Raw genomic sequence first — 60,948 nt, forward strand, 5'->3', positions numbered from 1 at the left:
CTAGCATCCCAGAATTAACTGTGTTAAACCTACAGGTTCATCAATATTTATATATTTTTAAATTAAATATATTTTTATATTATTTATATATGTGTATATATATATATATATGTGTATATATATGTGTATATATATATGTGCACTTAAGTACACATCTGTGAATGGACTCTTAAATTGGCAGCAGGCCCATAATTAAATATGTAATATATTTATGACTCTTGTCCAGGGTGTACCCCGCCTTCCGCCCGAATGCAACTGTAATAGGCTCCAGCAAGCCTCCCCGCGACCCTGAACGAGACAAGCAGTAGAAAATGGATGGATGGATGGATGATATCACCAGCACCCCCCGTGACCTGAGGGACAAGCGGTGGGAAATGGATGGATGGATGGACATATATATTAATTAAATAATTAATAGATTAGATTTATACAGCGCTTTCCTATTATACATAACTATATGTACTTTTCAACGTATTGTTACCAGTGTTACCGTGTACTGTCTGTTTATTAATTTTGTGAGCCCCATGCCAAATATACCTCCTCTTTTGAGTTATTTACACATATGTCATGTTTATTCCATGTATAGTGGTTCGGAACTAATCATGTTTGTTTTTGGTAATCAAATTCTACTGATACTTGTTTTTGTGTGTAGGTTTCTTAGAGTTTATTACTTTATTTGAATTAATTTCCAGTTTTCCTGCTTTACTAAGCCTTTGTTCCACCTGTCTTGATTCCAACCCAAAGGTGGAATGAACACAGTTAATTAACTGTTGTTATTTTTAACTGACAACTAAATCTCTCTCAATGTTCATCAAATGAAGAAGTAATGTACACTCCCTCTTCATTACCACCACGCATGATCAAACTGTTGGTTCATTGACAATGCAAAGTCAATCTAAAAATGGGTCATTACACCCCCCTACACACAGAACAATCAGCAGTGCAAAGACAGACATCTCACTCTTGACGACATCCCCACACCCAACCGCCCACCCAAAAAATTGAAAATGTCTTCCACCACTGTCACACTGTCAAACAGTCTAGAGAAGAAAGAGGAAGATGGACAGGCAATGTAAGCGAAAATCAAGCGGCTCAATGGTGTGATGCTGAACTGCCCTGACCTGTCAGGAAGTTGTGAATGCAATACACCACCTGCTTTAGGAAAAAAATTAAAGCGTCTGTGGTGTTAATAAATTAATAATTTTTTTACGCTGCACCCTTGTTTTCATGCAATGTAATTTTATCGAATGGGTTGAGGCAGATACCCCACTCTCTGTCACATACGTGTGACCTGAAGTAGGCTCTCGATTCAAACCAGAGTAAAATGACAATTAAAACACTGTGTATTATTCACTCAAATCTAAGGATGGGTACCTTTCACATTTGAACCGATATGGTACCAATTTTTGGTACCTGGTAATCAATACCGGTACTCAACGATACCAATTTTCTGTACTTTTGTGTGTTATGTGGTAAAAAATTATAATTGTTTAATAATAAAACCTCAAAGTGTTCATTTAACACTGATCTGATAAAGATAACTGTTCTGTCCAGTTGTTATATTCTGTTTACTTACACCTCTGAGTCTCATTTGCAAGTTAAATACTTTGAAAGAAGTTGCAATTCCAAGACATCAAAAAGCCGTAGCGTATAGGCTATGAAGCAATAAACAGAGGGCCGTTTTGCAGATCATTGAAAGTGTCAGGATGTTGCCGTCTGTAAACAAAAAGCCAATGAAACTGAATATAAGTAAAATGTTTTTAAATGTGGTTATACTAAGATACTACAGCAAGTATGCATTCATTTCAATTTGTCCTCGGTGAGTTGTCGTAGTCAGGAAGTAGTTTTTGCCATTATGTTAGATGTGCCAGTCTTGTCTTTTGTTGAACCCTATCAAGTGTTTATACTGTAAGTATTGTACTCATCACACATCAGATGTTTGATTGCCAGGTGCATCTTAGTTGTAGTTTTGATAACCAAATTTGGAGGTGAAATCGCCATGTAAAATCGCTAATGCTAATCAGTAGCATGCATATGGCAAACCCAATGTAAATTAGCATCGAGCTAGCACATTTTGAAAGGTGGAGCTTAACTTTAGAGGACTTTCTATCAACCGTTATGGAGTATGTGTTATGATCTGTTGCACCAGATCATATCCTTTGTTGTTTTCATTATAATATTCCCTTGATTAGTGTTCGGTTTTGTTTCTAGCACCACACGGCTCCCTTGTTTACTTTCTGTTGCTAGGAGCGATAGCTACACATCTGTCCTCATTTTATGATTAGTCACCACCTGTTGTAAGGCTAATCATCTCCCTTATTTATACCCGTCTAGCCATGCAGTAAGTTTTGTTCGGCTTTATGCTTTGCTAATGACATTGAGTTCTTGCCTTGTGCATTTGCTGCGGAATGCCACGCTTGTGTTTTTGCTTAAATTTAGATTAAAAGTTATCTTACCTGCAAGATGCCTGCTGTCCTCTGCATCTTTAGAATCGCTAACACCACATCATGCTAGCGTACAACATATTTGTAACATTACCTAGAAGCCCTCTGGCTGTGTGCGCTGAGTATTTGTTTGCCCACCAAGTGTTTGAGCCGAGCATAGTCTGCAACTAAACGTGAAATCACAAACAACAAAGTTATCGAAATATGATACCGTTCGAGTTTTCGTTAATGGGTACCTGGTAGTATCTTTAACTTTAACTTTTTAACTTTAACTGGTAGTATCGATGGAATTCAGTCCACTGAAACCTTTCCCATATGCAAAGAGCTAGGTTACAGTAAGTAAAAACATGTTTTAGCATGGATGGGCATTACATTGCTAACAGGGTCATTAAAGAGCATGCCAGTGGTGGGCAATCAGAGCCAGCAAGGCCTTCTCTGCTGGCCGAACATAAATTATGATCATAGATTGATAAAAGTGAATTTTTCCTAAAATTTCAAAAAGTATTCACTGAATTCTCTTCATCTCATATTAGGTTTCAGTGTTGCTGTTTTTACATTGGAGCGGGGGTCGGCTGAAAAAAATATGAGAGGAAAAAAAAATGTTTTTGTTTTAATAGGGTTTCTGTATTTGGACAAACATGACACAAACCTTCCTAATTGTTAGAAAACCCACTGTTTATATTAAACATACTTCACTGATGAGAGTTTTTGGCAAGTGCCGTTTTGTCCTACTAATTGTGATGGTCCTTGAACTCACCATAGTTTTTTTACATGTACAACTTTCTCCGACTTTGCCACAGAAAAACGTGTTTTATGCCACTCCATCTTAGTCTCATTTTGTCCGCCAAACTTTTTATGCCATGCGTGAATGCACAAACATGAGCTTTGTTGATGTTATTGACTTGTTGGAGTGCTAATCAGGCATATTTGGTCACTGCATGAGTACTAGCTAATCAATGCTAAAACTGCTCTATAAAACGCACGACCACCATTGGAATATACGCGGCGACTTGATTATTTCTTATTTCTTGTGTATTTCTATTACAACAAACTTGACAACGAAGAGAAAGAAGAACGAAAGGAGCTTTCGAAATGCATGAACTTTTGTGGGGCATCTGTGTGCTGAAAAACTATTTTGTAGTGTTTTTACTCAGACGTAGTCTTTAAACTAGATGCAGTTTTTTTTTGTTTATTATTTTTTACAAACTTCATTTCGATACGTGAAGCTGCGAGAAGTGGACGGACTTGTCACACGTTGTTGGTGACGAACCCCAAGATGCAGAGAAGGCAGGCTTGGTGCAGGAAAACATGATTTAATGTCCATAATAAAGAAAAAACAGAAACCAGGAACTAGGAACAGACAAACTTGAAACAGGAACCAGAAAACAGAAAAACTGGAAATAGCTAACGGCTAACAGGATCTGGGTAACAGGAAAACACAAAACAAGGAGCTAGGAGACAGCAAACTGTAAATAGCTATAGGAACCAGCCAACAGGAACAGCTTACCGCAAATAATGACATCGACGAGTATTAGCACGACAGGTAGTGATGACATCGAGAAGTATTACAATGACAATCACATCGACAATAATCCAGCACAGACTGGATGGCAAGGCAGGTTTAAATAGCAGCTGGCTGATTGACACCAGGTGTGGCCAGGTGCCAATCAGCCGCAGCTGAGGGAAAACAGCAGTCAGGGAGAAAAGCAGGAAACAACCAAAATAAGAGCGCTGACAGGAAACAAAGACAAACACAGAGGAAAAACTAAAACATAACCAAACTGTCAGGGACAAGCCTGACAGGACTCTTTTAAACTTATTTACAGAGGAGTATGAAGCCGGACTCGAAGCGTAAACTTCAGCTGCTTACTATTCTGACTTCGTTGGATAAATTAAAAAAAAAAAAAGGAAGCAGCACACAGGTACTCCATTTGTGTACCGTAATTATTAGCCTTAGCCCTAGTGAACATAATGCTAATGCTAACAAGTTAACACTAAAGCCGATGTGTTTGTGTTGTCGGCGTGAGATAAACCTTGACATTTATTATTTATATATTGTTATTTACAGCTCAAATGGACCAAAATCATCATGAATCGATCATGTACAGAGAGGACGACTCTCTGACTGTTGGACATTGCGGACAAAAGCCTGTCTTTTTATGAACAATTCGGTACACATTATTTTTTAAATCATATTGTTTTGTATATTATTGCTCTGTATTTCAATTATTTACTTTTTAGTAAAAGAACTGTGACCTAATATTGGTAAATTGGTAAATGGGTTATACTTGTATTGCGCTATTCTACCTTCAAGGTTCCTAAAAGCGCTTTGACACTATTTCCACATTCACACACTGATGGCGGGAGCTGCTTTGCAAGGCCCTAACCACGACCCATCAGGAGCAAGGGTGAAGTGTCTTGCTCAAAGACACAATGGACGTGACTAGGATGGCAGAAGTAGGGGATCAAACCAGGAACCCTGAAGTTGCTCGCACATCCGCTCTACCAACCGAGCCACACCGTCACTGATACCATGTTTGTTTATTTACATGGTATGAGTGAAGAAATAGAGTAAACCACTCCTTCATACGTCACCAGCCTGATTGGTATAAATTAACCTAAACTGTGAAATGCAGTGGAAACAAACCACACACTTCTACAGGAACCTATAGATCCAGAAACAAAAAGTTCCTGAACTTTTGGTGGAAAAGGGCCTATTGCACAGTGAACGTTAACGGGGCACATAAAGTTGATAGGAAGTTGTGATAGCTAATCAGATCACGAGTTGTTGACAGTAGCCCTTCTAGGTTGCCACACGTTGAACCGTTGAATGTTAAAATTTACCATCCTGTGACTGGCTACTCACTTGTGACTCACAAGTGAGTATGCAATCACAAGCTGTGAGTTGCGAGAGCAGGAAGTGCTATCCACATCAACAGAGCTGCACCAGAGCCACACTATTTGCTTTTTCAACCCACTATGGCCGATGGAGAGCAAAACGTTGATTAGGTTGCAAATATATACTGTACTTGCAAGGCCATTTTCAAAAAGAACATTTCAAGGGAAGATAGATCTCATGAGACGAGGTCGGCCGACCCCCGAGCCAGCTAACCTGTCCCAGCTGGTGAAATGGTTTGCCCGCCACTTCCAATCGAATCAACCAAATGTAAGCAGTACCCCTGGCTTATGGCTTCCGATGGGTGCTGCAAATTGTGAGTTAAAATATTTTACTTTTTAATTGTATCCTGTTTAAAATGTTTTTTACAATTATGTATTAAATGTTTTAGTTGCTGATCCATCCATCTTCTTCCGCTTATCCGAGGTCGGGTCGCGGGGGCAGCAGCCTAAGCAGGGAAGCCCAGACTTCCCTCTCCCCAGCCACTTCGTCCAGCTCCTTCCGGGGGATCACGAGGCATTCCCAGGCCAGCTGGGAGACATAGTCTTCCCAACATGTCTTCCTCGTGGCCTCCTACCGGTCGGACGTGCCCTAAACACCTCCCTAGGGAGGCGTTCGGGTGGCATTCTGACCAGATGCCTGAACCACGTCATCAGGCTCCTCTCGATGTGAAGGAGCAGCGGATTTACTTAGAGCTCCTCCCGGATGACAGAGCTTCTCACCCTATCTCCAAGGAAGAGCCCCGCCACCCGGCGGAGGAAACTAATTTCGGCCACTTGTACCAGTGATCTTGTCCTTTCGGTCATAACCCAAAGCTCATGACCATAGGTGAGGATGGGAACGTCAATCGACCGGTAAATTGAGAGCTTTGCCTTCCGGCTCAGCTCCTTCTTCACCACAACGGATCGATACAGTGTCCGCATTACTGAAAAAGCCGCACTGATCTCTGCCTGTCGATCTCACAATCCACTCTTCCCTCACTCGTGAACAAGACTCAGAGGTACTTGAACTCATCCACATGGGGCAACCCGGAGATGGCACTCCACCCTTTTTCGGGCGAGAACCATAAACTCGGATTTGGGGGTGCTGATTCTCATCCCAGCCGCTTCACACTCGGCTGCGAACGATCCAGGGAGGGCTGAAGATCCTGGCCAGATGAAGCCATCAGGACCACATCATCTGCAAAAAGCAGAGACCTAATCCTGTAGCCACCAAACCGGATCTTCTCAACGCCCTGACTGCACCTAGAAATTCTGTGTATAAAAGTTATGAACATAATTTTTAAATGCGCCGGAAAATAGCCTGTTTTGTACACTATTGATTATGCCCAGTAATGCGCAAGTGTGTTTCTGTATAGTATTTCTGATGCCGTCTTCATGTGGTCACATAAATGATGGCATTAAGTTAGGTATTTTTTTAAGTCGGACTAAGTCGGACATCACCGAAGGCCAGGCGTGAAATGGACGCCCTGCCACTGATGCATCCAGAGCATCTGTCCATCCTATAGTTTGAAAGAAATGTTGGTTTTGATGGCGTATGACACAAACACTTAGATTTTGCAGCATTCATTCTCCAAATTACGGTACAGTGGGTTGTCCAGTTTTTCTGAGGTAAGGTTGAGACGCGCAGCAGGGCATATGTAGCCAGCAAGGACAGTCTTAATGAATAGTGAGATCAATGATAAATGTAGCCATATGGTGGAGCCGGCTGCCCAAGCCAGGGGTGCTAGCTTGCACTGCTGAATGCTAACTACACACCTATACACACACACACACACGCACCATCATACCTCTCTTTTTACACCTTAGCTAGAAAACGTAAGTCATCAATGTCTGCACAGCACTAGACAACAGCAGGTAGGGTTAATGACCTCCAGGCCCTTTGGCAAGATGGAGCGTTATGGCCTACTGTGAACTCCTCACCACACATCCTGTCGAAAACTTTCACAGAAGTTGTGGTGCGGACACAAGTTTGCCCCGCGTTTGCCAGACTGTCACTCTGCAGTTGCAAATGTGTAATTACAAGCATATTCCGTCTGCAAATGCCTGAACTGTTTGCTTCTCTGATGAGTTACGTCTTTGTGTGTGTGTGTGTGTGTGTGTGTGTGTGTGTGTGTGTGTGTGTGTGTGTGTGTGTGTGTGTGTGTGTGTGTGTGTGTGTGTGTGTGTTTGCATGCTTGTGCATGTGTGTGTGCACGGTAGGTGTTCAGGGAACGAGAACTAACAGAATCACAACCGATGAAGCAATATGCTGTCTGTCATACTTTAAAGTAGTTTTCTTGTGTCCTTGTCTCTGCTGTAAAGTGTGCTCCTTTCTTTCCATTAATATTCAACACACAAACTACATGCACAGCAACACATAAGCCCAATCACTGAGTAGCCCACAGACAATCCTACACACACAAACAAGGCATATTGACACAACAAAGAAACACATATACTGACAACAGACTAAAACTAAATGAAGAAGCCATTGTTCTCTTTTCTCGGCAGATGCTATTTCCCTCTAATTGGCTCAGCAAAAACAAAGGCAGGGCCTTGGACGGTCTGTTGCAGCAAGCCTGTGTGGGTCGAGATTGATACCCTCTGCTGTACCAGCACCCATCTGACCTCTGTATTGTCTAATGTTGCTGATTACATCGTACCACTTCAGAGTCTTAAGCTTTATAAAGGAAGTGAAGAGGAAAAACTCAGTTATTCACACATTTTGTGCTGAATGACAAGTTGTTTCTTCAAGCAAGATGAAATTTTGTGTTTAAATTCAATTAAGCTGCTTATATTAGGGGTTTAGTGAAGACAAGTCATTTTGACCCGAAGGACACGGAGTGTATACAGGAAATGAGGACAACACAAGGGTTAAAGCAAGTGCAATCCTTTTCCAAAGCGTTTTGAAGCACAATATGAATTTAGCACAATGATAAAACTCTCTGACTGCATGAAATGTTTCACCATGCGCCAGTAATTGCAACAATACTGGGAAGAATCACAAAGATCCTATGGCTGTTTTCAAAATGCATTCCTAGTGATAGAAGCAGACAGCCTTTGTCATTAATGCAGGGCTCTCAAATAAGCACAATGTTGCCACAATGCAGTTCCTTATTAAAATACATAAAATATAAAAATAAAAATAAACACAATTACTGAATATGGTACAGAGGTTCATGTGATTTTAGTGTCATCACACAAGGGACGTACAGTCAGGTTTGGCAGGTGTGGCTGAGCTTCAGTTGTTATGATAAAAAAATAAAATAATAAACCATGAAATGATTGTTATTATTTGTCCATTGAACTGTGTTACAAATGTATTTTATGTATGATTACAATTTTTTTTTTTTTACAATTATTTGAGTAAACAGCACTAAGTTTGCACACAAACCTAACATGAGGCTCGTCTTGCCTTTTCTCGTTTTTGAGTGTGTGTGTGTGTGTGTGTGTGTGTGCATGCGTGCGTGTGTATGTGTGCGTGCGTTGCTTACTGACTGTCTGCATGTCAAAATGTCAAAGTAATGTTTGCAGAGACATTTTTACACCGTGAATTTCGTCAATTGATTGTACACTGTAGAACATACAACTTATTTAATGTTTTTCATGTAAGGGTGAGGTCATTATTCTTGATAATCGGTGTATACAAAGAAAAAGAGACGCTGTAGACCAGGGGTGGGCAATTAATTTTTACCAGGGGCCGCATGAGCAACCCGAGCACTGCTGGAGGGCCACATCGACAATATTTCAACTACATTTTGCTCAATATTATTTTTGATATATACCGTAAGATAAAAAATAATAAGAATAATAATAATAATAATTAATAATAATAGTAATACTTCAACATAGTGTGTGTAACAGCATTCCATGACTAATATAAATAAATTAACATTAATAATAAATGACAGTAAAATAAGCACACTGAGGAGTCATAGTGTAACTTTGTGTGGTGTTTGAGTTGTCCGACTTTTTGTGTGGCCATAAACGCAGCAGTGGTTTAGTGCTATGCGTGTTGGTGACAGATGACAAGTTGGTTTTGGCCTGGTTTGTACGGCAGAAAATGACTAGTTTTTCGAGATAGAATTGTTTTACTCATGTTTTTGGTGTGGTTATGTCCGAATATAAAAAGTTTTGCTCAATAAAGTGATCGATATAATTCCTGTCCTCGAAGCATCTCGATAGACGTTACAATAATTGAACGGTGTTCAATTGAACGGTGTTGACGAACACCGTTAGGGCCGCTTGTTGTCACTGTCACTCAAAGTTGCATTGCAAAATTACATAGAATAAATATGTTTATTTTGTTTAGAATTCAGATGGGATTTGATTTGGTGCGCGGCATATATTTGCTGCGCGCAGCAGACGCTTGAGCAGTGCGCAATTGCGTAGGCACGCACCTTCGAGGGAACGTTGCCTTGCAGTCCATGTCTTGTTGGAAACACGCCATTCTTCATCAACTTTTCTCTTTTTAGCGTCTCGAGTGTAAACCGTGCATCACTTGTCGCTGCATGTGCACCTTCACTCGCAGGTTACACACGGACACACACCCATAAATAATACTTTTCAAAATAAAAGCAGCACAGTTGTATTGCGCTTACGACATAGATGTTTTTTCAACTTTATTTTGTAATTAATGATTGCAGCTGTTCACATTCACTCACAATCACGCACGCGCATACGTCCACACGGAAGTAATACAAATAACGATTTTCAAAACAAAAGCAGCACCGTTGTATTGCACACTCGACATAGATACTTTTTAAAATGTATTTTGTAATTTATAATTGGCCTCACGCGGGCCGGACAGGGACGCACAAAGGGCCGGATGCGGCCCACGGGCCGCAGAATGCCCAGGTCTGCTGTAGACTCTGCAGTCCAGAGTGTCTTGTAGTACTGGGAATCACCACACTGGGAAGTGGGGAAGATTGTGAGCTGGCAGAAGCATGTTGCTACCATGTTTTTCAAGCAAGGAAGCCAGTGTTTTTTGTTGTCAAATGCAATACTGGTGTTTTAATGCTCTGCTATAATGAATAAATTAATGAACGTTGCTGCCAATATGGAGGATTATACATCCAAACAATCTCTAAACTGGATTTAAGACAAAGCAGATGTGTGCAATTGAATCCATACAAAGTATGAGTTCATGGAGCACAGCTATACAAATGTAGTAAGGTAGAAAAGACTCCAATTGTTTTGTTTTATCAAAGCAATAAAATAAATGAATTACTCATTTTAGGTGTTCCTAATCAAGTGGTCAGTGAGTGTATAAATCAGTCCAAATAGGTAACAAATAGGGCATGTGCCAGAATATATGCAAGTACAGCTATAACTATAAGACAGTGTTGTGATAGGCTGTATGAATATCCTGCTTGCAACATTGATCTTAACTTGTCAATGGAGCACCAATGCTGCAGAGAAGGATCATAAGAGTTATTATAGTGGCCCACTATTGACTGTATACATCTGTTGATGATCAATAATTATAGTTATGAGTATAAATTCTGCATGTTGGTTTTGTGTCTTAGCTCCACACTAAAGTGATGCTCATAAAGCCCAATGCAATATGTTATATGTAACATGAGAGTCAAATGCAAATGAAAGGGAAAAGGCTGAGAGAACAACAAAACAGCATCCTCTTCTGGTGGGAATCGATATGACATAGATGATTTGGCGAGGGATGTTTACAAAACAACACAGCAGAAATCCGTACATAACATTATTTTTGATGTATAGTAAAGTTGTGCAATTGTAAAAAAAATATATGTTAAAAACTGTGCAACAGATTAATAATTCTGAATAATAATGGTTCAAAATTCCTCTGGTTATGTCCTTTCTGATCACCAACTAATTACATGAGCTGATAAATAAATAATGTAGCTAAAAATGACAACAACATGACATCTTATCTAATTCAACACATGCAAAAATCATCATACACTCTGCTTTTTGAAAATGGTAGGAAATTTGCATCTGCAAAATAATCTATACTAACAAAGGTGAGGGGAAAGTATGTTTCTGTAACATACTATACCTGTGCAGTAGAAATGAATGTATGTATGATTGAATGTTGTGCATTTGTTTAATGTGGGACCAATTAAGATTGTTTAAGTGACCATTCTTTCTGTAATCTGTTGTTACAGAGCTCATACCGCAAAACCTATTCTTGAGCACTCCAAATAAGCCCTTGCTGATAATGAAGAGACTATTTGCATTCACATGTCGGTCTCTTTAGTATGTGAATGCTTTGCAAACTCCTAGGTTTAATTGTGCAGCAGACATTCATGACGGGCTGCTGTATTGTTAATATGTTACATGTACGCACTGACATCGATCAGTCAATATCCAACTCTGACATTGAACTAGTAATAATAAATCTTGGATTTTAAACAACTTTTGTAAAACATACATGCACACAGTATTCTAATAATATAATGCACTTGATAATGCACTAGTCCAAATAATTGAGGTTTATTTCCCTTCACAAGGGACATAACCCTGTCACAATGCAAACACAGCATTGTATGTTTGAAATATAATGACACAAAAAAAACGTTGCAGCAGTTTATTGTGAGCGCACTTAACAGTCTGTTGATAACTGTTGTATATGGTCACTTAAAGGTGTAAATGACCCATAAAATAATAAAAGATGGTAAAAAACATAAAACTGGCATTTATTTCTATAATAATGTGTGCTGGACAACCTTGAACAAAGTCAGAACTTTTTACACGACACTATAATCAGAGTCGCCAATAAAAATCTAATGTATGACTAATACGGCAATTGAAAACTAACAAAATATTTCATATTAACGATTCTATTATTTTGTAAAGTAAGAATTAATTAGCGGTTACCTATAAATTGTCTTCTGAAAGGACTACCAAACACTATGGTGTCAAACAGATGCCAGTCATTAGCCTTCTTCGCACCGCTTCAACATGTCATTTGTAGGCTCTCCGTCTGCCAGCCTTACTCCTTCAGAATGTTTGACCTTACTGACTTCCTGTGGCAAAATGACTGAGGTAGACAGCAATCATGCATCACCATGGCGACAGTCATTTATCAAGTCCTCCCTGCTGGTCGCACTCTCAAACCTGAATCCGTCGATGACCAAGGTCTCACCCTCGTCTATGCAGGCCAGAACCTCCTCATGAACCTGTCCCAACAGTACACATGTTGGACCAACATAGATATAAGTACTGTATGGGTAAGAATGCAAATAACCTATTGCTATAAAAATGACTATCCCATACAGCATTTGCAGTAGTGACAATGTCATTTACTTGTCATTTACGCGTCAGAATTGCTCATAAGGTAATAACATTTGCTATCTGAATAAGTGGACCCGCAAGGGTTTCAAATCCCAGTCAGGGTCAATAGACATGTGTCAATACAGAATTATTGTTTTTTTATTTAAAAATGTTTGTATTGTTTTAGTTCTCCATCCATCCATTTTCTACCGCTTATTCCCTTTGGGGTCGCAGGGGGCGCTGGAGCCTATTTCAGCTACAATCGGGCGGAAGGCGGGGTACACCCTGGACAAGTCGTTGTTTTAGTTCTATTTATACTATTTATTTTATTTTTAACGATACTGACCCTTATAGTTTCTCAGAAAAATGTTAGCCCTTAAACAAGTGTAATTGAGGACCCCTGCACTTGACCGAGGAAACTTTCAAAACATTCAGCTAAACATGTCCGTCAGATTTCTTTCAATATGCAATGGAACTTCCTGGAATTCCAGGAGAGTGCATGACTCGCCAGACAACCAACTACAATGTGAGAGCAACAAGCTGAAACGAACGTGGTGTCCCATCCACAGTGCGAAACCGCGTTTAAGTTACCAATCCATGCCTTAATGGTGCAAATAAACTATGTTTCTTATAAGTACCATTATCACTGCAGGACTAGAGGACAATGAATGGTTAAGCATGCTACACACCGAGCAGGACGACGCCTGAAGATATGCTAACCGCTAAAGCTTCAATGTAAAGTACGGTGATCGATCAAATGTTGATAGTATTGATATCTAGTATTGTATCAGTATATGATCGACACCAAAATGATTAAAACAATATTTTTCTTAACACTATTATTACAAAATTACAGGGAATAAGTCCCTGGATACAGGAGGGCTTTCAGGGAAAAAACCTAATAATTTAAATGAGATCCAATAGTTGGTATGTAGAATTTACAAATTGAATATATAATCTGTTTTACAATAATGCTAGCAAAGTCTAAGTTTAATGAAATACGAATGTGTGGAGTTTGCATGTCCTCCCTGTGTGTAAATGGGTTTTCTCCAGGTTCTGCGGCTTCCTCCCACTTTCTGAAAATATGCATGTCCGGTTAATTGGAGACTCGAAATTGTCCATAGGTATGAATGTGAGTATAAATGATTGTTTGTTGTGTCATGTGACTGGCTAGTGACCAGTTTAGGGAAGTCAGCTGGGATAATATCCAGTGTACCCCCGACCCTAATGAGGGTGAGCCATATAGAATATGGATTGATGGATGGATGAAATAAGCTTTATAAAATGTGTTATTGTCTTTACTGAATAACATTTTCAGTTCTATCAGTTATACTAACATCACAAAATATTGAATGGTGACTCAAAATTGGGTCGGAGGCTAAACATTCTGATCAGAACATCCTTCATAACAAATAATGTTCATTAATTATAAGTTCAAGGGCCAAACTATCTTAATATCTTTGAAGACACACAATTAAAATGGTGATTAGGGTATAGAGGAAAGGTTGCCCATTTAAATTGTTATTGTTGATTTAAACCTATTAGACTGAGAAGCTTATAAAGAGACATTAATTAATTTTATTGGCAAACTACCCCTATGACACAGTCATAATCATATTTATTATCTTTGCCACACAAATAAACAACACAAAAAAGGCAACTAAGAAGCTAAAAGTCTTGCACGATCTGCTAATGTCACGTGATATCACGCACATTTCTACCTTCATGTTTTTGTGCAACCTTTGAGGAATTTTTTTTTTTTTTTTAAAGTACAAACATTTTCAGTTTTTAAGTGGTTCAACATTGTTTGGGTTTCACTGTAATTGTAGTTAAAAATAAAAGACACAAATACCAGTCTGCTGCTTCTTTGGTGAGATGGTCTGGCTGGTGCCCACTGTTGCAACACGTTCTCCATTTCTTTCATCAGCAGCTTAGCCTCCCACAACACTGTAATTATATTGGCAACATATAGTAATCCAGCTCTACCATTCATTAACATTTAAAAATAAAATCTGAGTAACTTTTATTGAGGTAATAGACTTTCCTCAATTTTCATTCAAGTTAAGGACACACATCAAAAAATGTAATGCAACACATCCAATGACTCACATACAACTGTTATTATTTGAATAATTCAAACTAATGAAGTAATGATATACGGTATTAATGATAACTGCAATAAAACTCCCAACGGTTAGTGTTATCATTTAAAATTAAAATTCTAGAAAAACCGTGACTGATAACCACACCTTGATGAACTCACGGACACTGCTCTTGTGTTTCCTCCTTTTGTGTTCCTGATGTGTCCCTCTTGTTTTCATGTGTTTTGTTTTAGTTTGCCTTTTGGTTCAAGCCCTTTTGAAATTGCGCAACAAGGGGTGGTACTTTCGTGACTTCTGTAGTGCATTTTGGAGCTTTTTTGTGAGATTAAGGATCTGCCTGGGGGAACCTTTTGGCCATGGCCATGTTTGCACCGAAGACCAGCTGCTGACCGCAGGACATGCGGACGAAGAGAAAGGGCTGCGGAGCTAGCGTTGTGCGTTGGGATGAGCATGTATCGGACACTTCATTTCCTCGAGACGGATTCTCGCTCATCCGCGCGGACAGGACATTGGCCGGAAGCTAATGAGCAGCCTAGGACGGAGTCAGCTCTCTTGGTTACTTTGTTGGGTCTGTTCCTCTCTTGGTTACTTTGTTGGGTCTGTTCCTGTCTCTGGCCGTGCAGCCCCCTACCCTGGCAGACGAAGGCATGAAGCACCCCAGAGGCCACAGTGGTGTGTTGGTGTTGAAATTGTGTTTTTTTTGTTTGTTGTTGTTCTATGCATGCTACAATCATATGTATGCAGTACGTATTATTTATTGCTAATATTTTTGTTGTTTTGTTGTGTTTTAATTGTGTAGCTGTATGTACAAATGGGGGCAGCATGGTGGAACAGAGGTTAGTATGTGTGCCTCACAATACGAAGGTGCTGGGTTCAATCCTGGGCTCGGGATCTTTCTGTGTCGAATTTGCATGTTCTCCCTGTGACTGCGTGGGTTCCCTCCAGGTACTCCGGCTTCCTCCCACCTCCAAAGACATGTGCCTGGGGATAGGTTGATTGGGAACACTAAAATTTGCCCTAGTGTGTGAATGTGAGTGTGAATGTTGTCTGTCTATCTGTGTTGGCCCTGCGATGAGGTGGCGACTTGTCCAGGGTGTACCCCACCTACCGACCGACCGAATGCAGCTGAGATAGGCTCCAGCACCCCCCGCGACCCCGACAGGGACAAGCGGTAGAAAATGGATGGATGGATGGATGTACAAATAGTGCCGCTGAAGTGACAGCTGGTTGCTCTGTGCTCCTTTGTGTTCTTTGAGGTTTTCCTCTTGTTTTCAGATTTCACCTTATTTTTTGTGGACTTTTGTATCTGCACTGCAACCACATAATTTCCCCATTGTGGGATAAATAAAGTCTATCCTATCATATCACACATTTTAACATGAATACAAGAGACATTAATGTATTTCCCTATTAAGAAATGACATACCCCAATCTAAACTTATATATGTATTTATTTTAGTTATTTAAAAAAAAACTAGGTCAAAATATTTAATTCTGTGTAGAAGTACTTTTTGAGCACATTCCACAATACCACGATAATAATGATAACCGGGATAATTTTGGTCACAAAAAAAGTGATTTAAAATGTTCTTATCGTCACATCCCTACTTCAAACTGATCTGTCATGTTAAGTTCAGGGCAAAACATTGCACCTTTAATTTAGGCCTTCAGACCACAGCTGTCTCAGCAGCACTCAGTGTTTTTTATATGTTTCATAAACTATTAAGGGTCAAACAATATGACTGTATTTTTTTATTTGCCTTCAAGAACATCTAAATTATGTATTGTTCTTAAAGGGGTGACAGGTATGTCACAAGGGAATGTAAACATAAATTGCAAAGACTAAATCATGAGTGTAAATTACAAGTGTTGGCCTTACACTTAAGAGTCCTTGAGTAGAGTGTCTCGTAATCCTCTCTACATCTGATGTCTGGTATCTTTGCAGCCTTTTCCACAGCCATAAGTACGGACCTTGGTTTGCACTCATCTACTGTATGTCCTTCAAAAGGAGAAATATGCCAGAACTCTTCAGAAACGATTTGGACAGTCTGCAGAAAAGTAAAGTTATAAATCTCATACAGTACTTCTAAATACACTTATCAAATATCAGTACATTAAGTACATCAATGAACTTAGCAATAATGGTAGCCTTTCTTAAATGTCACTAGTCAGTCTGACCTTTGAAAAATTGTATTAATTGGACATGCTGGCTGAAACTGAGTTTTCTTTTTAAAGTTCTGCCAAGTAAAATGTGGTTGGTGAAATGTTTACATAAGACTCTGCATCACTTTTCCACCTGCACTGATTCTTACATCAAAACAAAAGCTCTGATTTGAGTATAACAAATACTGCAGTATCCAAACAACTTAGAGCAGGGATCACCAGCCCCTTGGGCGGAGCAGTTGTTCAGTCATTTTAAGGAACTATCCAAACTTTTCCACAAGGACATTGAAGACATTGTTGCCATTTGCAACAAATTACTATTTACTTGTATAACACTGGATTTGTGGCACTGACCACTACCAAACTAGGCTCTATCGCAAAATGAACGCATCATAATAATCTCCTCAATTCCCCCCCAAAAATGGATTAACTCCCTGGAATATAAAGACAATATAACATACATCAATAAACGTGGATGCATGTGCAAAAGTGCAATATATTTATCTGTACAGTAATCTATTTATTTATATCTGCACCTTATTGCTATTTAATCCTGCACTACCATGAGCTAATGCAACGAAATGTAATGCTTATCTGTAAAGTTCAAATTTGAATGACAATAAAAAGGAAGTCTAAGTCTAAAATAGATAGTAAAACATGATATGCCCTGTCATTCACATGTTCTCTAAGAAAAACAAACTCCAGGCTCATGATGTGGATTCAGTATTTAGTTTATATTTTTTGTATATTTTTTAAATGTGATTCTGCTTTGTTTCGATTTTTTTCTTTGTGTTGCTTTTGCTTCTCCTTGTTTTAAACTTTAGTACATTAGATTGCTGTGAAGTTTGAAACGTGCCTCTCTGACAGGGCCGCATTAAAATTGAACTGCAGTTTTTTGAGGAATTTTGTCATCATTCACAATCCCAATGTGAGACAAGAACACATATTTGTCTTATTTTGTGAATTTTAAATCGTAAAAAAAACACTATTAAGAGACTGCTAACAATGTAGGTAGTGGGGGTCGAATCTATTCCACCTATAAAGCGTTCTAAAATATTGTATATACATGCTGTGGGTACAAACGTACATACTGTATGTAATGTCGTAACAGACACATTCATAATGACATTTACCGCAATTTAGTCATTTTACGCATTGCCTGAACTTTTTTTGGGTGCATTGATATCACAGAGCACATCACTATTTCCTTCAACAACAACCGCTAATCATGACAGACTTCATGACAAACTACATTGATTACTTTGGGACAAATGATGATTCAGAACCTTATCTTTTTGAGCCTGAAAATAGAGAGGAAATCCTCCAGGTTTTAGATGCTGAGTGATAGCAGATCCAGCTCTAGTGAAACACAAAGCGTGATGTAGCAACACTGATAAGTGCTAAACAAGAAATACAAACTACGAACATACAAAACCCAAAACCAGTGAAGTTGGCACCTTGTGTAATTTGTAAATAAAAACAGAATACAATGATTTGCAAATCCTTTTCAACTTATATTCAATTGAATAAACTGCAAAAACAAGATATTCAATGTTTGAACTGAGAAACTTATTTTTTTTGCAAATACTCATTAACTTAGAATTTAATGGCAGCAACACATTGCAAAAAAAGTTGGCACGGGGGCATTTTTACCACTGTGTTACATGGCCTTTCCTTTTAACAACACTCAGTTAATGTTTGGGACCTGAGGACACCATTATTGAAGCTTTTCAGGTGGAATTATTTCCCATTCTTGCTTGATGTACAGCTTACGTTGTTCAACAGTCCAGGGTCTCCGTTGTGGTATTTTACGCTTCATAATGTGCCACCCCTTTTGAAATGGGAGACAGGTCTGAACTACAGGCAGGCCAGTCTAGTACCCGCACTGTTTTACTATGAAGCCACGCTGTTGTAACACGTGGATTGGCATTGTTTTGCTGAAATAAGCAGGGGCGTCCGTGATAACGTTGCTTGGATGGCAACATATGTTGCTCCAAAACCTGTGTGTACCTTTCAGCATTAATGGTGCCTTCACAGATGTGTAAGTTACCCATGCCTTGGGCACTAATACACCCCCATACCATCACAGATGCTGGCTTTTGAACTTTACGCCAAGAAAAATCTGGATGGTTCTTTTCCTCTTTGTTCCAGAGGACACGACGTCCACAGTTTCCAAAAACAATTTGAAATGGGAACTCGTCAGATCACAGAACACTTTTACACTTTGCATCAGTCCATCTTAGATGAGCTTGGGCCCAACGAAGCCGGCAGCGTTTCTGGATGTTGTTGATAAATGGCTTTTGCTTTGCATAGTAGAGTTTTAACTTGCACTTACACATGTAGCGCTACATCTGTACAAACTCTACTATGCGAACTGTAATTACTGACAGTGGTTTTCTGAAGTGTTCCTGAGCCCATTAGGTGATATCCTTAACACACTGATGTCGCTTTTTGATGCAGTACCGCCTGAGGGATCCAAGATCACGAGCATTCAATGGGACGTGCAGTGATTACTCCAGATTCTCTGAACCTTTTGATGATATTACAGACCGTAGATGGTGAAATCCCTAAATTCCTTGCAATAGATGGTTGAGAAATTGTGTTTCTAAACTGTTCCGACAATTTGATCACGCATTTGTTCACAAAGTGGTGACCCTCGCCTCATCCTTGTTTGTGAATGACTAAGCATTTCATGGAAGCTGCTTTTACACCCAATCATGGCACCCACCTGTTCCCAATTAGTCTGTTTACCTGTGGGATTTTCCAAATAAATATTTGATGAGCATTCCTCTACTTTCTCAGTCTTTTTTGCCAGTTGGCCAGCTTTTTTTAAACATGTTGCAGGCATCAAATACCAAATGAGCTAATATTTGCAAAAAATAACAAAGTTTTCCAGTTCAAACATTAAGTATCTTGTCTCTGCAGTCTATTCAATTGAACATAGGTTGAACAGGATTTGCAAATCATCGTATTCTGTTTTTATTTACGATTTACACAATGTGCCAACTTCACTGGTTTTTGGGTTTGTATTAAACCAATCACTTCAAATACAATGTCCGCACTCAATGTGACGCCGACTGATGGAATGTTTACATCTTTCAGCACAAGACTTGAGCTCCCCGTTTAGATGATGAATTCAGCATAATTTTTATTAAAACGAGCATCTTGTCGCATATTCCCATCAAAATCCTCAGGTCTAAGTTGAATTTCAAAGTTGACCAATCTCTCTGCTTATGGCTAAAACCTTCTACTATACAGGTGCAAGGCATGATTTATAATCTGGCATTAGCTTTTACAAACTCAGAGGCACTGCACTAGCTATGTTATCGCCGTGATCACGGTGCCATGTTACTAAAAATATGTCTTCTGCGTTAGCTTATACAATACCAATGTCGCTAATACTTGGTTAATATGCAGGTCACGGCATGTAAATGGGGCGTTGTTGGCAGTTTTTGGATGTTTTGTTAGAAGGCTTTATAGGCTCCCCTTCTGAATTTTCAGTGTCATTATACAAACTGTAATATCTGGGTAACCTACATCACAACAAGAACTGTAGTTTCTTTCAGGACATACCACTGTAAGTTTTCACTCTTTGGGCTAGAAACCCATTGTATTTTTATCAGTGAACTTGGACAAAAACATCACATAGTATCACCAAAAACATACTATAATAGCAATTGCTGATCATACTAGGAGCCTATTTTATAATCCGCTTATGTGCATCAAGCTGGTCAATCCCAGCATCTTGTTGCCAACTCTCTAAAAATTAAGTAAGGGACATCTTGTTCGCGAAACTGGCCGACCGATTGTCTTCACTCATACCAATGTGGTTATCTTTTTTCCCTTTTTTATTTGTGTAAAACATTTTTAACACTGTTTGACTCAAACCTGAATTCATTTAGATCAGGGGTCCCCAAACTACGGCCCACGGGCCGGATACGGCCCACGGGAAGTCCCAAGTTAAAAAAAAAAGGGTTTTAATTTTTAATCTTTCCTTTCTAATCCATTTTATACCGCTTGTTACTCTCTGTGTCTCCTAGCCGCTCAGGCAAATCATATTGTCTAAAAATTAATTTTCCCATCGATAACGTGACAATGTTAAATGTTGATGACATCAATGTTAATTGATGTTAAATGACAAAATGGATTAACTCGCTGGAATATAAAGACAATGTATATATATATATATATATATATATATATATATATATATATATATACAGCCCGGCCCCCGGCCAAATTTTTTTAACCCAATGCGGCCCCCGAGTCAAAAAGTTTGGGGACCCCTGATTTAGATGAATATTTTTGGTGATTAACAATACATCCATCCATCGTCTTCCGCTTATCCGAAGTTGGGTCGCGACTAACAACAATTACAATACATGACAAACAAATTGTTTAATAACTTATTTTGGGTTCAAATTAACAATAAAGTAAACAACTTATTATTTTTATCTGGCATTTGCAGATCTCCCGATGGCTAGTTTACCCCTGTAACCTGCCCTCTTCCAGGTCAAAAAGTTGGGGACCAATGGTTGAGAACAGTGATTCTCAAACTGTGGTACCACTAGTGGCACGTGGGGTCCATCTAGTGGCACGTCAAAGAATCACTTAATTAAATAGTCAAACACAGTGTTACTATTCAAACTGTGTGTAATGTTACAGTGGCCAAAAATATAAAATATTGTTGTTAAATAAAACCTCTGCCTTGTTTTAATGAATATTTAGGCTTACTACGCAATGGCAAATTATTGTTGGTCATTATAGTGGTACTTTGAGAGCCAAGTGTTTTCTAAGGTACGTGGTACTTGGTGAAAAAAGTTTGAAAACCACTGGTTTAGAGCATAAAGTCAAGTAATGTTTAGTAAGCAATGAATTTTTCATTTGTAATAAGATTACCCCAAACAAGAAAATATTTCAGTTGCATATTAGGTACGAAATGCACAAATTATTGAAGACACATGTCCTACACTGCATTTTACTGAAACATATACTATAATTAACCTATCTGTCAGTATAACTAAATACCAACTTAAAAAAATACTGCAGTACTACATCACCTCTATTGAAAACAGGTCAGTGCATTGAATAAGTGAATGGCATCACTTAGCCCTGGGTTGTCCAAAGTGTAACCCAGGGAGCTCACAGCTAGAGCCAAAAATTTACCATATAAAGAGAAAAGGATGAAATGTATGTTTTATAGCATTTTTCCAAAAATAAAAAAGACATTTTAAAAAATGTTTTTGTTTTTTTTCAGTAGGCTTGCCTTATGCGGCCCTCAGTGGAAAAAGTTTGAACACACCTGCCCTAACCACTTACATACATAACACAACAATAATGACAAATAATATAATAATACCGATGTTTTGAATTAACAAGAAAACTAACCTTGGAAGTAAACTACTTATTATATATATTAGTTTTTCTTAACTGGTTAGCTAGCTATTTAGCTAACTGATTAGCACATCACAAAAGCAAAACGCCACACAAAAAGCTAAAGGTAAAAGGTATAGTTGTACTACCTGCTTGAGGTATTTGAACTACATTATTGTTCTTTTTACCAGTCACAAACCAAAAGACACACTGAATCCCGCTGCTTTTTACCACCAGATAAGCGGTAGAAATGGATGGATGGATGGAATGTCCAACATGCACGGCGAACTTTTATTTTGAAATATTTATTGCCGTGACGTCACTCCCGGAAGTTTTTGTTTCCTGGTCTGTCAGCTCTGTCAAGGTGCAAAGTGTCCAGCATCACTCCATTGTTTTCCACGGAAATACATGGCTTTTATCCCTAAGAAATGATATTCCCATCGCTGCCACCGGACCTATAACCCGAGGACAGCGTTTTATACGGTTCGTGAAAGGCGAGTGTGCTGCGATCAAATGACTCCTTTTGCTGAGGCTAGCGTCAGACAACCACAATATGTTGATATAGCGCTAGCTCGCGGTTGCCTCGTCGTGTAGCCCAGTTGTTACCTTTATAATGTTCGTGTTTTTTGTGTCCTGTCTAACAATAGTGATGCTTTCTCTACTGCGTGACTTAAGAATGTAAACCAACGTGTTTGTGAGTGGGTGTTTTTTAACATTTGGTGGAAGCTAAATTACGAGGTTAGCATTGAATAAGTTGGATTCATCGATTGTTTACGTACCGATTATAACAGGAAGGTTAGTTTATGATTTTGTTAGGCCGTCTTAATGTTTACACCGGGTTTCAACTTCTTGGGTGAAGCATTGATATCAACGTTGAATATTGTACACAATTTAGTGATGGGTTGATGAGGCGTCATGAAGCGTTTCGACATATTGCAAAACTGTATTGATACTGTGTCACTAAATACGGACATCTGCTGGACATTAAAAATCACTACAGGCAACCTATGGACAGACTCAACTGACACTGATTTTATGACCTAGTATATACAATAGATAGATAGATAGTACTTTATTGATTCCTTCAGGAGAGTTCCCTCAGGAAAATTACAATTCCAGCAGCAGTGTACAAAATTAAGATCGAATTTAAAAAGTAAATAATGGGGGTGTAAATGGAAACAAAATAGAAAAATATTACAATAGAATAATATACATATTATATACATTACCGTTCAAAAGTTTGGGGTCACATTGAAATGTCCTTATTTTTGAAGGAAAAGCACTGTACTTTTCAATGAAGATAACTTTAAACTAGTATTAAGTTTAAAGAAATACACTCTATACAATGCTAATGTGGTAAATGACTATTCTAGCTGCAAATGTCTGGTTTTTGGTGCAATATCTACATAGGTGTGTAGAGGCCCATTTCCAGTGAACTATCACTCCAGTGTTCTAATGGTACAATGTGTTTGCTCATTGGCTCAGAAGGCTAATTGATTATTAGAAAACACTTGTGCAATCATGTTCACACATCTGAAAACAGTTTAGCTCGTTACAGAAGCTACAAAACTGACTTTCCTTTGAGCAGATTGAGTTTCTGGAGCATCACATTTGTGGGGTCAATTAAACACTCAAAATGGCCAGAAAAAGAGAACTTTCATCTGAAACTCGACAGTCTATTCTTGTTCTTAGAAATGAAGGCTATTCCACAAAATTGTTTGGGTGACCCCAAACTTTTGTACGGAAGTGTATACAAAATAATATAAACAAAGTCATTGTATTTCATTTAGGATTATTTCATATCTTCATTTAAATAAAAATATATTTTTATCTTTTCTTAGATACAGTCAATAAATAATGTGAACATGTATCATAACATGGAAATCTAAGAGAACGTGTTGTGAATGAGGATGCTTGTGGACTGGGAATTTTTATTTTTTACACATTTTTATTTAAAAAAAACAGTTTTTCCAACATTTTAGACGATTTCTCTTCTTAGTTATTATTTCTCCGGCTGCAGAAAAGACCCGCTCACAGGGCACAGAGGAGGCGTCAGTGCGACACAGTTCGCGTATTGGTCACGTGACCGAAACAGCTCATGATCGGTCATGTGACTTTCTAAAAGTGGTACGTGCACCGACACAGGGTTTTTCTCTATGAGCTCGACGCATGCGCCTATGCATCGGTGTTGCCGGACCCATCACTAGTATACATTGTTAACAGACTTAAACAGTGGTTCTCAAACCAAGTACCACCTCAGAAAACACTTGGCTCTCCAAGTACCATCATAATGACCAGCATTGAAATGCAGCGTAGTAGGCCTAAGGTTTCATTAAAAACAAGGCAGGGCTGTTATCTAACAAGCATATGTAATATTTTTGGCCACTGTGACATTACACACAGTTTGAACAGTAACACTGTGTTTTAAGGAAAATAAAACACTGCACTTTAATGAACTGATTATTTGGCATACCAATAGATGGAGCCTACTACTGCTCCCACAGTGGAGTATTTTCAGCTGCTCAGTCGCCTTGTGGTTAGAGTGTCCGCCCTGAGATGGGCCGAGTCATACCAAAGACTATAAAAATGGGACCCATTACCTCCCTGCTTGCCACTCAGCATTGGAATTGGGGGTTAAATCACCAAAATGATTCCCGGGCACGGCCACCGCTGCTGCTCACTGCTCTCCTCACCTCTCGGGGTGAGGGTGATGGGTCAAATGCAGAGGATAATCTCACCACAACTCGTGTGTGTGTGTGTGACAATCATTGGTACTTTATATGTAATATTTTTGGGGATTGTGACATTACACACAGTTTGAACAGTAACGCTGTGTTTTAAGGAAAATAAAACACTGTACTTTAATGAAGTGATTATTTGGCATATACTAATAGATGGAGCACGCCTACTACTGCTCCCACATTGGAGTGTTTTAAGTCTCGTCTTAAGACCCACTTTTATTCTCTGGCTTTTAACACTATGTGAGTTGTGTGATCCTCTGTGTTATTAAATTGTTAATTCTATTTATTGTTTTCATTGGTTTTACCCTTTAAAATCGTTTTTAATCATATTATTTTTATATTAGTTTTATATTTTTTTTATTTTGTTTTTATTCAGTCATTGGTTGAGCTAAGGATAGTATTTGAAACTTGTTTTTAATATTTTTGTGCATCACTTTGGAAACATTTTTGTTGTTTAAAATGTGCTACATAAATAAAGTGGATTGGATTGGATACTATTAGTGGTGCATGTACCATAGTTGGAGAGTCACTGGGCTATAGCAGTGGTTCTCAAAGTTTTTCAACACCTCGTAAAACACTTGGCTCTCTAAATATAGTTGTAAACATACTCCATCTCATAAACCTACAATAAAACATTCTTTTCGTCAAAGTTGAATTTTGGGGCATTTTTGCTGCCATATTTGATGCACTTCGCTGTATACAATCATACAATGTTTCGTGAATAGCAGGCTGTCTAACACGCTCCCGCTGCTCAAGTGTACGTCAGAAAATACAAAACGACCCAAAAAAATTTATTAACCTCATTTTGCCAAAATCATCATTAGCTTTTGGACCAACAGTTACGGAGAAATTATGATTTTTGTCTGTGGTGTCTGCTTCTAATATATTTTGTAATCACTGCGCTATATATGTCTGTGCTTTTACTTTTGGTTTTTATCAATATTTTTTTTATAGGTTTTGCTGTGACGAGTCTGCATGGCTTCCTGATTTTATTATCACCATACTTGAATATTGAACTAATGCTGCTTTTTACTGTAATATGTATTAGTTTAGTTTAAATTATTGGTGAACATGCAGAAAAGGTACAATTTTGGACAAAGTTTTGTCAGGCAAAGCGTATTAATTCACTGTTACTGAGAGTGAAATATAACACCTTTCCCATGCGTATGTATGCTTGCGTACCTCACACAAGATACTGTCGTCATTCATTAGCACTCTAGCCTTGCCGGCTAACCTTTACTTTCCCATCATTTTCTTTGATGCGATGCAAATGCTTCCCGCATTTTTGGTGAGTGGAGCATCCACATGCCTCACCACAGGGCATGTTTAAATGGAAAAAAAACTATTCAATTAAAGGAATGTCTAATCAGGAAGTGTAGTGTTGCTTAGCGGTGGCTCTAAATTGGTGTCTAACATGGCGCGCTGTCGTCACGTGAGGCGCTTTAGACCAATTGTTAAGGAGATCGTCTGAAACAGAGTTGTCCATACTCTCCCTATAGACGGCTCTGACTAGTGGTACGCTCACCACAGTTTGAGAATCACTTAGCAACAACCAGACATCTAGTTGTGTGGTTGAACCATTTTCTGCGTTGTGAGTTTTGTATGTAAACATTTTTTTACATCTAAAACCGCATGCAGTCTGTAATGCTGTTGCTGAAGCTTGTGCCAAGTATTTTACATGCAGTGCTTTGGCTCAGCGAGTCGTTGCGTTGTCAAAATGCTGACACTACAAAGCTGTTCAACCTTCTATTAATTTTTGCCTGATTCTAATCAATCAATTTGGCCTCTTTGTAAGTGTGTTTGCAGTCATTCTATAAAGCGTATGCAAATACATTCAGGAAGTGATGAGTAGCATGATTCCTGTTACTGTTTTCTATATGTACAACAGAGGCAAAGTAACGCTCTCACAAGTTATTTCTCCTCCCTGCCAAATGTCTACATTGAAAAATTTCTGCATTGCAATCCCACAGGTTTTTTTGATTTTTAGTCACCCTGTGCAGCCATGGAGGCCCTGGCTGTGGATGATGACATCTGCATCCTGAAATACGAGACAGCCTACACCGCTGCTGGAGAGAGTCCCGTATCAGTATGTGCTGGCGATGAATCTGTAGCTTCTCACTTTGCCCTCGTCACAGCCTACGAGGACATCAAGAAGCGGCTAAGAGAGACTGAACGAGAGAACACATTGCTAAGGAAACGAGTCAAGCAACTGGAGGACAAGGTATGCATGTGAGCCAAAATTGATCATGTGTTCAGCAGTTTAAAACAGTAGGAATGTAAATACATTGTTTGCAAGGTCATGCAAAAACTGGAAAAGTCATGGAATTTTAAAATGCTATTTTCAGGCCTTGGAAAAAAATAATGGAAAATAAGATTTATTTAAAAAGTTTTGGAAAAGTCGTGGAAATACTGTATATCTAAAGTTGCATTAATCCAAACAAAGTTGATGTGTCCTAATGAAATATAAATTCCTACGGGCCGTTATGATATTTCGGTTGTGTGAATATTCCGTTTAGTCTGTGTGGGTATGTGGCATGGAAGCGCTTACTTACTGCAGGCACATCCACTAACTAGTTACTTTTGATAGCGTAGTGACGATGCTAAATGTAAAACATTTGACATTTCGAATATGGGCAAGGCAGCCACGTGAAGGGGGTTAAAAGCATGAAACTCTAGCCGCAGTTTACCAGCAGCATAAAACCCACAGTTGAATTTATGAACGCTGATGCTGTGAGGACAGCGAGCAGCACTACTACAGTTTCCACAGCAACAAAGCAGACAACTTTGGACGCTTCTGCAAGAAATTTAAGTCCTCAAAGTCGAGATACTGTTGGCACTTGAAATGCAAGAATTAATTCTACTCATTCAAGTCGAGGACACAAGCCTTATTTTTGTCGCTGTGTTCCCCGACAGCCAGATTGCAGGGAAATATACTTGTGTTGAGAACAAGTGGGCTTGCTCTGCAGTTTAAAAAACCCTTACTGTCACTAGTGTCCCAACAAATGGCATATGTAGTGCTGTTTGACAAAAACCAAAACTTCTGTTTGTCCACCAATTGTATTCATACATGAGGCTGTGGGATGGAGCAGAAGTAAAGACTAAATATATTGGAAGTGAAATATGAGAAGATGTCATGGAAAGTCAGTGATGAAAAAGTGTAAGAACCATGTAAATAGGATTTGGTGGAAGGAAAACAATATCTGCACTCATCATCTTTTCTCTGTGTACCCTTATGTTACTGTTCTAGCTCTTTCGGCCTGAGGCACCGCCATCAGAGGGTCCCCAATATGTAAACAAGGCCTTCAGCGCATATCGAGGTATCTATATTGAAAAGGAGGACCTGCAGATGGAGCTTAACAAACTGGTGGGTTGTAGCAATGAAAGGAATCTTTCTCACACTTATTTTTAATGTGCTGCAAATAGTTATTTATTTACTGTATTTATATTTTCTGGGGCGTATCAGCTATTTAATAGAGGAAGTTTCTCTAAGAGAAAAATCATAACTGGTTTGTATGAAGCTTTGTTTTGTTCTGCTCAAACTGTTTAACTAGTAAAAATTAATTATAAGACGACAGCTGGCCTTTTTTTTCCCTACCAACTAGAATTTATACAGTATATGTGTTTATATGTTTTGTGTTTATATATTTGGCTATATGCAGACAGACTCAGAGCTTTTGTCTACAGCATGCTCTTTAACTAAATAATCAATTAAAACGATAGTGTTTATAATGTATGTAATCATAATATATAATAATAACAATGCAAGTGACCATTTAAAAGGATATAAACTTTTTTTTCTCTTTACTGTAGAATTGTTTACCATTGTACAGTAATTGGAAGGTAAATAACTATATCCTAAGTAAATAAACAAAAAATAAAATTGACTAATTTTAGTAAGCAATCATTTTACCCAAGTACATATTGAACGGAATGCATTTTTTTCCACAGTTAGAAAATTGAGGTCGGACGTTGTCTTTTTGTTTATTGCTATAACGTGATCATGACGGCATTTTGCTTGTTCGTCCGTGTTGATGGGGTCAAATCGCCCATCCGATTTGAAGCTAAAATATTCCCACAACTGGGTAATTTGGCTTTACAATCTTAATGTTTTCCTCTTTAATTGGTGTTATTTTACCGCACTTCTCACTGGCAAGTCACAAGGCTCTCTGTACTATGTGTTGGCGGCGCCGCCCAGCTCTAGTCTTCGCCAAGACAAAGATTATGAATGACTTAAAAGATGGGACACTCTGTTCAGTTAATTCTACTGATATATAGATGCGCTTGGGTGCAAAGTAAGACGCCTTTCTTGCTATTTGAAGCTAGAGACAAACAAATGGAGGCTCAACAGTTCTGATTGGCGAATATTGCTGACAGTCTAAATGCCGGTGACGGCAGAGAAAAAAACTAAACAAAAACTAAGCCTCTTGCGGTTATTTTCCTCAATGTCGATTCAATTTCGACTAATCGTGCAGCCTTAATGTAAACCCACTCCCAAGGTAAATCTGAAATGACACCTGCAAGTCGGCAACCTCATCTGGGACCTAGACCATGTTTGCTGCATTACTATGAGTGCACCCTCTCCTTTCCCTTTGTGTTCATTGTCTCCCCACTTTGGCCACCAGAAAAAAGAGAAGAGTGAGAGTGAGCGGCTGCTGACAGAGCAGCTCCAAAGCAAAGAGCTAGAGTTGCTTCAGCTGAGGACAGAGATGGAGACCAGCCAAGGTTTGTTGAGCAAAGTCAAAACATTCAGACTTTGACCATGTGTTCAATCCAGTTACATAATAGTGGTACATCTAAAAAAAATTTAAGGAAAAAAATAGATATGTTAAAATTCTTAATGCACGGGTAGTACATACGTTTTTTTATTAAACGGAAAAAAACATTGCTCATAACTCTAAGCCTTTGTAAACATAGTAGCGAATGAGCTGGAGATTGTTTTCAATGCTTAGGTTGGTACGATACACAATTCCTTTCGCAGTGTACTTTTTATCCTTCTTATATAATTGACTTGTAATTATTGTCGCTTTAGCAATATAGTCAGAAATGTATGCAGTCATGTTTCTTTTTGTGTACATCAATCAATCAAAGTTTATCTATATAGCCCTTATATACAAGTGTCTCAAAGGGCTGCAAATGAAACATGTCTTGTTTAATTTCAGGTTATATAGGTGTCATATATTTTGTCTTTGCAATTATTGGTACGTTTCTGTGATGTCAACACAAAAACGCAAAGAAAACAGACAAGAGAGTCCTGCATGATACACATAATTGGCCTTATCTACTAAGATCCAAATACCACAGGCTAAACTACGTCTGCAAACTATAAAATTGTTTCTACTATTAGTGGGCGTGTTGCAAAGGGATGGGAATTGATAAGATTTGTAAAACTCAGATCCCACATTCTATTCTGATTAGCGGTCCGGTTCTTTATCGATTCTCATTTGGATAAAAGGATGGCAAACAAGTTGATTAGCATCAACTTTGTTTAGTTTAGAAAAACATGAGTATACAAACACAAGAGTTACGTCTTAAGAGACCCACAGTCTCAATGGGGTGCCAGAATACATTTTTATTTTGAAATAACTTGCTTGTAAATTGTTGTATGTCTGTGTTGGCCCTGCGATGAGGAGGCGACTTCTCCAGGGTGTACCCTGAGTGTAACCCAGCTGGGATAGTATACAGTATATATTGCAGCCCTAACTGGGACACAGCTGTGGTAAAGATTGGCTGGGCTCGGCAGCTCATCAGCCAATCAGCGATCAGGTAAAAAAGGCAAATATCGACCCATGATTGTGATAACTCTATTGTAAATATCTATGAAGACAAACACATTAAATGGATTGCGCTCTTTATTCTGTTAACTTGAGAGACGCAGACCTCCGCGCACAGGTTGAGTAGATCAGCTTTGTGTGTGCTATCAAGTTTAAATGTGTTTTAGTACACGCAAACTTTTAGCAGCTCAGGCCCAACATCATGATGTTTTTTGCACAACTGTTCCTGAACATTTTGGTTATTGTTTTAATTGTACACACTTAGAGGGTGCTCACTAAATGTGTACTAACATCGCCTCTTGAAAAAGTTAATTAGTTCAGCCTGCACCGGTTATTTACACTAAACAAAAATATAAACGCAACACTTTTGTTTTTGCTCCCATTTTTCATGAGTTGATCTCAAAGATCTGAAACTTTTACTATATACACAAAAAACCTATTCCTCTCAAATATTGTTCACAAATCTGTATAAATATGTTTTAGTGAGCACTTCTTCTTTGCCAAGATAATGCATCACCATTTTATTGATGGCATTTTGAATGCACAGATACACACCGTGACGAGATCCTGAGGCCCATTGTTGTGCCATTCACCCGAAGCCATCGCCTCATGTTGCAGCATGATAATGCACGGTCCCATGTTGCAAGGATCTGTACACAATTCAAACATCCTAGTTCTTGCATGGCCAGCATTCTCACCGGACTTGTCACCCATTGAGCATATTTGGAATGCTGTGGATCAGCGTATACAACAGCGTGTTCCAGTTCCTGCCAATATCCAGTAACTTCGCACAGCCATTGAAGAGTGGACCAACATTCCACAGGCCACAATTAACAACCTGATCAACTCAATGCAATGGAGATGTGTTGCACTGCGTGAGACAAATGGTGGTCACACCAAATACTGACTGCCCAATAAAGCAAAATTGCACATTTCAGAGTTGCCTTTTAATGTGTGCAGCATAAGGCACACCTGTGCAATAATCATGCTGTTTAATTAGCATTTGATATGCCACACCTGTGAGGTGGGATGGATTATCAAAGAAGAAGTGTTCACTAACAGATTTAGACAGATTTGTGAACAAAGTTTGAGAGGAATAGGTATTTTGTGTATACAGTAAACAAACATTTCTTTGAGTGCAACTCATGAAAAATGGGAGCAAAAACAAAAGTGTTGTGTTTATATTTTTGTTTAGTATAATTGTGATTGAATACACTTCACAAGTACTCTAAATTGACCAATATTTGTGCAGTGATGAAGAGTCTGAACAGCCCTCAAGACTACTGGCAAGTGAACTGTGCCACTGCCGAACACAAGATCTACAAACTTCAGGAGGAGCTGGAGAAGCTCACACTGGAAAATAGCAGACATTTGGAGAGGAGTGGGGTAAGTGTGGGCTGGGCCTCAACTAAATAAAAGCACATTTGGAGAGCTGGGCTGCAATTGATGTATATCACAGAGTAAAGTGGAGTAAAGGTTTTCAATATGTTCAAATGTTCTATATAAATACCCTTACGACTCTGTTACAGGAGGAACTACGTGGCCTCAATGGACCAAACATGGAACAGATATGTGATGAGTTCAGGTCCAGGTATAGTGTTTTAAGTAAAATCACTGTTTTTATTAGCAAACATTGGTCTTTTTTTTTATTGTTATGCAGTGTTTCTTTAACGACTCCCTTTCAAACACTTTTGCTCTTTCTATACCAGGGCTGTCACACTCAATCGAACACGGGGCCAAATTCAAAGGACACTTTAGATTGCACGCCAAACAGGATTAATTGACTCAACCTGCCGTTCACGCATGTGCATGCATCGTTTAACATGCACAGGCAATTAACAAAACATTCATGTTGTTTCCCGGACTTTGTATTTGTGCGCAGATTTTAAAGATACAGAGGTGTTATGTGATACTTTTTTAACAATAGTGTGGAGGAAATGTGAGTTTTTGAAAATATCTGCGTTTCTGTTCTTTGGTTACTGCTTGAAGAGTTCTATTTCCTGACAGTCTGAGAGTCCGTAAATGCGTCCAGACTGGTGAGCAGACTGTGCGCGGGGAAAACAGAGAGGGAGGTACCATGGAAGATCACCGCTTTTTGTGAACGCTGGGATGGGTGTGGATGTAGTTTCTGTGTGATTGCTCGTTTTTAATAATGTTGATCGACTATTTCACCGTCATTCTTTCAACACGCAGGCAAAATCTAAGATATTTTACACACACGCAAAAACAGCAAAATCCGGGAGGTTTGTAACTTCAATCAAAGTATTTTTTTCCCCTCAGAATCCTGCAGGCTTGGCAAGTCTGAGCATGCGTTTCCCAGCATGGCTTGTTGCTTTTACAATTATCACTTTTGAAATGTGTTATTTTGTACGAACAGGATTTAATAGTTAAAGTGGTGTCCTTTTTAGTCGTGTACAATTAAATTATTGCTATTTTTGCTAGTAATGTGACACCCTTAGTAAGAATGGACACCCTATTAATACCACTGTGACCTGTTGTGTTGTTTGTATTACATAAGTTGTATGTATGGTAATATTGTTCGGGTAAGATAGGGGTATTATTTGCTGAAATTCGCCATGCGTGCCAGATGCACATTGCTTTTCGTTGTTTTGAATAAACTGTTACTGGTTAGGGTTTTGCCTCGACTGATCTAGTGCAGCACATGCTGCAGTTTCCCTCTGTAGCCACTAGAGGAGGGTACAGCTTAATAAAAGAAAATGGCCATATCAGAAAAATGATATTAAGATGGCGTCACCTTAAGTTGACATGTCCTCATCACCAGCTGTAGCCTTAGTGTTTTTTTGCATTATAGCAACTTATACAAGCATAAATTTGTGGCAACTGGAATTCCCCTTCACCTTTTTTTTACATAAGCTCTTGTAAATTGCTGTTACTGTAATTTATAAATGCATTTCTATTTGTGCCGTTTCACATGTCAGCACTTCTCATTTGGTGTTAGGTTTTATTAATCAGAAAAGACTTCCCCCCGCCCCCCTCACACGTTTTGTCTTTAGTCTTAGTGCTAAAACATGCTGGTGTTAGGGCAATATGAAATTTGCATTTTTATGTCAGGTGTGGAAAGGACAGCTTTTGGGTGTTGCAGGTCTCATAATGTACTATATTTTCTGATAACTGCTTGGAATGCAGATTAGAATGTGCAGTGTGATGTCGAGTATTCAATTTATTACTTGGATTTGTTGTGTGTTTAAATGAATTGTTAATACACAGGAACAGTGAAACTTCTATTGTAACCTGCTATGTCAGTGGCCTAAAATTTCTCTCACTTAATTAGATCCTGAACAACACCATACGGTCTCCTAATGTAATATTAACCATATTAATTCATACTCAGCACACACCTATTGTTACAATCGGAATGCCCAGATGTTTTGAAAAGCCTCTTCCATTAGACACCTGTATGGTTTTCTAATGAGGACAAAATACACATTTTTCGATTAAATTAGTGTTTTTCTTGAGAACGCTTCCACTTGGTAATTACAAAAGAAGCTAACAAATTTAAAAAATTGGTAAAACATTTTTATTTATTTTTTTAAATACGTCTTCAGCTTTTACTTGCATGCAACCGATTCCAGCAGTGTGCAGCAATATAACGCGGCTAGACTGTAAATCTACTGTAAAACTGTAATTTTCTGTGCATCAGCAGAGAGAGGAGCATGCAGCAGGCATACGAGGCTTTGTGCTCAGAGTTCACCGGTCTCCATTCAGGGCTGAAACACCAAACAGGCCTGATTCGGAAGCTGAGACCATTAATCAGTGAGACAAGACAAGGTGAGGAGTACATGCACACGCATGTGCGCGCACACACACACACACACACACACACATAAGGTTGGGATGTATTTTTTTGCAGACATTTTCCCTACTCCTGTACTGCTTTTTAACATTTCCTTGCTGCTATATCCAGAGCTTAGATGTGTCCCCAGTATTTATTTTGCAGCGCACATGGATCCTTAAATTCACTTCATGGTTAAAAAACTAGCAATTCTGGTTTTGCATTCGCGACCATACCTATTAACAATTGCATTTTAAAATATGTAAATTTATAGGATTTTCATTTTCGTCACAAATTGTTGTTAAATCACTACAATAAAAAAATAAAATAGTAATGTATGGCCTGGACTTGAACTCATGTCCTTTGCCTCAAAGGAGCTCGTCACTAACCACTACTACCATCCACCCGGACACACTTTCCTTGCTGTTAATGTATTTAATTCAGTGTAAGGTTGCCTACTGAGGAAATATTGTGAAAATTAAATTAAAAACAATTCTGGGCTCCTTCACGGAGCTTATAGTTGAGACATTTTTCTAGCCGGCTCATGCCATTACCCCCTCAATGTTTCAGAAAGTATGAGGAAATGTGAGCAACTACCTGTTCTTCTTCATATCAGTGTTACTTTTGACATCTGTTTTTAATTTAGTTATAGTCTTTTGACAAAAATTTATTTTAGTTCTAATTTTGTTTAATGTAGTTTTTGTCGACAAAATTCCTCAACATTTGATCGACTAAAATGACAGTAAATTGTGTCGACTAAAATATAAAGTATAGTGCACAACACATCTTTGAGGTTGCCTTGAAAGCACTTTTTTGAATTATTATTATTGCAGAGCATCTCAAAAACAACATTTACAACAAGACCTGCACTCCATGAATATTTCAGTAAGTACATTCCACACTAACTTTATTGTGTGTTATTGTTTTAGCTGAAATTTAGCATTTCTTTCCAAATGTTGAATAATACATGACTGAAATGGTCACTTAAAAGAACAAACTGTAGATTGGCGGGCAGGCTCACCTATGCGTGCAAGGAAAGAAAAGTAAAAGAAAGTGAAAAGTTGGTTACATAGTTTCCAATCCCAAAGAGTAGAATAACATTGAAAAAATCTGAAATTTTACAGTGTCTCTGTGACATGGCGACTGTGTGGCATCAGATATGAGCATCCCCACACAAAACTAATGTAGCTAACATCAGAGCAAAAGTTACAGCTGCTTCGCCTCAATGTTTCTTCTAAAGAAGTACAACGTTGTCTCCCGCTGCTTCTCGTTGTCGATTGATAAAAGGGTGTGAGAAGCTTTTGGCTATTATCAAAGTACTCCCAACAGTTTGATAAAAGACGCGATATTACAGCTGGCTTTCTCTCCTCCCTCTGTGATGAAATATTCTGCTCTCAGAGAGATTGCCTTTCTGTCTATTCCCTTGGTGTGTCAGAAGAGGAGACCAGGAGGTGAAAATTAGAACGAAATACGGAAAGAAAATAAACCTCCGCCTATTTATTCCACTGAACATGAAGACATAATCCTATAACATTGATGGAGAGGAATGGGGAAAGCAGGACTGGCAAACAAAAGGCATTCTAAATGGAGAGGAGGTTATTCCTCTGTTGGAATCTGTAAGATGATCATGGATGGACATTGTGTGGAAGAAAACATTCTTACACCACAATGTCGTTTTTTCCATTTAAGTCAAAACACACAATAATGATCATAGTCTCTGTTGTCACATATACATATACAGTCGTGGTCAAAAGTTTAAATACACTTGTAAAGAACATAATGTCATGGCTGTGTCTTGAGTTTCCAATCATTTCTACAACTCTTATTTTTTGTGATAGAGTGATTGGAGCACATACTTGTTTGTCACAAAAAAAATTCATAAAGTTTGGATCTTTTATGAATTTATTATGGGTCTAATGAAAATGTGACCAAATATGTTGGGTCAAAAGTATACATACAGCAATGTTAATATTTGGTTACATGTCCCTTGGCAAGTTTCACTGCAATAAGGCACTTCTGGTAGCCATCCACAAGCTTCTGGTTGAATTTTTGACCACTCCTCTTGACAAAATTGGTGCAGTTCAGCTAAATTTGTTGGTTTGCTGACATGGACTTGTTTCTTCAGCATTGTCCACGTGTTCTCAATAGAGTTTAAGTCAGGACTTTGGGAAGGCCATTCTAAAACCTTAATTCTATCCTGATTTAGCCATTCCTTTACCACTTTTGACGTGTGTTTAGGGTCATTGTCCTGTTGGAACACCCAACTGCGCCCAAGACCCAACCTCCGGGCTGATGATTTTAGGTTGTCCTGAAAAATTTGGAGGTAATCCTCCTTTTTCATTGTCCCATTTACTTTCTGTAAAGCACCAGTTCCATTGGTAGCAAAACAGGCCCAGATAATAATACTACCACCACCATGCTTGACGGTAGGTCTAGTGCTCCTGGGATTAAAGGCCTCACCTTTTCTCCTCCAAATGTAGTGCTGGGTATTGTGGCCTAACAGCTCCATTTTAGTTTCATTTGACCACAGAACTTTCCTCCAGAAGGTCTTATCTTTGTCCATGTGATCAGCAGCAAACTTTAGACGAGCCTTAAGGTGTCGCTTCTGGAGCGAGGGCTTCCTTCTTGCATGGTAGCCTCTCAGTCCATGGCGATACAAAACACGCTTGACTGTGGACACTGACACCTGTGTTCCAGCAGCTTCCAATTCATTGCAGACCTGCTTTTTGGTGGTTCTCGGTTGACTCTCGATCATCCTGACCAATTTTCTCTCAGCAGCAGGTGATAGCTTGCCTTTTTTTCCAGATCGTGGCAGTGACAAAACTGTGCCATGCACTCTAGATTTACGAATCATCTGCACAGCTGCTCTTGGGACCTTAAGCTGCTTTGAAATGGCTCCAAGTGACTTTCCTGACTTCAAGTCAATGATTAGTTTTTTCAGATCTATGCGGAGTTCCTTTGACTTCCCATTGTCGCGTTTGTAACCGAGTCTAATGACTGCATCACATGAGCCCTATTTAAATGGGCTCAGGGAAGTCAACAGGTGTCGTCAATCATAATCACTCACATGAAGTAAAGAGGCCATGCCATGAAGCTAATTTGATTTGATTTAACTTTTCTACCTCACCGCTTATCAACTATGTCGTCGGTACGGGCTACAAAAGCGGACGACGCGCAAATTTTTAGGATTTATGAAGATCCCAAATATAGATCAGCAGGTAAGAAAAGTTGCTTTTGCATAATATTGCAAAACAAAATGCCAGATAATGTCTTACCTTATACACACACACACCATAATAATACGTGTATATTTAATGTGCTGACAGTCCACCAAGCGGTGCGGCTTCATAGGTTACCAAATTAGTACTAAAACATTTTGATTGTTTTTTTTGAGCGCCTTCTATATTTTCAGTGGAACATATGAAATGTTGGTGTTGTTTACTTGCATCATACCTCTTACCACATATCTCTTATGTTTGACTGTCATCTACTGGTCACACTTATCTTTACACCATGTACCAAAAAAAATTGCTTCGAGGTCGGTGAGCAAAACCAGAATTATTCTGTACATTAGGCGCACTGTCGAGTTTTGAGGAAAAAAAAGGATTTTAAGTGTGCCTTTTAGTCCGGAAAATACGGTAATACAGGAGTACCTCTACTTACAAGTGTAATTGCTTCTCAAAACACTTGTATCTGAAATCAACATCTCCCATTGAAATTAACTGAAATTATTCATAACAGCATTCATGTATAATGATTTTTTTAAAGTACCTTTTAAATAATATTGTATGAAAAAACAATACAATAGAATGTAGTACAAACAACTACAGTATTTTCATGCACAAATGTCTGCCGATTAGATATTTTAACATTCTTGGCTGGCGTTAGACTCATTCTGGTGCAGACTGGCAGTGATATGCTCGATTTTCTTCGCCTAGTCAGCTACAAGCACGGGCATGTTTTTGATTATTTATTTTTTTCTCATTGAATGTCGTCAGCTTTCTCTTAGTACTGTCCTTCACACGTTCTTCCTTCCCATGGTTGGAAGACAAAGTCATGTCGATCTCCAGCTATAAGTCAATGCTTGCGAGTAAGACCAGATGTTTTGGTCGGATTTTACGGGGGTTCTGTAACATTTTTTACACCAACTTGTGGTGAGAATGCTTGTAACGCACAATTTTGGTTGTAATTTAAAGCATTATTTTATTATTAGCCAAAGTTGAGGTACCACTGCACAGTAAATTAACAAAGTGATGATTTATTTTTTTTCACCTTCTATTCCAGTTCCAATTCAGTGTCTGGAAGACGTGGAGACGAACCACCATCCAGTCCTCCGGGCTCCAGTACATCGACCCCCTAGCGCTCCACCACTGCCCTCTTGTTCTGGGCGTCCTTGTCCCCCTACTGGTGGTCCAAGCAGCACTCTGCCACCGGACAGTTTGAGGGACGACTGCTGGTACAACGGTCCGTGGCCAACACACGGAGAAGCTTTGATCGGGAACGAGACCTCTTCTGTTGTTTTGCCCCCGCCTCCTCTTAACCAGGCATCCATAGATGACAGCTCGAGGTCCTTCCCGAGCCCGCCCAAACCGAGCGATGCCCTTTTCTGGGAGGGACACTCTGCTGCCTCAAATTCATCTTCCTCAATTGGAAACTTAAGTCCTCGGAGTCCTCCTAATACAGAGTGGGTCAAGCCCTTTTGAGGGAGACCCTCATGGAGTGACTTTCTAAGCCTGCCACATTGCTACCACCTATCTGCCTTAAATTGATAAGACCACTCCCTGCTGGGCTGGCCTGGAACTAGGTGAAGGCCAGAAGAGGCCTTTATGTGGCGAAGACTGAATATATCTAACAACGCCGCACTGATGACCATATCTAACCATGCAAAGACTGTTTATGAAGGACCATTCGAGGACCCCAGTTGTGTGTCCTTTTTTTGCAGCATTTTACTTGTGTGTGTGCATCAAATTGTGCCTGTGTCTGCAGAGCATTGCGTGGTCCTCATTTCTGGCCTCTCTTATGCTTGCATCACATCATTCGGAATCTGATTATTTTCTTTATTGTTCCCTGTTTTCAATCAAGTACAAACTATAGAATCGTTTGCCTCACCATGTAAGGAGGTTTTTTAGGAACGAGGCCTTGGTGTTTGATGTGTATCTGTGTCGTGATGGAGAGATTTAGTCCAAAACAGCAAATGAAACATACCTAGTTTAGTGATTTAATATTCACTTATAGTCACTTTGTGTCGTTAATATGAAGGCCTTGTTCCCCAGATCTGATTCGCCATACATTTTTACATCAGATCAGTGTTGTCATCACACAAACAACACTAACGTCATGAAGACTTGGGAGTACTGCTCAAACCTCAGCTATTCGTATGAGTCAAAAATAAAGCCACACCAGACAGACTTTGTGACTGACAAGTTGCGCACCATAAATTGTCATAAAATGTATGCATGTTTTGTTTTCCACTGCTCATAGTTTGGTGTGTTTATTGTGCATCACTATTTGCGTGCGATACTTCCAACCCATGCATGTAAAACAGAAATGCTGATGCGTGACAAAGAGCTTTGAGATCCGATTTGATCAACAAGGTTTGAATTGCCGGCTACATTAACAAGGCTTAAACACATTTTAAACTAAAAAACAGGATTCCAGCCACATCTTCACCACTTCACCAACAAGTTGATAACCAAAATTCTCATGTCTCTTTAACTTTCCTTGTGTTTACATATTAGTGGCAGTACTACTGACAGATGCCTATCTTTTTTTGGGGAGGTTGGCGGGGGTACAATAGGGAGCTTGTGACTCAGTGTAATTAAAACATGTACTGTGCTGATGTAAATCAAATCAATGTGTTCTGCATTATGAGGGACGTTTGTCCTATTTTTTACGTGTCAGATGAATTGATCAAGTGAAGGAACAATGTATTTAGATGTGTAAGTCAAATGTACATGATGGCCGTAAGCACCCTGCCAAATGCAGTTTTGCACTCCAAACTATGAGTAATCTTTCCTTGTTTATTTTAATGTCTGTTGAATATGAGAGACAATATTAACCTGGAGAAACGTGAGCTGGGTGCTAAGAAAAGAAACTGTGTACAAAAGGACATTCATTTACTTTCATGACCACTCTTCTCTTTTTTCCTCTAATAAGCATTTCATTTTACTTTACAGCAGCAGTTTCTTACTCCTGTAAACGATTTGCAAACCAAAATGCAATGTACAGTAGATATCTATTTTAGATTTACTGCACTTGTAAATATGACAACTAAAGAAATGAAAAGACCAATGTGTAAAGTTTTGGGTTTTTTTCCATGCACGTGGTTCAGTTTGAGATTAAAACCCTGCAGAAATAATTGTATTTCCCAAAAAATAACAGCTAATCAATACCGGCACAAAGCATGTGTTGCTTATTTGTTAAGAAAAAAAAGTAAACATCTTCAGACAGTTTCCTTATAAAAAGGCAGATTATTCTTCACAATGTTACTAGATTTGTTCCCATATTAAAATAAGCATACATTATAGTGCTGCTCAAACACTAAATATAGATATACAGTATGAAAAATACATTTCTAATGTACTCTACTCTGACAAGTATACTAACATCTTTAAAATAAAAAACACCATTAATTATATTGCATGCATAATTTACAAAAATGATTGTGTGACATTGGACCTGAACATTTTAATTATAATTACATAACCATTTGGGAAATAAGACAATAGATGTGTGTCACTTTTAATGACATGAAACATGATCAGTATACTTTTCTGTGTCTTTTCTTTTTTTAAAACACGTAATTGATATTTAGTCAAATGTTTTTATCTACAACAATTGTAGGTCAATGTTTTGCAAAGATGATGTAGACATACATTGTTTGTTTGATGAAATACAATTCTTGCCTACGTGGGTTCCTGTGACACATGTCAGCCCTCAAACAGAAACACTGCAACAAAACTGAGGTATTTACATACTGGTTGGGAGTTTTTGTTTCCTATTCTTAGCAGGGATCCCCGTCCTCTCAAACTCTGTTCTTTCCTGGATGTATTCCTGCTTACATATCTCATAAAAGGCCGGGTCCTTGTAGCTGGTGAAGGACAAAAAGGCAAGGGAAATAAAACAATCTTACTGGAATATACTTGATCATGTGACAAGATTAATGTATGGCTGTGCTACTGAGACTTAAAGAGAAGTGTAACAACACAAAATGTAACAGCACAAGGGTGCTGGTACTGTGTGAGAAGAAAACTGCTAAGTACTCACTGTTGTGTCAGACAGTCCTTCAAGGCGGCGTTCTCCTCTCGGCACTTCACCACCATCAAGAAACCCGTCTCTTTGCAGCAGTGGTTGAAAGCTGGAGAGAAGAAGAGGTGTAGGAGTGAGATATTAGATGGAAGCAGATATTTAGTTTATTTGCAAAAAATGCAAAAATTTGTAAAGTGAGCACAGCAAAGACTCAATTTTGTCTCACTAACACTATTGACAACAAACAAATTTTTAGAGTTTAGTCCAAAATTATTTACACCCTGACCACATGTTTTGCGATTTAATGAATGAATATATGTTTAAAAGATTTCACTATTTTTATTTTTTATATTCTTTCCAAAGAAAATCCATGTAAAAAATGATCAAATGTATGTTTTTTTTTAATCAACAAACAGCAGAGGCCACATTAGTATTAAGATGCATTGCACTAACCATTTTTACTAAAAGGAGCCAGATTGCCACCAAAAGTAGCAATAATGACTGAAAAAGACAATAACATGACACATTAAAGGACTCTTAGACTGTTGGAAAATAGAACTCTCCAAGAAGGAACAAATGCAGATGTTCTCAAAAATACATCTCAACAAAAAGTATGTCTACACATGTGAATTTTTAAAAAATGTCTACATAAAATGACATTTACCGGCTGTCGCGGGCATTTTGTCCAAGCCAGAAAAAGCAACCACAGATGTCTGGAATATCAACAATAATGTACGATGACGTGTAGAGATGGGAATCTTTGGGCACCTCACAATTCGATTACAATTCAGGAGCTACGATTAGATTAAAAATAGAATATTGTTGCATCTTAATTTATGTACATTGATGATGCATTTTTACATTTCTTTTTGTTTCATGAAATAAACATTCATGACCTGCATATTTTAAAAACAGATCATTTGTAACAAGAAACAGTTGAATTACATTTCTTAAATTAATGGATTAGTGTGCAAAACTGGAACATAAGTGCCCTATAATAAGGAGCTGGTTGGCTCTCTCGGTTAAGTGGCTCGCTGGGGTCAGCCAAATTTTACAACTGTCTACATTACTTTATTTGCAATAAATAAATAATCTATTATTGACGTTTACTAATCGATTTTACAATCGCCCATGTTTCGAATTGTTTTTTAATTGTTGCTTTGCCTAATAAAAAAAAAAAGGTATGCTGCTTTTATTTTTTAATGAGATGTACGGCGACCTTGAGTTTCTTGAAATACACTTTACAAAATAAATGTGTTAATAATAATAATAATAACCCTAATACCTCTAATGGCAGGTAAGTATCTTTTAATTTAAGCGCACATTTACACGAAGGCCAGGAAACAGAATAAAAAAACACTTCAGCCACCACCATGCCTACAGAGTTGCCCACTCTGGTGGTGGGTGGAAAGACCGTTGCCGCAAATTGGCAACCACGTCAATCTGTCACAGGGCTGCTGTGGCTCCAGATGTAGCTTACCACCACCAAGAGCGTGTAAATGTAGCGTTAACGGAAAATTCAGTGTAGGAATGTAACAAACAATATGAATGATAACCGCGATAAAACTCCCGACAGTTAGTATTACTGTTTTTATTTAAAATTATCGAAAAACCGTGATTGATTGCCGCACTTTGATAACCTAATGGACTGACTGGTGCCAACTTGATAGCGAGCTTAAATGCTGACATGAAAACAAGACACATCACCACGCGCTTTCTTAGAATAGAGTGATCGTTCTATACTGCGAGGAATACGAGAAGGAGATATTTTTACCGTGCGTTCAAGAACAGTGAACAGAGTAGGGCGCCACAACACCCCCCAGAAATAATAAATAGTGCAATTAGATTTTATTTGCACTTTTCATTTAATACATCTTAAAGTCCAACAGTACAAACCAACATTTAAAAGATAAAATACTAAAACTAAAACACTATCAGTAAGCATAAGAAACACAAAACATGCAAAATAGTGTTTTTTTGTGTGTCTATTTAGTTATTTTTTTAAATACATTGGTTAAAATATTTCAGTATGTGCAGAAGTACTTTAGAGCAAATTCAACAATATAATATATATTAATGGTAACCGTGATAATTTTGGTCACAATTACAGTGATATGAAATGTTCATATAGTTACAATTTTGGCGGGGGATCTGAAAAACGTACAATACTGTGAATCCATCTTTCAATGTCAATATAACGTTTTCTTCTCAGAAATACGGTGGATATAACAAACACTTTGTTACTTGTATATATGTGGTAAAACAAAGTCTTTGTAATGATGCAAACATTTGAATAAATGTTTTGTTGAAGTATAATTACACTTGATGATGGCAATGAAGCAATCTTAAACATAGGTCAGTGTTTATTACCATGGAAATGTTATATCTGTTCAAAAAGAGCATATTCAGAATGAGAACAGCCCAGGACAAAATGGGATGGCGAGGGGCCATTGAGGCTTCTGTTGGGCATAGATCTTGCTGAGTCATTCCAAACATAAAAAAAAGGTCAGCCAGATCCACTGAATTTTGTTTCGGTGTTTAGGAACGCTAACAAAAGTGCCCTTCCATCCCCTCTCAGAACAACATGACATCATACAGTAATTACCTTCATCAGTATGGTTATCACACAGGCACTTTCATCAGGATGCACATGTGAAAACACTGCAAAAGCAATTTAGAAAAGCAGAACAGTGCGACTAATCTAATCAACCAATACCTCGCCCCCGTCCCAGGGTACTAATAGAGGATTGCCTCTGATCAGCGGCTTTACTCACGTCAAATGTACAAGACGATCGGTGAGAGAGCAGAGACCTTACTTTTAAAACAATAACTCATAGGACTTAAAAATTCACAATCAATGGGCTTACAATTTAGAGGGTTTAAAAGGTAACAGTCATTTCATTCATTCATTCAATATACAAACATATCAAATTGATAATGAAATAAAGTGCTTTATTTCAAGAAGCATAGCTTCTCCATGAATATGGATACAAATGTCCAGTTATGTCTGACATTAAATTAAAACCCAGCAAGAACACAGCTGTGTCGATCTCAAGAAAATATACTCCACATTTGGTTTGCCCATCACTTGGTAGCACATACAAGCACAGACTACAGCCCAGAGCAGGCACAAACATACACATTGTGATTATAGAAGATAGAAGCTGGAGGTGTGAAAACGAGTGGGACGAAAAGCTAGTCATGCGGGCGGGTGTGTGGGTTTGAGGGTTCCGTTCTCCATGTAGCTCTAACGCTAGAAGCACGCCATTCAGCACTCATCATTTTTACATTTATTAAAAAAAGAAACACTATTTGCATGCAACTCATTTGTATCCTTCATCCACTATTCAGAAAACATCAGTAAGGCGACAGTGAAAAAAACAATTCAGCAACAAGTACCAAATGTTAAAAAGAATCCAAAAATATAAAGACTTCTTTGTGGTACAGCGTCTAATGGCAGCCTGTTCCTACACCTCACGTCAACAGCGACGCGAACCACAGAGCTGAGATAGGTCGGCTTATCACTTCCATTTTCTCTGTCCTGCGAGAGCGCCAAAAAGTCAGTAAAAACTAAAAGTGACTGACTGTAGGTCTGCGCCAATAACACGTTTTCCTGGACAATATATTATACCTCAAATACTTGACCAATTTAAGCACTAATATCTATTGTAATAATAATTATAATAATATTATTAAAAATAATAATAATAACGCAAGTAATCATATGAACGTATTTGGTAGTCATATTTTTATACCATTGTAATTGGAAGATCAAGAACTTTTGATTATCCTAATTCATAATACAATAGTAAAATGGATTTCCACAATGGTACATTTGCTTTACAATCATTTTTTTCCTCTTAATTGTTGTTACCCTGCGGTGCATTTTCTTTTATGTTGTAGAGATTGATAAAGATAGTCACCAAGCGGGACTTCCATCTCATGGCTGCCATCGGCGCTATCTACACCACGACAATCAAGTTGACCAACATTTGGCAGAACAATTATTTGATGCACTTCATCTTCAACTCCTGCCTCATCAATAACCAGGGGTGCAACGATTTATCGATGTATATTCCTTAGATTCAACTACATCGATCTGTGCTTGGCCAGCTGGTTATCCGGAAGATAGGTCCAACATTGTTTTAAAAGGCAATCGATCGATTTTATCGATACTTGTCTATACTGTATTGAATGTTGAAAATTTGCTTTTGTTAATTCAACCTAGAGTGTTGGTTGCACTTTAGTCAAATACAATGTAAATGTTTTGGCCATTAATTGTTGTTTACTTGCTTGTATGTATCCATAATTAATTTATATATAATTCCCTACAAGAAAAAACAGAAATACAGAAACCTTTCCCTGCAGCGTACAGGGCTGGGCGATATATTGAGTTTGTAAGATATATCGATATATTTTCGAACAAGATATGAATTAGGAAAATATCGTCATATCGATATAATTTATTTCACGTTAAAATGACCAAACGCCGCTTATTTGTTGTGTTACTTGATTCTCCCCCGCAACACTTCATGAGCTACTAAACCCCTCCCCTTCCTCCTTCCAATGGTTTCGGATCGTATCGATCTAAAAAGATAATATCATCCCTGAATCGTATCCCCAACCACAAATTCTGAATCGGAACGAATCGTTAAACCTCTATCAAGAACACATCCCAACTAGAGGTGGGAATCTTGGGCCACCTCACATACGATTCAGGGGCTACGATTCAATTAAAAATTGATTACTGATGACCCGATCCCCACTGCTCTTTTCTGTAATATGATCAGAGGATTAATTGTGTTGTGGTAAGTATTCCCCCATACTTCAACACAATATATAAGGTGTGGCAGTACCTAGGTGCAGTAAAGAGTATGGAGTGTATTTTCATTGAGAAATAGTTTTGCTTTGTTTATAATTGAGAGGATTTGGAGATTTTTGTTTTAATGTGTCTGACATGAGGTTTCCATGACAGTTTACTATCAATTATTACTCCCAAAAATGTATTCTCATTTACGATTTCAATTTGGGTACCATCAATACTTATTCTCTGTACAGACTAGGGCTGCAACTAACAACAAATTTTATAATCGATTAATCTGTCGATTATTACTTCGATTGATCGATTAATAATCTGATTCATTTTTTAAATGTTTTTATTTTTTATTTTTGCTCGCAATTTCGTTGTACAATGTACAATGACAATAAATATATATTGTATTCTATTCTAAAAGAGACACACTACATTTCTATCCTTTCCAGTATTTTATTGAAAAAAACCAGCAAACTGGCACCATGTTCTTTCAACATGCCAAATAAAACAAGGAAAATGTTACAAAAATTTTTTTTTATAAAGTGCACCATTGTCATGCACAATAGCAATAATTTTGCTTGGGGGAATTTCAAACCTGGCTACTACCTATTCCAACCATTCTGCAATGTTGGACGCTGAATGTCTTTCCTCTAGTGGCATGGTCATAAGGCAGATTGACTTCATGTTCCATTCCTCTCCAATGTAACGGCATGTATTGCCAAGGTAGGCTTCCGTGGCTACAATTGTCCACACATCAGTAGTGAGAGCAATTTTCATCTGGGTGGCTTTTATGTCAGTCTACACACTTCCTTAAAAAAAATCTCCATGTTAACAAAAGATTAAGAACACACAAAGACGGACACAACAGATCAATGTACCCGGACTATGGACTTAAAAAGTTACGTACCGTGAGTTCCCTTCATCCATGGCTCCAACATGTTTCCTCTTCAGGTGCTCCTGAAGCAATGTTGTACTTCAGTGCTATTTTGCAGGAAACGGTCTTCTTTGAAGGCTTTAAAGTAAAGTGTTCCCAGACTTTTGACGACTTATGTCGTACACTTTTCTCCATTAAAGCATTAACCTCAAGATGTTTCTCCGCTGAACTATCCGTACTGTTTTCCTCCACCATTTTTCGAATCTTTCCAGGCAAAGGAGACGGCGTGGTCACGTGAGATGCACATGACACATCATTGGCTGGCTTACTGCCACCTCATGAGACGTAGCCTCAGAGCCACCCTGGCGCTGTTTTTTACTGTTTTTGTACATATTTTGATTATTGTTTCTCAGCTGTTTGTAAATGTTGCAGTTTATAAATAAGAGTTTAGAAAAGTAAAACATTTAAAAAACATTTTAAAAAAAGAGCCTCAGCGCATGCGCATAGCATACATCCAACGAATCGATGACTAAATTAATCGTCAAATATTTTATTAATCTATTTTAATTGATTTAATCGATTCGTTGTTGCAGCCCTAGTTCAGACGATATGCTTCCATTTCCAAACATCACTATCTTAGTTTTATTTATATTCAAAGGATAATTTATTTGTCTCCATCCATTTTTTTACTATGTTTAGTTCTGTGTTTACTGTATTTATGAGCTCATTATAGTCATCACTACTGTAGAATATATTTGTGTCATCTGCAAATAGTAGGGGTGTAACGGTACACAAAAATTTCAGTTCGGTACGTACCTCGGTTTAGAGGTCACGGTTCGGTTCATTTTCGGTACAGTAAGAAAACAACAAAATATACATTTTTTGGTTATTTATTTACCAAATTTGTAAACAATGGCATAACATACATTTACACACAGGGTCCATTGCCAGGGTTAATGTGGTCAACATATATAAAATAAAAACTAAATAAGAGAAGGCTCAGAATGGTTTCTTAACAAAACCTTCCTACATATAAAGTGTTTTTTTTGATTGATTGATTGAGACTTTTATTAGTAGATTGCACAGTACAGTACATATTCCGTACAATTGACCACTAAATGGTAACACCCCAATAAGTTTTTCAACTTGTTTAAGTCGGGGTCCACGTTAATCAACATTAAACTGCCTCAAGTTGTTGCTCAGATTAAATAAAATGACAAAACTTTTCTTCTACATATAAAAAGTGCAACATTAAACAGTTTCAAGTCAACTCAGCCACAGATTAACTTTTCTTCCCCCCCCCCCCCCCAGCCTGGCTAACTTGGCAGTAAGAGGATATAGCTCAGTTGGTAGAGTGGCCGTGCCAGCAACTTGAGGGTTCCAGGTTCGATCCCCGCTTCCGTCATTCTAGTCACTGCCGTTGTGTCCTTGGGCAAGACACTTTACCCACCTGCTCCCAGTGCCACCCACACTGGTTTAAATGTAACTTAGATATTGGGTTTCACTATGTAAAGCGCTTTGAGTCACTAGAGAAAAAGCGCTATATAAATATAATTCACTTCACTTCACATATATGGGCTCATTGTTCTTCCACCATAGAAGTGGGTCAAAATCTAGTTTTTAATGCAATATGGACTTATATCTGCTGCTATAAAAAAATGTGTTATTGCTTTAGCTCTGCCTGACTCGCCAAGGAGAGGCTGCTTGAATGCGGTGGTGACGCTTCAAATGGGTTTGCATGTGTTATGAGAGTAGCGTATGTGTGTGTGTGGCCCTTTAATATGTGACAGCATGTGAGGTGAGTGTGTGGGCGAGCGAGGTGAGTGAGTGCGGGGAGTGGATAGTGTTTTTTTGGATTGGGTGTGTAAAAGACCTCAATAAAGCCACGATTTGCAACTAATCGCCGGACTCGTCGTTTACCCTGGCGTCCAGAGCTGTGGAGACCCACTGCCGGCGAGAGTGAAGGGTGTTGCCCGCGAGAATACATCGGCCCTGGAGGAGTGTGTCCCCTGCGCTCCTCGACTACGGTCTGGGAGCCGGAAGCAGGAAAGGTGCAACACATGTTTGACGTGTTGTCAGAAGCAGCTGCTGAACAATGTCGGCAAACCTCCGTCCTCCATTGTTGTATCGCGCAGTTAAAGTGTTCCCAAACGGGAGATCTTAACGAGGCAGGAGGGTCTTCCAGCTCTGGCTTTTACATGTTGTCCTAGCCCGGTCGCTGCTAGCATGTGTACTCGTTTGGTACACCTTCTAGCCAAACCGAAACCCCCGTACTGAAACGGTTCAATACAAATACACGTACCGTTACACCCCTAGCAAATGGTATACATTTCAGTGCTTTGGATGCTCATGTTTAAAGTAGGGCTGGGCGATATATCGATATACTTGATATATCGCGGGTTTGTCTCTGTGCGATATAGAAAATTATTATATTGTGATATTCGAGTATACATTCTCACGCAGTTGCTTTTAGCTGCGGGCATTACACTGCATGCGTTTCCCACTCTTTCTTGTCTCCTTCTCACAGACGTAAAACAAGCGCACCTTCTTACATACATCACGTGTGCAACGTCACACGCTCCCGCAGAGCAGAGAGGTAGCGACATGGTAACGTTAGCTGTGATGCTAACGGTGCGGTGCGGGTGGTAATACGAGAGAGAGAGAAGGTGCGAATCTGGTAACAAATGGAGGAAGAGTTAATTCCCAAGAAAAACAGCACGGGATCCATCGTCTGGCGGTGGTTTGGCTTCAAGCGGGTATATGTTCAACATTTATGCGGCAAAAGCGTTGCTACAAAAAGTAGCAGCACTGCTAATGTAGCATCATTTGAAAAGTCACCCACTAGAGAATGAGGAGTGCTTGAAACTCCGCATGTCAACATCTCCGTTCGGTGCCACACCAACAAAATGCCAAAGCAACGATTTCCAAATCAACACTGTATGAAAAATAAAATCAACAACAGAAGGAGATAACGTCCGCAGTAACCTACCACATAGCGAAGGACATACACTATTTGATTTCCTATTATGCAGCTCATTTTTATTTGACAGTTATTCAAATATCTTGTGTGACATCATGCACAAAGTGCACTTTATTTGTTTTTAACTATTGTAGTGGCGTTCTGTACAAAAAGTACACTTTAATTTAGTGTTGTTTTGATAAGTCATCTTGGCGACATAATTCACAAAAGTGCACTAATAGCTTGTTTTCTCTGATAATCTTGCACTTTCTGTTTGAAAAATACAGTTTTGGTAAATTGACTTAGTTGTGATTTCCCTCTCTGCATGAAAGTTTAAAATGAGCATATATTAATGCAGTATGAACAAGAATGTTTTAATGTAGACACATAGAATCATCATACTGGTGTGATTATATGCATCAAGTGTTCATTCAAGGCTAAGGCAAAATATCGCGATATATATCGTGTATCGTGACATGGCCTAAAAATATCGAGATATTAATAAAAAGCCATATCGCCCAGCCCTAGTTTAAAAGGGTTCTGATCATGTTACAAACGCATTTAGAAGGTCGTAAACAGTTGTTTATGCTCTAATTATGGAAATACTTGACGAATAATAGTCCTCCTTTGCTGTGGTATCTCCAACATGGCCGACTTTCGGGTTGGCAATGTTACGTTAAAACGATATAGAACGGTGGATAGTTTCTTTTAACTTGAATCCAAATTAAGGAACAAAAAATATGACTATTATTGATTCGTCTGTTGCATTTGGATTATTTGTACGTCTCGGAGGTTGGGGGCTGCTGCTTTGGTTAACTATCACCTTAGTTGACAAACACACCTTGAACTCTGTCGGCGCAGATCTCCTTCGCTTTCTCCCTCATCAGTTTGGGGATGAGCACGTCAGTCTCCACATGCCTAAGGTGCATCTCCCCTGGGAGAATAAACAACACACGGGAAGATACATTACATATTGTTAGTACTTACAAAGAATCTCATAGATCATTCAAGTTACATGTATTACACATGTATTGAGGAGTATGATACATAAATGGAGCATCATTTCCGCCTAGCAACATAGCTTGCTCCAACGACAAGCCTTTGCCTAAAGTTCCTTTCTGTCAAATAAAAGAGTTATATGCATCTATGAATCTAGCTAAACACATGTCATGCATGTAACGTCGAGTAAAAACCTACAAATAATTATCCTACCTTTGTTGACAGCTTCCATTGCGGCAGGGTCGTTCAAAACATTGCAAAACACGGACAATGTGACCTCGCTGGCGCACTAGCCTTCAAGTACTTCCGGTGGTTATGTAAAGAACTACAAGTCCCAGAATCCCTATCGCGCTCTGTTCAAGCGCGATTGATTGATTGATTGATTGATTGATTGATTGATTTAAACTTTTATTAGTAGATTCATTGCACAGTGAAGTACATATTCCGTACAATTGACCACTAAATGGTAACACCTGAATAATTGTTCAACTTGTTTAAGTCGGGGTCCACTTAAATTGATTCATGATACAGATATATACTATCAAATATATACTAACATCTTAATACAGTCATCACACAAGATAATCATCAGAGTATATACATTGAATTATTTACATTATTTACATGTGGGATATGGAGGGGGGGGGTAGGTTTGGTTTTGAATCAACACTTCAGTCATCAACAATTGCATCATCAGAGAAATGGACATTGGAACAGTGTAGGACTGACTTGGTAGGATATGTACAGCAAGTAGTGGACATAGAGAGAGAGATCAGAAAGTATAAGAAAAAGTGTCTACATTTGATTATTTACAATCCGAAGAGGTATTATGTGGAAGGGAGGTTAGTTTAGGGTTGTAGTTGCCTGCTTCTTATTGATATCTATGGCTGCTTTTGTCGCCACGTGAGCTTTTTTAGTAACGTTTATAGTACACGAATTGGGCATTTTAATTGTGAAAATACTGATAATAGATATTTGAATAAATCTTATAGTTGAAGGTATGATATGTTAGTTGCACTTAGTGTTCAACTGTTCACTCAGACTGTTATTCCTAATTTTTTATTTATATTACAGTTGCCTGCATTTTAAATTTATATTAACAGTAGCCTGCATTCCTGTCTGTGTATATCAGTTGGATTTTTGATTGAATTTGTATTCTAATTTAGATCCAAAAGAATTACATCACAATTTATTTGAACAGTTCAACTCAAACCATAGACCAGAGATGTCCAAAGTGCAGCCCAGGGGCCATTTGTGGCCTGCAGATAATTATTTGTAAGCCTGTGGAACATTTTAAAAGTAATATTATGAAAAAGAAAAACATTAAAAGTGGAATACAAGAGCAAACATACGTAATTTAACCAGTAAATGTTGCAATATTGACGCTAATAACACAAAGCGGTAATGTACGCTGTTTTTTATTTTAAGACTATCACTGCTCAAAAAATTGTAAAAATCTTTGACGGATAGATCTGCAGTTGATCTAGAGATTTAAGCGTTAAAAATCCAAATAACCCATAATGATTGATGACTTGTTTTTGAACACTCTTATGAACCCCCAAAATTTAGTGGGATTTTTTAAAAACTGTCATTGCTCAAAAAATAATAATGAAATAAAATTAATGTTGCAAGGCAGGGGTCCCCAAACTACGGCTCACGCCCGCCAGCGTCCAAAATCCGGCCCGCGGGAAGTCCAAAGATTTTAAAAAAAGAAAATAAAAGAAAATTGTTATTATTATTATTATTTTTTATCTGTCCTTTCTAATTCATTTTCTACCGCTTGTTACTCTCGGTGTCTCCTAGCCGCTCAGGCAAATCATATTGTCTAAAGATGCATTTTTCCATCGATTACGTGAAATCATTGCGCTCAAAATATACATTTATATATATATATATATATATATATATATATATATATATATATATATATATATATATATATATATATATATATATATATATATATATACACATATGTTCAGTGTTGGGACTAACGCGTTACAAAGTAACGCGTTACTGTAACGCCGTTAGTTTCGGCGGTAACTAGTAATCTAACGCGTTATTTTTTTATATTCAGTAACTCAGTTACCGTTACTACATGATGCGTTACTGCGTTATTTTACGTTATTTTTTATGTAGTATCGGCGTGGCTAAGTTGGTAGAGTGGCTGTGCCAGCAATCGGAGTGTTGCTGGTTACTGGGGTTCAATTCCCACCTTCTACCTTCCTAGTCACGTCCGTTGTGTCCTTGGGCAAGACACTTCACCCTTTGCCTCTGATGGCTGCTGGTTAGCGCCTTGCATCTCAGCTCCCGCCATCAATGTGTGAATGTGTGTGTGAATGGGTAAATGTGGAAATACTGTCAAAGCGCTTTGAGTACCTTGAAGGTAGAAAAGCGCTATACAAGTATAACCCATTTATCATTTATTATTTAGTATCGGCTAGAAACAGATGCGCTGCGGTGTCGTTCTTCTAAATCTTCCCCTGTCACAAGGTGGAGAGAAGAAAAGAGCCGTGTGTGTGTGTCTGGGTGTGGCTGTGGGAAGGGGAGGCACACACGTGATCTGCGGTTTGATATATAAAACAAAACAAAAAGGTTGTTCGCATGCACGTTCAGTCCACACACAGCGTGGTCATGGCGAGCGGAGTAACAGAGGAGCTTGAACGCCCCGCGCCATTTAATCGGTGTGTTTATAGGTGCAGACTCCATTGTGCAAAACGAGGGTTTTAAACACATGCTGAACGTGCTTGAGCCACGTTACGACATCCCGTCGTGCACCCACTTCAGCGATAAGATTGTGCCAGATCTTTATGAGCAGGAGAAGAAAAAAGTTGTGGATGAACTATCCCGAGCATCATCTGTTGCGCTCATGACAGACTGGTGCACGTCCAGGGAAACAATGTGACGATAAGCGCTCACTTCATCACAGCAGACTGGCAGATGAGAAGACACGCCCCCTCTACGAGAGTCACCTTGCGCAGTGGAGGAATGGAAGATAAAGATATCCCAGTCACAAGTGATAATGCCAAAAATCAAATAATTGCAGTGAATGAGGCAGGACTGGGACCACAGGTAGGTGCTTTGCACATGTAGTGAATTTGGCATCACAGAAGGGAATCTCAGTCAATAGGATGGATCAGGAAGGAGGTTTCCTAGCACAACAGCTGCTCATGTACTTAAGAAAACTCATACATGATGTCCCAACGAAGTGGAACTCCACTTATGATATGTTGGAGCAGCAGGCAGCTATATACTCTGCATTGACCCACAAGACTCTGAAGAAAAATGTCAAAGACATCATCAACCTGTCTGATGATGATGTGAGAGCGGCAGAGGAGGTCCTCCAGGTGCTTAAACCCCTCAAAAGTGTTGCATCTCCACTGAGCACTGAAACTTCACCATATGTGTCAATGATCCTGCCACTGAAAACAAGGATTCTACAATCCATGACTCCAAGTGTGGAAGACAGCAGCATCACTCGAGATGTCAGGCTTTATTTCACTACCTATGTTTCAAGGAAGATAATGTGCCTTCTTATGTTGCACTTTAAGTTGTTTTTTATTAATGGTCATTGGTCCAAGTTAAAGAAAGGAGAAATGCCTTTTTATGTTGCACTGTTTTTCATTAATTATGTTAAAATGAAAATATAAATGCATGTCAAGTTGATCAACAGATTGTATTATTCTCCAGTGCAATAACAGTACTGAAATGAAGGCTAAAAGAGCATTAATGGGAGCTTTAAAAAAAAGAAGAAAAAAAGAAGTAACTAAATAGTTACTTTTCACAGTAACGCATTACTTTTTGATGTAAGTAACTGAGTTAGTAACTGAGTTACTTTTGAAATTAAGTAACTAGTAATTGTAACTAGGTACTGGTTTTCAGTAACTAACCCAACACTGCATATATATATATATATATATATATATATATATATATATATATATATATATATATATATATATATGTATATATATATATATATATATATATATATATATATATATATATATATATATATATATATATATATATATATATATATATATATATATATATATATTATTACTACTGGCATCTGTTTGTCTCGAGAGACAATAGAGTTTTGCGCTCAAATGTCAATTCCTGTGCAACGCCTGTTGTGACTATATAAGCCAATTCTTGACAGACATGCTTTGTTGCAGTTCCTGTACACATATTGTATTGTTGGTTGATTCAGTGGGGGTGTGACTGTTCGCTTTCTACGTTCACGCTTCTCCTCCCATTGTCTTACTCTTCTTAAGTCACTCTGATGTACGCCCTCCTCCACTAACTTCCTCCATTTCCCACGTTCAGCTGAAGAAGCTTCCCAGTTTAATGGGTTGATGTCACTGGCCTTCATATCACGCTTACACACATCTTTAAATCGAAGGACAGGTCTTCCCACAGCCCTTGTTCCAGAGGCCAGTTCTCCGTACAGCAGGGGTCACCAACCTTTTTGAAACCAAGGGCTACTTCTTGGGTACTGATTAATGCGAAGGGCTACCAGTTAGATACACACTTAAATAAATTGCCAGAAGTAGCCAATTTGCTCAATTTACCTTTAACTCTGTTATTATTAATAATTAATTATATTTATCTTTGTGGAAACACTGATCATCTTAATGATTTCTCACAATAAATATATATAGAAACAGATAAATATCAATATGCAACACTTTATTTTTATATTTTCTCTAAGTGCACATTTTTCAAATTGAACATTTTCAAATGATCACTTCTAAGACAGTCTTGTGAAATCACTATATCCCATTTTAACTAGCTAGCCACTAACATTTTTTAACAAATCATGAATTACTTTGCACCATGTTTGTACAAATAATAACTCATGTAAAATACAAAAGTAAACTCTCAAATTTTTAAATCATGTCACACTTTGAACTGGACACCAAATCTGTTATCTGTTTCTTTGTCAGTTAGTGGGAAGCCTGGCATTGCATGCTGTTAACTAGTGTGTTGTACTCTGGTGTGTAACTTGACACTGCAACTCTGAGTGAGTCTTGCAGATGTGCATCAGTGAGGCGTGTTCTGTGTTTGTTCTTGATGAAGTTCATGTCAGAAAAGGCTGATTCACAAAGATAAGATTTTTCCTCATTGTTTGCGGAACCTCCCTAATCTTTTGGTCATATTTTCACAGCAATCTGGCCTTAAGCTTAATTATGATAAATGTAAAATGTTTAGGATCGGAAATCTAAAGGGAACGTCCTTTCGAATGGAATGCAAAGTGCCTGTTTTGTGGACAGATGGACCAGTTAACATACTTGGTGTTGTTGTCCCAGAAAATCTGGAAGATCTAGGCTCAGTAAATTATGATAATTGACTAAGAAAGCTGGACAAAATTATGCAATTATGGAAAGGGAAATCCCTAACCTTGTATGGTAAAATGTCTATTGCCAACTCGTTAATTATTCCTCAATTTATTTATTTGTTTTTGTCATTACCAGCTCCATCACAAAACTTTTTTAAGATTTATGAGCGGAGGGTCTTCGATTTTGTCTGGAACGGCAAACCAGAAAAGATTAAAAGAAAGGTTTTGTACAAAGATTATGAATATGGGGGCCTGAAACTTCTCAACCTTGAAGCTATGTGTCTGTCTTTAAAAGCATCAATTGTTCCAAAGATGTATTTAAACATTGAGTGGTACACAAATGTCCTGTTGGACAAAAAACATGTACTGTATCAAAAGAAATTGTATCATTTTTTACAAGTGATCCCCTCCCAGAGAGTCTGCTGGGAAACATGGCGGGGTTCATAAAGGAAACAATCCACTCATAGTGGTGTTTTCAATTTTATGTGCCAGAAAAAAGAGACGATATTTTGCAGCAGTTAATATGGATGAACTCTAATATTGTAATAGATGGAAAGCCTTTCTTTTGGAGGAATATGTTTGAAAGAGGAATCATTTTTGTCAATGATATCGATGAGAATGGTAAAATTATGAAGTATGATGAATTTAGAGCTATGTATGGTGATGCTTGCTCAAGCTTTTCATTTTATCAACTAACTGGAGTAATTGGGAAAGTATGGAAACAAATAATTAATTATGGAACTACTAAATTATTAGTTTGTAAACCTCTAATAAGAAATTCTAGTTGGCAAAAAGGAACTAAAATAAATAGAAAAATATATAATTTTTATTTAATAAAGAAATCTTTGAAGGCTGCCTCATACAACACAAATGGAAAATGGGAGGACTTTTTTGACTGCCTGTTGCCATGGGATGCCATATTCAAACTTATCTATAAAACCACTATCGATGTGCAAAATCGTTATTTTCAAATTAAAATGATTTATAACTTCTTACCCACAGGGAAAATGTTAAAATTATGGAATATGGCAGAGTCAGATGATTGCCAATTTTGTTGTCAGGAGCCTGAATCCAGAGGTGTGGACTCGAGTCACATGACTTGGACTCGAGTCAGACTCGAGTCATGAATTTGATGACTTTAGACTCGACTTGACAAAATGTAAAGAGACTTGCAACTCGACTTGGACTTTAACATCAATGACTTGTGACTTCACTTGGACTTGAGCCTTTTGACTTGACATGACTTGCTACTTTCCCCAAAACCCAAAGCTTAAAAAGTTATTTGGGAGCGTCCCGTATCTTTCATTTTGTACGTGTCTGTCTATCAGCGTGTGTGCTGCCTGTCAGCTGGTGTGCTGTCAGTACAACAGCCAATCAAATTAGATCTACGTTGTTTTCATCACACAGCATTCATCCAATCAAATTGCAGGACAACCAATGAACAAGAGTTGTCAAACAACGCGCCAGTGAGAAACAATTATGCCAAAGTTGGTTTCGTTCGGGTATAAAAACTACGACTTGGTCAACAAAAAACAAATTGCTGTATGCAAATCACGCTGTTCGCAGATTACAGACGGAGGCGCAACAACTTCCAACTTCGTTCGACATTTGAAGTTGCACAAAGAAGGGTAAGTTTTGAATGTAAGATAACGTTTATTGGCTAAGTAACACGACTTTTATTTGCTGTGTAGTTAAATCAGTGAGGCTGTAAACTCACTGCTAACGTTATAACCATAGACATCTTATAAGGGTACGCAGCATCGAGCGCTACTGCCTACTGGCGCAGACGAGACGCGGGGCTGCCATCTTGGAGTGGTGATACGCTCCACTCAGTGCAATTCATTTGGCAGGAGCAATGAACTGTCAGCGCATTTAATTCATTTTACCTCACTGAATACCACTCATTTTCACGCGCTTTTTTGTCATACGTGTAGCTATGATAACGGACACATGTTTTGGTGTGTTTTATTATTCATAGTTTGCTTAACAGTAATATAATATTCTTATACGCTATAAGTGACCAGACGTCCGAGATCAAAACTGGGAATATAATCCCAGAGAAGGGGGAAAAAACGGTCAGCTATTTTTAAATTGAAGAAACAATATGATTAAGTTATATATACATGCGTATATCCTACATAAACAATGTAGGAATACATTAGATATCTATATATCTTATAGACTGTATCTCTGTTGCTGCAGCAGCAGAGAGTTTATTCTGTCTTGACACTTTGTATTGATATGTTGTATTACATTCTTCCCTTAAATGATCATGTTTACAGTGATTTTTATATATGTATTTTTTATGTATGTCGCTTTGGATAAAAGCGTCTGCCAAATACTTAAACATAAATAAACACCTGAAAGTCTTTATATCAGCTAAAACCACCAATCTGTTTCACTGGATTCAGAATAAAGCCAAATTCTGTCTTACCCAACAATGTTAGTATTTGAATATTGTTACTTGAAGACTTATTCCTGGTTACAATTATACTGTTAAGAAAGTATTGTCTTATATTTTGCCTAAAATGAGAATGCATCATAATCAGTGGCGGCTGGTGAATTTTGTTTTAGGTGGGGCTGAAAGTTTGTAAACCAAACCCCTGTAGGGGGGTCATCCTCCCCCAGAAGATTTATTTGTGATTTTCACATACAAATATTGAAGATCTTTGCTCCTTCTCAACAATAGTACGTTAATGTTAAATCTTACTTGTGAAAAGTAATCCCCCGATTCCTATTTTCAACAGTCCGCTCATTTGAGTAGGAAAACGCTGAACACCAGCCCGCATCTTTGTTTTCTACCTGTCAACTGTCAGTTTAGGCTGTTCGCCGGCTCCTCATCACCACTTGAAGATGGCGGCCAAATTGCCAATGATTCGTCTAGTTATAAGATGTCTATAGTTATAACGTCATTGCCAACACGGCAATATGTTGCGTCCACTGCAGTTCGCTACCTTATTCATACTTTTTCTCAAGTGATTTTTTTAAGCAGGGTTGCATGAGGTACCTATACATAACGTTACGTTAGTCAATGTATCACACACAGTAACGTAACGTTAGACGGCGGTCAGCAGCACTGCATATTTTAGCCACCTACAAAAAGACAAATATCGTAAAATAAAGGTCAGTTAAAATGTATACTATATTAAAAATATGTGTACATATTGCATAGGGCCCTGACATCTAAAAAGTACAACTCTGCTCATTGTTATGTTCATGCATTTGTTATGTTTTTCATGTGTATGCACACATCAACACACATACAGTATCAGATGAGATCAATGAGATAAGGTAAGAACAGGATAGAAACTGCTGTAGAACTAGTTACAATGCAATATGCCATGGAAATACAATGTTAACACTTTTGTACAAATAAGTACAGTTGCACTTGTTTTTTCAAATGGGTTTATTCTGTAAAGGAATGAGTTTAGTGTTTAAAATAACTGGTTAATAGTGCTATTATGAAGTGCAATGTCAGCACTATTTTTTTTCCTGCAATTTCAAATGCACTTGTTTTAATAAATAAATACAGCGTTTTAAAAGCATACACAATCTGTGTAAATATATTAGTCTGTGGTTAAAAGGACTTGAAAGGACTCGAAACTCAAAATGCAGGACTTGGGACTTGACTTGAGACTTTCCAGTCTTGACTTTGGACTTGACTCGGGACTTGCCTGTCTTGACTCGTGACTTGACTCGAGACTTGAGGGCAAAGACTTGAGACTTACTTGTGACTTGCAAAGCAATGACTTGGTCCCACCTCTGCCTGAATCCACCCTGCATTTGTTTTGGTATTGTCATATTGTGTCTTTGTTTTGGGTGGAAGTTGAAAAAATGTGTTTAAGGATTGGTTTGTTTATGAAGCTTAATGTGGTTTCTGTTATTTTAGGAGAGTTAATTGACAATCATGATTTTGTCAATTTAATTATAGTACTCGGTAAAATGTTTATTTTTAAGGCCAAAAACAGATATTCACTTAGTATTACTTTCTTTAAAACATTTATTCAGTATTTTCTAATTTTAGAAAGTTACATGGTTGAAAACGATAATGATGCCAAAAAACATTAAAAAAAAGATGAGAAGTCCTCAAAGGCTTATTTTGAAAGTATAATTATGTTTATAGATTATATGATATCTGTTGTGTTCCCTAATTTGAGTGACCTGGACATAATCTGGACCGTACATAAATGCTTATT

General features: G+C 38.2%; 2 protein-coding genes across 4 annotated transcripts; one reads left to right on the forward strand and one right to left on the reverse strand.

Annotated features, from left to right (window-relative positions):
- The first annotated feature begins 22,553 nt into the window (after window positions 1-22,553).
- On the forward strand, window positions 22,554-39,989 carry azi2 (5-azacytidine induced 2). 3 transcript variants are annotated; one of them, XM_062063474.1, is made up of 8 exons: window positions 22,554-22,704; window positions 26,922-27,172; window positions 28,199-28,315; window positions 29,574-29,673; window positions 31,975-32,108; window positions 32,252-32,313; window positions 34,384-34,511; window positions 38,800-39,989. In XM_062063474.1, the coding sequence occupies exons 2-8, from the start codon at window positions 26,954-26,956 to the stop codon at window positions 39,216-39,218; spliced, it is 1,179 nt and encodes a 392-aa protein (XP_061919458.1). In that variant the 5' UTR covers window positions 22,554-22,704; window positions 26,922-26,953; the 3' UTR covers window positions 39,219-39,989. The 3 variants fall into 3 exon arrangements, with proteins under 3 accessions (XP_061919458.1, XP_061919457.1, XP_061919459.1); XM_062063473.1 differs by having other exon boundaries at window positions 22,554-22,693; XM_062063475.1 differs by having other exon boundaries at window positions 22,554-22,693; window positions 34,387-34,511.
- cmc1 (C-x(9)-C motif containing 1) lies at window positions 39,979-51,750 on the reverse strand. Its single transcript, XM_062063476.1, has 4 exons — window positions 51,622-51,750; window positions 51,251-51,343; window positions 41,782-41,872; window positions 39,979-41,605 (listed from the first exon to the last, which is right to left on the reverse strand). The coding sequence occupies exons 1-4, from the start codon at window positions 51,638-51,640 to the stop codon at window positions 41,485-41,487; spliced, it is 324 nt and encodes a 107-aa protein (XP_061919460.1). The 5' UTR covers window positions 51,641-51,750; the 3' UTR covers window positions 39,979-41,484.
- Between the last annotated feature and the right edge of the window lie 9,198 nt (window positions 51,751-60,948).

The sequence above is a fragment of the Entelurus aequoreus genome, linkage group LG11 (assembly GCF_033978785.1).
Source record: "Entelurus aequoreus isolate RoL-2023_Sb linkage group LG11, RoL_Eaeq_v1.1, whole genome shotgun sequence".
Lineage (NCBI taxonomy): Eukaryota > Metazoa > Chordata > Actinopteri > Syngnathiformes > Syngnathidae > Entelurus > Entelurus aequoreus.

What these genes read in the sequence shown, in the direction of transcription:
- cmc1 (XM_062063476.1), bottom strand. An exon ending in CTGCGCCGACAGAGTTCAAG is followed by an intron (nt 41,873 to 51,250) that starts GTGTGTTTGTCA and finishes TCTTCTCTCCAG; the next exon opens with CTTTCAACCACTGCTGCAAA. An exon ending in AAGGACTGTCTGACACAACA is followed by an intron (nt 41,606 to 41,781) that starts GTGAGTACTTAG and finishes GTCCTTCACCAG; the next exon opens with CTACAAGGACCCGGCCTTTT.
- azi2 (XM_062063474.1), top strand. Translation starts at nt 26,954, where the DNA reads ATGGAGGCCCTGGCTGTGGATGATGACATCTGCATCCTGAAATACGAG. An exon ending in AGATGGAGCTTAACAAACTG is followed by an intron (nt 28,316 to 29,573) that starts GTGGGTTGTAGC and finishes TTTGGCCACCAG; the next exon opens with AAAAAAGAGAAGAGTGAGAG. An exon ending in AGAGATGGAGACCAGCCAAG is followed by an intron (nt 29,674 to 31,974) that starts GTTTGTTGAGCA and finishes ATATTTGTGCAG; the next exon opens with TGATGAAGAGTCTGAACAGC.